The 72089-nt window shown below is 32.1% G+C and overlaps 2 protein-coding genes across 2 annotated transcripts; one reads left to right on the top strand and one right to left on the bottom strand.

The window, feature by feature from the left end:
- Window positions 1-35866: 35866 nt before the first annotated feature.
- On the top strand, window positions 35867-47130 carry LOC123656423 (NFX1-type zinc finger-containing protein 1-like). Its single transcript, XM_045592111.1, has 14 exons — window positions 35867-36635; window positions 37190-37393; window positions 37539-37584; window positions 38156-38390; window positions 38537-38701; window positions 39376-40245; window positions 40794-40949; window positions 42387-42534; window positions 43300-43383; window positions 43772-44046; window positions 44555-44701; window positions 45428-45602; window positions 46569-46711; window positions 46972-47130. The coding sequence occupies exons 1-14, from the start codon at window positions 35960-35962 to the stop codon at window positions 47035-47037; spliced, it is 3390 nt and encodes a 1129-aa protein (XP_045448067.1). The 5' UTR covers window positions 35867-35959; the 3' UTR covers window positions 47038-47130.
- A 6218-nt stretch (window positions 47131-53348) lies between these two features.
- On the bottom strand, window positions 53349-56050 carry LOC123656157 (probable serine hydrolase). Its single transcript, XM_045591864.1, has 2 exons — window positions 55999-56050; window positions 53349-55243 (listed from the first exon to the last, which is right to left on the bottom strand). Exons 1-2 carry the CDS (start codon window positions 56048-56050, stop codon window positions 54336-54338), a joined length of 960 nt encoding a protein of 319 aa, XP_045447820.1. The 3' UTR covers window positions 53349-54335.
- Window positions 56051-72089: the final 16039 nt, after the last annotated feature.

The raw sequence follows: 72089 nt of genomic DNA, 5'->3' as shown, positions 1-72089 counted from the left end.
TGATTTATTTTCTTTTACGGTTTTTGTTATTTTCTAAAATACCAAATTTCCTAAATACTTTTATGTACTTAATTAAAAACCAATCAACAAAATAAAAAAAAAATCAAGAACTAGAAAATATATATAAAATTCAACATTTTTTTTCAAATTGTGTTACTTCTATACTATCCGAAGGAACTTCTTTCCTACCTGGTGTCCCATGACACCACATAATTTTTTTATTAACTGAGTGTTTTAATAATTGTTCCAAAATAAAAAATAAAAATTTAAAACATACTTAACTATTATCATCATATATATATTAATACGCTAAGGTTAACATGTTTGCCTTCCTTTTTAAAAATAATTGCTTTTCTAATAAATTTATAGATAATTGCTTGCTCCACCGGCTTCCAAAACAAAAAAAAAAAAAATTACTATCGCTTTTGTTTTTGTGAATTAAATAATTATTAATATATATATACGACGGCTTTAATTTTGAAACAACGTCAATATGATTGACGGTCGATAACTTTTTTACTTATTTAGTGCGAATTAAAAAAAGGAAATTTAACAATAAATAAACAACAAGGCTACCTTATCATTAAGTAGCGATATTTTTTAACCTTACAGCTTTAAAAAAGAAATTTAACACATAAAATAATTAATATGTGCTCTCATATTATTTACTTCCTCTCCTATAAGTTCAATATGTTACACACAAGTTCCTAATAGAGCAGTAACATGTCAAAGGCGGAGTCGTTTTGTGCCTGTTTACTATACGACTATAGTTCATAACACTAGACTACACTCGGCGATAAAGCGGCTATCTACCCAATACATCGAATACGAGCTTACGTACTGCAATCACGTTGAATATATATATCTGTAGTTTACAAGCAGCTACTCTAGTTTCTAACATCAAATGATATAAAAATGTCAAAAATCCGGAAATAATATAGTTAAGTAATGATTAGGACTTAAAAGCTCATTTTACTATTATTTAGGAGCAAAATAATAAGCCGCGGTAACCACTTAAAACGAATTTAATCTCTACAAAACTGATTTAGCCTAGAGTTCGACGTTGACTGGTAGTAAAACATACATGTCAGTTGTAAAAAATAATCTATTTACGTGTTTACGCATCAGCTACGAGACGCTACGATTGTTACATCAGTTATAATTACATAATTAGATTTCTGTTCCAAAAATACTCATTATATATATTGAAAAATATACAGACACAGTCTGTTCCTAAAGTAGGCAATTTAATATTTGTGCTTAAGGTAACAGCCACGTGATATTAGCTATATAAGTATTGCACCTAAATTCGAAGCAGCAATCGAACCCACAAGCCTTGAAGCTTTAAGCAGTAATGAAGCTTGATATATGATCACATTATCATAAACAATGTTTACTCAAATAAAGTTTATAAATAGTTATAAATTAAGAATCTAAGTATGATGTATTTTTAATGGATTTGCCAACAAAAAAGAATCTCCATAAAAATATAATAAAATATAAACGACTCGGTTATGAAGAGGGTGATATCGTGACAACAATAAAATATGACTTTCGACTTAAAAGCAGAAATGCAATAAAAAAAAATAAGCCATAAACAGTATACAATACATTTAAGAACAAAAAACATATTTGGATGCTCAATTTTAATCCCTATTACGAGTACCCAAAGATGTAAGATCGCTTATACTGTACATCAATGCGTTGATATTTCGTCGCACGGTTAAAGATGTTTCGTAACGTCGACCCGAAATTGTGACAAGTTACATTTTTAACGATCAAAACAGAACATTTATACATAATTGCAATAAAATTTTACGATGTCAACTGTGTATCTACATTGAACACACAAAACAATAACTGCCACGTGTTGTTTGACTGTTCGTTTATTACTGTTTCTTTTATGAACCCAAAAGTAGCAAAGTCTTGATTTTAATTTAATTTAATTAACAGCTCATAAACCTTAACACAAAGTATGATATGAAGCACAAAAATCTAGCTCCTTACTTCTGTTAATAAACAAACACGTTGCTTAAGCTTCTTTAAATTAAGAAGTCTGATGATATTTTCACGTAAAAGAAGAAAAAAAATCATTTCATTTCATTTTTATTACAATTATATTAATTCATTTTCATAGTACGCTAAAAAGAATGTAAATGACATTGAAATCGGGTGGGATATGTAACGAAATTTCATTAAATTAAACTGCTGAATTACGTGTGCAAATATTTATTTGTAGAGATTGTTAAATAAGTTATATTTCAACTAGTTTAATATAAAAAATTCATTCGTTTTTATGTCTCAAATTTCTCTGAAAAATCCTTCATACAAAATATCCTTTGCATAGAATATTCTCGGTTTCAATTTTGCGAGTTCATATGAAATTTCCTTCAATTAGGTTATCACATAACACACATTTTTTGCGTACACTTTACTTAAATACGATGCAAAATTTAATTATATTCCTGTATTCCTTTCCTTTTAAAATTCAAAGCTTTACAAAATTATTTTAGGAAAAGAGTTTTAAAAATAAATCGATACTTTAATTTTTTATTTTTGCAAAAGAGATTTAAAACTTGCAAATAATACACCATTAAGCATTGATGTAGTTATTAATGCTATTATTAAATTGTGAACGAGTCCCTGTATCAAATAATGGCTAAGGACAAAAAGACAGAATAACAACCCAAATGTTATAGCGAAACTATAGTTTCTTTGTTGACAAGAGACCTCACAAAAGAATTTAGAATGTATATTTATTTAGATACTATAAAGAAAATAGATTTTTGAGACTAAATTCTACTATAACTAGATAGAGAATCAGGTGGTATATAATGATTTTAACAATTGCGAAGGACGCGGCACGAGAATTATCACATCAAGCGAGTTCCCTCATCATTGATTGAGTTATTTTCTCTTTCTACAATTCCCCGTTGGGGTACCCTTTTACCGTCTGATTATTAATTTAATTTTCTTTTCGTCACTTTCTTTTCGTGTATATCATGCTTTTTTAAAATACATAACTGGAAATAAATATTTGTTAGTAAATTTTTGAGCAACAACCTATTTATTTATTTATTTATTTAATTTCATTAATTAAACTTCAGCTGCAAACCTGAACGTTGAACCAGTTCTAAAAAATATTTTATTGTTAGTCAAGTACATAATTAACTAATATATAACATAAGGGTGATAACATAACTTAAAAAACGAAAAATTTACTTGTTTTGTAGAGGTCTGGTATGACCTTTCTAATAGACTGTATTTTAAAAATTAAGGAGGATTTCATCATCATCATCATCATCATCATCATCTCAGCTCACGGACGCCCGCTGCTCGACATAAGTCTCCCCAAAATTTTGCCCGACGATCGGGCCTGTGCAATACGCATTTAGCAGCTTCCCGCGACCCTGACCAGATCGCCGGTCCACATTGTGGGGGGCCTGCCTACGCTGCGGCGCCCGGTACGCGGTCGCCACTCAAGAACCTCTCCGCCCCATCAACCATCGGTTCCTCGAGCTATGTGCCCTGCTCATTGCCACTTCAGCTGTGCGATCCTTCGAGCAATGTCGATTACATATACATTCTTCCCATAACGTACCTATCACCTCCCCTACTATCATGGCCCACACTCATGAATGTTTCCATAGTAGTCGTATTAGTTTGAATTGTCAATGTCCACTGTTAGAAAAAGTAAATCAACATATTTATCTCGGCATCGTTATTTTTTTAGTTTAAATTAAGATCTCTACTTGGTAGATTATTTATATTGAAACATAAGCTCCCATATAAAATATGTAGAATACTGTATCTAGCCCTGGCTCAATCTGTTATCAGTTATGGACTGAGTAGCTACGGTAGGACCTATAAAACACATTTAAATAGTATTTATGTTTTACAGTTACGTTTATTAAAAACTATTATCCCAAAATTTGAAAATAAACGTATCTTGAATGAAAGTGATATTTTTAAATATTGTAATGTCATGGATGTATTTACTTTGGTAAAATTCAATATCCTAAATGAAGTTAATGATCCTTCTTTATTAATCGAAAAATGTAGACCCAATACCCTAAGAAATATCCAAAACTCAAAAAAATTTGTTGTGCCGAATGCTAGGAATTTTTACGGAGCTAGAATGTTTAACACTATTATACCTGCATTTGTTAATGAACTTCCCGAGGACCTACAAGAGTTATACCTGGATAAACGAAAAAATAGAAGATCACTAAAAGAACATTTAGTAAAATCTTTAAGCGTTTAATAGTAACAAAATTTTAGTAATTACCTTAGTTTAAATTTAATGGCTATAACATGGTACGGTACGATAAAGATATCGTATGATAATATGATATGCGACGCGGCGGCTTGTCCGGATAAGCTCTTGTGAGTTTTCGTGGCAGGCTTATGTATAAGTTTTTACTATGTGTTTTTTGTATTTTGAACAAATAAAAAAAAAAAAAGATTACCTTAGTTAGCCTCATTTTCGACTCTGTCACCTAGGGAAATACCGAGCTTAGCCTTCTCCATCGCCCACTGGGCGACTTCGAGCCTTCTTATGAGGCTCATATTTAGCGACCACATCTCGGATCCGTATGTCATCACTAGAGGAGGATTTACCTTAAGATAAATAGCGGATTCGTAGCACTATTCTAAAACCAAGCAGAAACCTTAAACAGAGTTTTACGAAAATAAATCTTCAGATAGGCCTACAGAACAACTAGAAAAAGGATGGAGCTGCTACATCGTAACCCTTTATTGTATAATGACTAAGATATAAACGTTTTCCGTACTCGTGAATTTGTCCCAGATGCTGAGCTCTTTACCTACTAAAAATTTAAATTTATAATATTTAAATTGCCTAGTTAAAAAGGAACTTATGTACCTAGATAAATTGGGACGAAGTGTATCTACGTCCTAAACTAGGAATCTTAAGTCTCTTTCTCTCTGTTTTAAGTCTAATTACTCTATTTACAAAAGAACCCTTGAAATTGGGTGCTGAGATTATGATTGATAAATTAAGTTTTTTCCTTAATTTGGAAAAAAATATATATATAGAAAAAGAAGAAAACAAACGAATTTATAACAACAATAATACAACAACAAAAAACATAGAAAAAATAGTAATAAAATATAAATTTCACGGATAAGAATTTCATTTTAATACGGATAAGACTCGCACAACATTAAGATGAACTATAGACGGCGCCACGGTTCGCTTAAACCGAATATAAAATCATCATATCAAAAATTTCGATCTAACGGGTACATCGTTCCATAGCTTAATTGGCTAGAGCACCGACACGGTCAGTCGGAGATGCAGGTTCGATCCCCGCTGGAACGGTCGATTTTTGATATGATATTAAAGAATTTTTAGCCTTAAAATAAGTAAATTGTGTAACAAATTTATGGATATATGTCGTTTTAATAGTTTACTAATTGGCCCTACGAACTTCGTACATGAACATATAGTTTTTTATCTCTAATACAAATCGTCAGAATGGTGAACAAGAACATCATGTAAAAAATATTGTATTAGAAAGATCGCAGAGAGCTTAAATATTATAACTAGCGAAGTAAATAAATACAAAGGGTATTTTCAGTCAATGCTTTCAGTGTTAAAGATAAGCCCTACTGAAAACAGGCTCCAGATTTTAGTCGTGTTTTATTCACCTCACTAGTTTTAAGCAGTTGAGACTAGTGTTTGATGACACCGTGTGAAAAATAGGCTATTTCATGTTCGAACAAAGACCTAAGTCTATGTTCTCATTTCATCAAAGTCCGAAAAATGAATGCTTGTTTCTTTTGATATGTCTACTAATTTCCCCTAAGCAAACATACCATGTGTTTGTAGAAAAAAAGATGCGGTTTTTTAAAGGTAACTTTAAAAAACCGCATCTTCTTTTCATTCCATATTTTTGAATGATAAAATTTCTTTTCAAGTATTCACTAAAGTGGAAGTTGCAATCTTTCTTCGTCTTTGCCTCATAGTTTGATGATTTTGGTATCTTAAATTTTTAAGAACAAAACTAACGCAATATTTAATAAGTTAGCAACTTTTGTGTTTTATAATATTTTACAATATATTTGTTTAACTTCTTCAATGTACTCGTAATAGTACAAAACACTCAATGTAATTACAATAATCATGCTTAACGCTATTGGATTTTCCAGTAGCTTTTTATTTTTATTGTTTTAGTATGTAAAAGAAAGAACAATAGATTACGTGTACGATAACAATACACATACATGATAAAATCTCATAAAGGATTAGAATTAGAATTTTCTGTAAATAAATTTAATGTTTAATATATCAAACATTCCGTCATAGCCATAGCTTAAAACTCTACATTAAAACGTACTCGCTTCGACAATTCTTCACTATTACATAACTATTTCAACTCACTATACACAACTATTTACAAAACAAAGTACAGAAAAGTCACAGCACATGTTACTTTTAACCCTTTCCTAAATAATATCAAATTTCTTTATATTTTTTCATGTAGTCAAGAATTGGATATAGAAAAAATAGAACGTAATATTACGGGATTAGCTCCACGGGCATTAACAATAAAACACGGAATATTATGGTGACGGCCGGGAAAGGGCTAAAGACCTAAAAGTAGGTATATATACAAAAACAAAACCATGTTCATTTGTTACAATGAACAAAATGTTCGCCTAAAAGTAAAACGAAGGTTCAAAGCTGGTGGCTCTTTGTTTGCACTGGAGAGTGCTCGTGTCGCGTTGCCTGACCGCTCTAGTGACAAACAGATGGAAACACTGCTTAGTAGAATCACTAGCTATCAATATTTTCGTATAAAACTATTGTGAATACGTAAAATATTCAAAGTACTCGTATAACATATTTCTGTCGTATGACAAATTAATGTTAATTTTTATACTTGTTAAGGATTTATTTTACTTCGTCTACTTTTAACCTTGTTATATAAATACTTGCTATTCCCTGCAGTTTCACCCGCATTAATTTGAAGAAAAATGTATTAAAATATTTTTAAACCAATACTGCAACTAGAGCGACTTATAAAGATACACGGCGCGACGCGGTTTCGTTTCTCCTAAGTTATGTGAATTACTTAAAATCTGTAAAAAACAAAGCTTATCTTCACAACATTACCTGGTTGATGAGGTATTTTTGATTTTTAAGGAAACATATGCCTAGTTATCAATAATAATACAATAAAATGACCTTTTCATTTTTTGTGATTATTAATTTGCCTTATTTTTTAATTGTTTCGTGTCTAGTTGTATAATGTTTACAACAGTGTGTAGTTATATCAACAATGTGTCTGTAATAGTCCGCCAACGTCAGCTCGAACTTGAGAGCCTTTTGATAATAAACCTGCAGTAATATTAGCTTGTATAGTCTGAGATTTTAATAACAGTTTCGTACATTACTTTACTTTGACTTTACATCAGCTATTTGGTTTACATAAATAAGTATTATATATTCTAAATTTGGTGCATTTATATAGTTTTAAAATTTTATTACTTTAAAATACTTTTTTTAAAACCATGTGATAGAGTGTATCTTTGGCGAAACTATTGATTAAAATTGAAATAAAAATAATTTAAAAATATTTATTAAATTAAAACCTGACTACCCCAAAACATTTATGATACTAATGACCAAATCACCCTAGTGCGTATTATAATGTATTTGTCAAGCTTATTAGCTAGTAACTGGATACAGTCAAGTACCTAGATTTTTTTTTATATAAAAATGCACGTTAAAGATGACTATTTCTAGTTATTGCAAATTTAAAATAGCCTCTCTGTAGAGTTAAGATTTTTTGTGATAGAGCAGTTACATTATGCGTTTCTCAGATGACGATTTCAACGTCAGTGTTTCACAAATGAAAGTCGCATACGTACAAATAAACGCACACAGATACGTCCAAGATGAGCTAAAATGCTATACACGTGAAAATCATTTTCTGACTACTCTAAATCTGAATATCAATTTTATTTCAATACTTCCCATCTGTGCCAGATCATACCGCGTATCGATGACAAAATGTATCAAACATTTGAGCTCTTGATATAGGAAATACAAGTAAATTTTTTCAGTGTTTCGCATTTATAAGGTACAACCGAAACCAACATCGAAAATTCCGATAACATAAGACTCATCTATGTCTTTACTACTGTCTACCTGTTTCTTGTCTTCTTTTGTATTTTTAGAATTCTTATAAGTAGAGAACTTGAAATTCGTAAATATGCATCAATACGTAGTATAAACCAAAGGCACTTCCCGCTGTCTGTATGCTTAGATCTTTAAAACTACGCAACAGATTTTGATGCGTTTTCCTTTAGTAAATAGACTGATTTTAGATAAAGGTTTATATGTATAATACATGCATGATATAGTAGAGTAACACTGATAGTTTTTGCAACCGTGCGAAGCCAGGGCGGGTCGCTAGTTACTATATATATATATACAAATACCAAAAAATAAATATTTTTATTGCTTTCCTTGTGCTATGTATAAAATTCCATAAGGGGAAAAAACGAACTATTACTGAAATCAGATAGTAGTTATCTTTGCGATTTTAATATAATATAATTATTATTTATTATATAAACTTTGATTCCTAACGACGTTAACAGTGTTGACAAAAGTTGAGAAAAGCTGGACAAAAAGTCTACTAATAGTTAGTAAGCACTATACTCTTGCCACAATTCCTGTAGAGGTGTAGAAAAACTTCATAAACAAAATCCAGGACCAATTTTGTTTAGCGTACATAAATTTTAAGTCTATATAATAAGGTTGGTTTACATCTGAACTCAAACGACTGTTTTCATTTGGCTTCTATTTTGTTTATACCTTAAAAATAGCATATAATATATAGTCAGTGTTTTAATTTAATGCCACTAGTTTGTACTCATTTTGTACACGTTTAGTGTCATTACACTTTCAATCGACTCTTCGAATCCAATTCCAATTTTGACCTTCATTCAAATTACAATAAATAAAGTAACAAATCCTTTGAGTTTTAAACGTAAAAGTTAATCCTCAAACAACTGAAGGTATACTAAAACACTGCTTTTGTATTTTTAAGCAGTTTTCATCAAAGCATGGAAATTTCGTGAACTTTGCCAAAACCTCGTCAAGTCGACGTTTTCGAAAGGTCGAATCCATTAGAGACACGAGACCCTTCAGTGCATAATATGACGCTTCTGAGCAAAATGTTAGGGTTTCCGAGACAGTTTTATGCTAAGATTTAATATTACAGTACAGCTGAAGATTTCGTAAAAATGTAAGCCTTGCAATTTGTAATATAAGATAATGCTGTCATTGTAACTACTTTTTGTTTAATTTTATTTCTGTTCTATTGTTTTTTTTTTTCTTTTTTTTTTACTACGTAAAAGTGTTTGATTATATGTATGCAAGAAGTAATAAATAAATAAACAAAATAAATAAAATAAGATTCGTACATGTATATGACACTTTTTATGCTACACAAAGCGTAATTTAGATTAAGTCCTTGTGTGTAAAAATGGCGCAGCTCAGGTGGGCTGTCGTTTGTTTTATTGACTTGGAATTTCACATTACTTTGCTTAGAATATCTTATAGATATAATCTTTGTTTAAAACGATTATTATTAAGGATTTAAAAATAAAGTGTGTTAAGTGCTTTCACTTATAGATTTATTAAATAATATTTACAATGAATAGACGATATATTTAGTATTTCCTTTTTTTCACTATACATGCATTAACATGTTTAACATACACAAACAACCAGCTGGACCAGTTGGCAATTGCTTTGGTTTTTCTTTAGGCTGAGGGTAAGTTCACCCCACTAGTCTGAGAGTGCTATGTTAAGTATTTTATATATTACGTTTATGTTTTTGTTATATGTTTAAATATATATATATATATGTTGTAAATGTATATGTTGAACATATTTATATACAGTCAATAATAATAATAAAAAATATACGGGCGTAAATAATTATACATTCTGTAAGTATATCTAAGTTACCGTAAAAACAACACCACGCTTAATTTTTCATTTTAAATTATTTTCTGATGGCACACGATTTTATTTTATTATGACAATACGCTTTTGTTCTCTAAACTTTGGGACAAAAATTCAAGTCTTTATTTGAAAGCATAATTAATGTATGGGTTTATTCATATGAATTTACAAAATGTTCATTATTTACTTACATTTATGAACGGGCAGTGATAGTGACTATTTCAATTGCAAAAGCAGACCACATCAGCATGATTTTTAAGAAAATTTATATTTCCAAAGTCAGACACAAGATAAAAATCCTATATGGTATGTGATGATGACGATATGGTGTGATGTAATATTAAATTATTTTTATCAAAAATATATGTGCCTGGCTATGTATATATACTCTATGGAATATTTTTGATTTACGTTAATATTTAATTTTACGGTAACGATTAATTTATTCGTTTTTATTACATTTCAAGTAAAGCAAGGTATAATATGAATAAGACCTAAAATTATACATAATACACGAAAAAAAAATGAAACAAAAAAACTTAACTACGACTTATTCGCAACTAATAAAAAAGATTGCTACGCTACGGTATTAAGAAAATTAATGTTCCAGGAATCTTGTATTAAGGGTTTATTCTGAGTATCATCATTAGATCCAGACCGAAATATTTGACTTGATAGTGCTTCATCTAATCCATATCGGATTTAAAATGTAATTAAAGGATGCTTTGACCTTTAAAAAACTATTTATAAATTACTAAAACTTCTGCTGTTAATATAGGTTATAATTATTTAAATTAAAGATATTTTATTCGCGAAAATACTCATCGTAAAGTAAAATATAAAAATTGAAGAGTACTAATTACATTTTTTTGTTTTTAGATAAACTTAAGTAATAAGATAGATAAGTATAAGAACAGATAAGTTTTCTTAGAGAAAAGTAATCTATGATTTATAGTATTTTAAAATATTACTTTAACAAGCAAAAATATTTTAACAAATCGAGTCACGGTAATACAAACAAAAGCGAACTATATGTAAAATATAGTCAAAAGTCAATGCAGATCCTTATTTTACAACATCTCATTTACGGTTACCGCGTTTGTAATAACATTAAAGGAAAATAAGAGGTTCCGTATTGCTGCTTCACTGCACTGCAACAGCCACATCTAAGTCTGAGATAAGTAAGATTTATCATAGAACATACAGCGAACCAAGATAAAACTCAATTAGATAAATGAAACAAGAAATAATCTTATTAGGTCGATTAAATCTCGTCTTTAATTGTTTTTTTTTTTTTGCACATGCATACATGTAAATGTCTTAATCTACAGCTAAATGTGTAGAGTGTAATCGTATGCACATGAGAGACAAAGGAAACTAATTACGTAAAGTAGTATTTTTGTATAAGTTGTTAATATCTGTCCATAAGTTTGTTCCCTTGTCATTTCAAATCAACTAAATATCTATGTAATTTTTAAAAAATTCATTTGTACAAAAATAAAATACGAAATCACAAATAAAGCACAACAAAGATAAAGACGTAAGAGACGCCTATTCACAGTTAACAAAACACATAAATCACGGATAAAAGATAGTTTACAATCGATTATAACCGGTTAGAACTAATTATAACCAGTGCTAACGACCATATATATTTGTTTCGCCAATTCACGATTTCCCGCGGTAAACGAAGCAGACGACCTCTGAATCCCGCTCAGATGACACGCCTCGTTGAATAGACAAGCATCTGGAAAAGAGCTTTGAGATAACATCAGATCGTTCGGTTTTAGGGGTCTTATTTCTCTATCCGAGTTGTAAATAAACCATACAAAATGATGACCCTAATAGAATCCAAATTTTTTAAAATATTTTTCTTGTTTCGTTTATTATAAAAGCGGTTTTTTGTTGCGTATATATTAGAAATTGTGAATATCCGAATAATCCGCTCGTGTAAGTCCTAAGGTTGGCTGGTTAGAGAATGCTTTTAGCATTAAGCCTTCCTGTTGTACAATTCTTTAATGAATTGGTGCAATAAAGTAGCAATATATAAATAAATATACGTAACCAAATAATCATACTTAGTAAGAAAATGTTTGAAAATTTAAGCTATTATTAATACTTAAGATATATTCAAAGTGAAATGAAATTCGAAACGTAATTACGTCGCTTTAAGGCGATCCTACAAAATTAAGCTGGACATACACTTCGTCTATCTTTTACTTTTGCTTTTCAGTTTTCTTTTGTCACTTACTCTAAGAATAAAAGTGACTTCGCTTTCGAAATTTCGAGTTTTAAGATTTTTTTTTCTACCACGTAACAGAAGTAAACGAATTTAAGGTCTCATTACGTTATGTAATCAACTCTGCCCTTGGACCCTGCCACAATTGCTTCAGGCGCATTAGTTTTTATGTCCAGTCTGTTCCTTCCTGTTTACAACGTTTACAGTTACAACGACATGGTACAGTAGATTTGATATTAAAAAAAAAAAACTCTTAAGTTGTGTTTTGAGTGGTTATTGCTTAGCTTATGTTTTACGTTTCAAATTGATTTACATTTTCGGACAACATATGAGTACAGCTTTTAATTTAATTTCGTACAATAGTTTTGCTTTTTTGAAAGAATAATTATGTTGAATAGTTTTCGATTAAAATAACGTTAAAAAGTCTAGAGGTTAAAAATTTATGATAAAATATTGATGGCGGGATGGAGGCATCTAAATCCATCAATATTTTAGCTTTTATATATATATTAGTAGAAAGTATAACTAAACCTAAGGATATTAAATTTGTTCATGGGTTTTCCAGTATCAAATTAATTCCTCACTCAAAGTCGTAGCTACAGAGAGAGCGTGTCTGAAGTGTACACGCTATTGAATATATCTATGCTTGTGTACGGAGATTCTTCCATAAAAACCCGACATTTAAGGGATTTCTTATCTATGCCGTCCAGTATCAAATACCCTACTTCAGGCTTTATACGGATAAAGCCGGAAATGATCACTGTGCTCCCTCTTAAAAGTAGAAACAACTTGTTTTATACAATTCATCAGATCAGAGCTTAATCCACCACGCTGTTCCACTGCGGTTTATCCGAGATATTCTCTACTACGAGTAACGATAGCTATTAGGTGTAGGCATATAATAATAACCTGGACCGACAGCCTAACATACTCTCCGAGGCATCAGAGACCCAAAAGGACAGACAATCAGACCGGAAGTAAATATTTGTTTGACACAAATATTTACTCTGAGCAGAAATCGTACTCGCGACAGGCGGTGCTTTTTATGCTAGCAAGCAGTTCGATACCAATTCGATGAAAATGTTTTGTACAAAATACATATATCTTAGTCAGCGTACGAAGTAGTAAAACGAAGAATTACACACTATAAGAATCTTAGTAAGAATTTAATAACTAAACTTTGTGTCTCAATATTAAATTTAATCTCGAAAATGTGTCTTAAAATTTTTAAACTTGTAACAATGTTTCTCAGACTTTACGAGTATATATTTGAACTGTTTAAAACTGACGCGAACGAAGACATTACCTTCCTATAAAAGAAACTACGTACTTAGTGAAGTCAAAGCATTTGCTACTTATCAATGATAATTTTTTCTATATTCAAGATACAATTAAAAATATATATTTTAAGTAAACTTCAAAAACACTCTTTAACAGATAATTGATAGAGCGTACAATATTTTTAATAAACTAATTAATTAAAATTCATGTGAAACCGCGATCGATTCAGACACTTGAATCTGCTGAGAAAAATTTACAAGAAACTCAACAACTTCTCTGAAATAAACGTTAATATATCGGTTATATATCCTACATTAAAACAGATATATAGCAGTATATACTAGAAATATATTACATTAAACTGGTATATAATATGTAACACATGTAAATATGAAACATGTAACGTGTAAACATGTAACGTGCTTATTACGATCCGATGTGAAACACGTAATTGTTATTTGACAAGATCGTGTAACTTACTTTATTTTTAAACCCGAGTTTGCACTGCTGATATTTAAATGCATAATTTGTTCAAAAAATGTCGAGGACGTGGTTACAAGGCAAGAAATGTCAGAGACACACCTCGTTAGAAGTTCTGACATAAGTATCGAGAGGTACTATACTATATTTTACTGCATTTCAAATGAAGTAAATCCGCTGAGAGGAACGAAGCTAACAAGCAAAGTGGGAATTTTATTGCTTTTGCAATTAAATTTTTATTTCTTTTTCACTTTATAGGAACCTCGAATAGTTTTCCGATAACCATCTTTTAGAGGAATTTTCCTAACCATCAATTCAGTTACTAGAAAGTGTAGATAGTGTTATTTCTTACAAGAAAAATAATTTTGCTAAGCTTGTTTGTCGTATTATAAAATAACAAGCTACTTATTCGTTAAATATTACAAATAATAAATTCAAAATATTCCATACCTTGCGAAAACATTGAATACCTACGTATATTGTATAGATGAAAGAGAATCGACAGACAGCAGCAAATCGATATAATAAAGCAGTAGTTCACGATCTGTTAATGCAATTGTAGTTAGTTCAGTTTTCGCTTGCAATTAATAATTGTCTATAGTTCCAAATTGACTGCAGTTCATAACAATAGATCGTAGAACTGAGAAGTGAAATCTATTCGTAATGCTATAAAAACAATATTCTACAACTGGCATAAAGTGGGATATATATAGGTACCCGTTCTGTTAAATTAAATTAAAGGATGTAAAAAGGGAATAAATCTCTTTTTCTTTTTACATCCTTTTTTTCATCAACTATTATTATTTAAGTATTTTCCTATCTTTACAATAACAAATAAAAGATAAGGATTCAAACAAAAAATTATGCGATAAAGTACATTATATAAAGGATATATATGTAGATATTGTATTATGTCGTATTTCATTAATAAAAAATGCTCCAAGAAGCAAAAATTTATAGAACAATTATTTAAACATTTTTTAAAATATTGTAAATTAAAAATACATTTAATATTTTTTGAAAAATGGTCTTTAAAATTTTTTTTGCAACGGGAATTTATTCAATCGTGTGCTTAAAATACACCATATTTTTTTTTATTTTTCAATTAATATTTAATACTCAAAAAATATTTTGCCGCCGCGCGGAGACCTATTTCTAGCGTTCAATTTAAATTATAAACGATAGAGATAGAACTCCGGGGGCTAAGACTTTATTTTTGGAAACTTCCTCTTCTTTAACGAGCTTTTTTTAAATTTCATAAATGTTAAGGTTGTTAGGTTTCGAATTTTTTAATAAAAAACAAAAGCCCTTTTTTGCAACTTAATTTATTAATAACTTTTGCAATTTTTTGCGTGCTAGAAAATCCTTCAGACCCATTTTTGTACACGTCATTCTGGATCCAATGAGCTATAATATAGTTCATTATTTTAGGAGCTCATCTCCATTTAACACGTTTTTAAAGTTGTTGACTAGACTAAGTATTGGAAACGGAAAATCCGATGTATTCTGTGACGATACACGAGTGGTTCCGAGTGCACTTCCACTTGATTTATACTGTCCTCTAACAAGTATGAGCTTATTTGATTTATATTTTTCTAGTTTCAATTGTACCTTCGTGAAAAGATTTTTTTCATGTTTATTTTTATATTTTCGGGTCGAGAAAATTTATTGGGTAGCGTTGTTTCATATTTTTTTCTGTGTTATGTCAAGTTCTTGTTGTTCTGTGTTTTACAAAACTGATAGTTAGTATATACCCACTATTAGATCAATTAGGATTTGTATTATTTATGACATTTTATATACCCACTAACTATTAGATTAATTAAGATTTGTGTTATTTACGATATTTTATAGAAAAACCTCATTTCCCTTAGAAATATATTTGTGTTCGCCCGCTAACGAAAAAAAAAAACTTTAATTACATTGACAAGTAATATAACATAAGTAGACGAAAAAACAGTCAAGTAAATACGTGCTACCAAACATTACTCAAAAAGTAGTCATCAGATCTCTCTGGGACACAAGACCAGCATCCGCTTTCGATTAAAACAAGAATCATCATAATTACTTATAAAGAATGCTACCCTAATTGATAATACAGCAGGATCGATTCTTCACTGAAGTTGTTTTAATGATGTCAGATAGATGGCGTTAGTGTTGCGTGGCGTTGCACCGTCTCAAAAATATGCGTCATCAAAGATCAAGAAAAGTGCTCATTATATCTCGATCATATTTAAATAAGTCCACTTGACAAGTATAGCTTTTGATTTATAAAACCACCCAGTAAAAAGTTATGAGGTATGTAATACAAAAAATAATCAAGTAAACACGCGTTACCAAAGTTAATAAAAAAAAGTAGAACTACTCAAAAAGCAAATTAGCGTTTGGCACAGTTGCAACAACAACAAAAATATCTGGCAATAATAGATTCATGTTGCAAAAAGTTCAATAAAAATAATAAAAATAAAAGAGACTGAAATGTTTTGAACAATTGATATTTAACCTCTACCTACAGCCAGACAGCCCGTTTGATGTCTGAGAGAGTATGAGAAATAACATATCTAAAAACTGGCCTACCTGAAAATCTCTCTCGAAAACGTTGCTACCTCTTAGACGATTAACAATATTACAAATTATAATATGCAAACATTATATGAGCTGTTGCCTTTAAGAAGGTCCTGGCACAGATTCTTCGGGAGCGACGAGAAGAAGAAGAAGACGACGAAGAAGGAGAAGAAGACGACAAATAAGAAAAACAAGACGGAGAAGAGGATGAATAATAATAATAATAATAAGAAACATCACAGCACTACAGCACTGCAGCACAGCAACACAACAGGAATGCATCACTGCAGCACTGCAGCACAGCAAGACTGCAGCACAACAGCACAGCAGCACATTAGCAGTGCAGCACTGCATCACAGCAGGATTACAGCAATGTGGCACTGCAGCATTGCAGCATAGCAGCACTGCAGCACAATAGCACAGAAGTCTGTTAAAAATATTTTTTCATCCTTCGAACAGTAAAATAATCATTTTAATCTTAAGACTAAATATAGCGTATATTTAACTTGAAAGTAATTTAAACCTAAAAGTATGAAAACCACACTAGAATTTAATGAAAAATAACTTGTAATATAATAATTTAAATTATATTCTGAAACATGTATAATGTGAATTAAAAAAAAAAAACAGCTCTTTTCACAATATCATTCATCTCTGTTAGATGAGATAACGTTTAAAGACAAGTTTAGCACTTTAAAAGTCAGCGGAAGCACTTAGTTCCGGATATTGAGAGTTTAAAATCAAGCTTAGTGGTGTGGTATTAAGGAGATCTACATCCAGCAAAGATTGTAAACAGATAACGAGACAATGATTCGTAATGTAGCATTAATGTTTTTGATGTAATGTACATTCAATTTTATAATCCAATAACAATATATAATACAAACACAAACTTAAAGAATTCAGAATTATTCCTCAATTTAGGGTGCAAAAAAAAAGGACATAATTAGACAACTTACTTCAGTTCAAACAAAAAGATACCTAATTTACCTACTAATTTATTCTTCAGGGTGACATAGAATCTGTTGGACCCTTTGCCGCTTCGTCCTAATCATTACGAATAAATTAAAAGATCCTACATTAATTACTTTACCCTTTAATTACAGACTTAGTTGATTTAAAATTATTCTACTCGATTCGTTCCAATTATTAACTCGATTTCAAAGATTGGATGGATACTTTGGATGAAATGCGAAACAAAATAGTTTGTATTTAATTATCACAACTTTATTTAGTTAACAAAAAGAAAATAACCTCATTTTATTATTATAAAATAATCTATAGGAATTAAGATTTTTTAATTAAAATTTATTTTTATGTAATTATTATTTTTCAGTTTCAGTAGTCAAAATGGCTGGCTACTAAGCTAGGTAAGGTAGGCTAGATAAGGTAGGTTTAATCCAATGACAAAAATTTTATAAAATTTAAAATGTTTTTTTTTACCTTAGCGTTGTACATTGTGTTTCCAAATCCTTAATACATAATATCGTTATACTGTAATTAGTTCATTATTTTATTAGTCTTTATCTAAAATTATATTTATATAATTGAATAAAATTATATCTATATCCATACATATAATAAAATGGTAGAAAAGTCAAAACTGTACATCGAATATTTTTTTAAAAGAATACTTGAGGTGTGATCTACAATCGATACCGAGGCCAAAAATATGGTTTTTAGAATTTTTGTCTGTCTGTTTGTCTGTATGTATGTCCGGGATAAACTCAAAAAGTTCCGCATGGATTTACTTCAAATTTGGCATGAATATTATAAAGAAGTCGGGTCAACATATAGGCTACATATTATCACGCTGTCACCTACGGGGAACGAGCAGTGAACCTTTATTTCTTCAACGGAAACTGTACCTAACAACGCGTAATCTAACGACGCATATTTGAATGTTTTTGTTATTATGTTAATAATCATGCTATATAAGCTAGCTTCATTCACACTATAAAAATCACGCAATATAAGTAACTTAGGCCGATAAATATAATTAAATGAATATAGACAAGACAATACAATTTTAAAGACAGTAGATAAGACAATTTTAAAGCAGCGCCATCTATGAGATTTTTCTGTGGATATGAAATGTAAAGAAGAAACGGGTAAATGAATGTTGTTTTAAAAGGTATAATCGTAGGTATTTTTGGTGCTGTATAGCGTTCACGCAGACGACGTCGCGGACAGCAGCTAGTAATTAAATAAAATTGGAGTGTCTGTTTGTAATATTAAAATAACAGCTTTTTACTAAATACATATATATGGATGTGTACACGGTGCATATACCAAAATAACATTTTTTACAATTTTTGTCTGTCTGTCTGTCTATTTGTTCCAGCTAATCTCTGAAACGGCTGCGACGATTTTGACGGGCCTTTCACTCGAAGATAGCTGATGTAATAAGGAGTAACTCAGGCTACTTTTATTTTATAAATTTATTTTTTTTTCATAATTGCAAACTGAACAATAACTTTTTTTCTTAAATTTAAGAGGAGGTTTTGATCATCAAAGAGGGTTATTACTCTAGTAGAGCTAGCTGTCCGATAAACGACTTTGAATACCAAGCCAAAATTAATTTACGTGCCTTATTTCTAAAACAAACAGTTATCATGTGAAGTGAGGCCTAAACACAAGAACTTTATTAGACATTAACTGACGCAAATATTTTATGAACTGCTATTATTTTACCCACAAATCATCCAGTTGTACCGCATTCATGTATTTAATCTCCAAAATAGCAATAATGAAATACATTTTAAATAAATTAGTCAAAGTTTTGTAATTACAGAAAGCTAAGTGCACACTGGGATAATAATAGTTCTAGTATTAATTTTAAACCTAAAGTGGATTGTCTAATAGAATATTATTTTATAAACTAAAATATTGCGTACATAATATTTAATATTTTAAATAATTAACAATGAAATCTTAGCTAAACTATTGTAAAATTATGTTTTCTTGATACTTTGATTGTGCATTAGTTTTGACAATTTAGATTGAGTAAGATAAGAAATGTACCAAAATGGTGATTTGTTATTTTTTAGTGCAACATCTTATGTATATATTCTCGTATAAATTTTCCACTAATTGACAATACATGTATACACTCGTATTAGAGGTGATAATAATTGTAGTTCTGCCTCTTTCACGTAATTCGAAATATCTTCCATATCGATCGTACTTTACTAGGAGTCTAGGACTGGAGTTTAATCTGTCTCCATGTTTTACTTTTGAATTTGCGGACGTAGGTACATATCTTGTATTGTAAATGAACGTCCTATATTTCTACTTAGAATATTAAACATGTCATCGCACATCAGCAAATTAGAAGAAAATTAAGAATTTTTAAAGTTTGTTACAAATGTTTTTATGTATTTTACAACACTTCATTTTCGGTGAACTAAAAATCTACAAGAACGACGCCGTTGGGAGCAACTTACGTTACGAATAGCGTACGTGAATCCAATCATCGCCTAGTTTTATTTTGCAAAAAAATTTAATTAATTATTTAAGGTTACATATATGTAACAAATAGAAATTCACAAAAAATTTACAAGTACTTACAAACAAAATATAGGTACTAAAATGTTTAAAAAATATTTATAAAAAATCCTATTTAATACGTACTCAATAACGACGTTTATTTTCCCTAAATCGACTTACTGAGAATCTTTGAGATTAAGCTATTAGATGGCGATATTGGCTACACTATGCTAAGCTATCTTGCACTAATCTATGCTAATATTATAAAGCTGAAGAATTTGTTTGTTTTTTAAAATAGCTAATTAATCTCAGGAACTGTAGGTTTGCTTTAAGAAATTTTTCGCCATTAAAAGTTCTAAAAAAAGTCCCTGACAGCAGGTGTCTATCTCTAAATAAATACCTTTTATATGGTTATCAAGTTTGTCTAATTAGTTTGTCAAGTTAGTCTAAAACAATTCATTATTTTCGAAGGTGGTTTTATAGACAATATAAATCGTTATACAAATAAATACGTTATTCATCATAATTATTTATTTTTATACAAAATTATCTTTGACATCATTTAATTTCAATGAATTAGAAGATATCACAATTTTGAAGTAGCTCAGTAACGAATTATGATTATAAAAAATTAAAAGGTGATTTATCCAAAAGACAATTTTATGATGATAAACTTTGTCTTTTATAACATTTAATTTGAACGCATAATTTAGGAGATAATGTAAAATAAAATGAAACCACGTCGCGTCGAGCCGCGGATGTTAGTTGTTGCACAGTAATGGTTTAAAAATATTTTAGTACTTTTTTCGAACATAGCACAGCTAGAGCTTAGTAAAAGGTACAATGAGAATACTTAATTTTGAAACTCTGAAAATTAACAGTATTTAATATTCAATCACCAAAAGCCCAATTTGGAAAAAAAAAACAAATAACTTTTTATTGTTATAAAAATAAAACATCCAGTAATTCGAAACGGTAAATGAGTAAAAAATTCAGGAAATACAACCACAGGAAAAATCTAGTCTACCTCTATTATAGCCACATCAGTAAAATACATTTTCTACATTCATACCATAAAGTTCGCTTATATGAACGTATTCAGTCCGTGATCCCGATAACAATATCTGCCGGTCCATAAATTTAATAGTATGAAAAATGATCTTACTGTCCACTTATCGCTGTCGGTGCAAGAACATAAGGGATATACTTTATCCTTAGCATATAGATCGAGAACATAACACGAGTAGCTAGATAACAGTTACATAGTGCATACAATGTGCCTCATTTCACAAGTGACTAATCTATTAAATAAATAAGCTCTATATGAATTACTAATGTTCCTACTTAACTACTTCACTTATCATGTCAATGTAAGTTGCAAACAAACAATAATTCGACTTTGTACTTTTTATACATTTACATTTACTCGTATATAGGTCTATAAGATCGCTTTTTCTTCCTGTGTGATGTGCATCGATCCGACGATCTACTTAAGATTGCCGGTATAGGCTGGATGAGGTTACGGAAAATTGGGATGTTTGGCGCGAATTTTGGGTGGACTATTCCCAGCAGTGGATTACGATAGGCTGAAGTGAGTGATGCGTATTAAGGCTACGGCACCGACCCTAAGGGTCATGAAGTACTTTTTCATAACTTCTCTCATTAAGCAGGTTTTCAAATTCTAAAAGAATATTGAACATCGTAGGTACTATGTAAGGCTCTGTAATATGAAATTATATATATATATATATTGATATTGTGTACAATTTTAAGACAAATTTTATTTTTCTAAAGAAATATTTCTTATCCCAACTCGCACGCCAACCCAACGCGAGTATCTTGTATGTATGTATGTTGTGTATTATTTATCATCGTCACGTATCATGTGTATTGACATCGTGATAATTACGTTGCAACTATGTGTTGTAATGCTTATTATTGTATATTAAGAGATTGTTGCGCAAAATTTAATAAGTAAACAAAACAAAACTTGATAGTAATTTAATTCACATAATATTTTATAAAGTTTAACGGAGTATTGTTTCAGAAAACATTTCTAATACTTAAACATAGCTTGCTCCTCAAGACGTGTGACCATATCTTACTGAGACAAGACGTGAATTTATGTCTCTCACCTCTTCACATCTCGTTGAATCTATGATAAATGCTTTAAAACCGCCTGCCAGTTACAAAAGTGAAATTTTCGGGTGAAATTGAAAAAGATTCTTACAAAAACAACTCCTACATTCTATTTCTACTTTAACTATATACATGTTCTTTCCTCCAGTTAAATATAAATTTAATCTTAATTTTCTTAAAATGTTAATTGTGCTCTCAGAATTCGTACAGTTATTTTAATAAGATCTAAAAAAAATTCAAATGTTTATAGTACTCTAGCTGACCCAGCAAACGTTGTTTTGCCATGTATATTCATCACATCCTCATCATCACATCAGCCTATCGCAGTCCACTACTGGACATAGGCCTCCACAAGTTCGAGCCAAAAATGGCGTGAACACATGTGTTTTGCCTATAGTCACCACGCTGAGCAGGCGGGTTGGTGACCGTAGGGCAGACCTTGGAGCTTATAAACCAGACCGATGGCGGGATAACCATCCAACTGCTGGCTTTGAAATACACAGGCCGAGGACGGGCAGCAGCGTCTTCGGTGCGACAAAGCCATATATATTATTTCTAGAAAATAATTTTAAAAATATTATGTATCAAGAATAGTTTACGACCGATTCTTAGACAAAAAATTTCATAAGAATCGGTCAAGCCGTTTCGGTGGCAGACTGCACCCTAGCACTTTGACACGCGAATTTTATATATTACACTAGCTGAAGGTTACGTGGTAGCGACCGACACGTTGTTTTGCCATATATGTTGTTAACCCCATTAATCCCACCCCCCTTATAACTTAGGGGTATGAAAAATAGATGTGGCCGAGATGTAACCTACCCAATATGCACACAGAATTTCATAAAAATCGGTCCAGCCGTTTCGGAGGAGTATTGTAACTAGCATTGTGACACGAGAATTTTATATATAAGATTTATAGCTATTGTATAAGCCCTTTAATTTGTATTAGAAGACCTTTTCATGTTACTATTAAGAAATAGAATGAAGCAGGTACTCTGTAATATGGTTTAGTTAAAAAAAAATTTATAGTATTATTAATAAATTAATTATTTTATCGGCACAGAAAATCATACACGAATTTCGTAAATCATCTTAATATTCAATTTAGTGACGTTATTGCCTAGTCATGATTTAACTGTAAAGACCTCAAATAGTCTATGAAAGAATTATGATCTATTTTCCTAACCATGCATTTATGAAACTGAAATAAAACTAATCGACCATAAACAATGCAGTAGTTTTTCGCATCTTTTTACAATTTGCGATAAGAGACAATCGAGTTTTGGCGGCTCGTTAGCGCAAAGGTGACGACGGCACTAACCTATTGCTGCTGCATACACTTGTATTGGCCATACCGATAAGCGTTTGTGCTTGTATGGTGTGTGTTTCCAAAGACACAAGAGTGAATCCTAGTGATGTGTTGAGGTTGAGTGTGAAGAGTTTATTTATTATTATTATTATTATCATTATTTAGTAATTTTTTAAGCTTATTTTAGAAAGAACAGATAAAATTGGATGCTATTCTATAAGTCACAATAAAATATTTGTCTTTAATTATAACTGATACACTACGTTCTAATTAATTTCAAAATATTGTTCTTTCTTCAATATAACATAATTATTATAAAATTTTAAGAAAATTAAAAACTCATAAATAAGATGTATTTACAATTATATGTGATGTACATTCGTTTACAAAACTGTAAATACAATGGTCATTAAGTATTTGTACATGAATCTGGAGCAGCTCGACTGGGGTAGTACCTCAATCTTACAGAAGACAACAGCTAAATAATACTGCTTTCAAGCAGTGTTGTGTTCTTGTTGGTGAGTAAGATGACCAGAGCTTCTGGTGGGATTTGGGGATAAGGTCGGCAACGCGCTTGCGATGCTTGTGGTGCTGCAGACGTCTATAAGCTACGCTAATCGCTTACATGAGCTCAGCTTACATCGCTTAGGTGAGCCGTACGCTTGTTTGCCGACTTACAAAAACATACCGGAGTACTTTATTGTACTAGATTAAACTATAACATCTTTCGGACTAAATTTTGCTTATTTACTTAATAACGAATTTACCATAATATGTAAAATTTAAAAAAAAAAACCTAGGTATATATTGACATTTTATTGATAATGTGCATCTGCTAATACAAAATTATTTATTTAAGCAGATAATAAAAACATAGTGTGTAAAGTATAAACAATAACAAAAGAAAGCAGACACAAAAGGAAAACTGTTTTCGTAAACCTAACTAAGGAAATCCAACACTATTTTCAACATATACCTAACATTATATATGTATACTATTACTCAGATACCCAGATGTTGTTCGTAGGGAATAGAATAGGCCTTTCCGAGACATTTAACTACAATGACTGAGCATATTACGTTCCATTTTACGCGTATAATAAAAAAGATTTAGTTTTACTCACCGAACGTGAACGTGAAAATAGTTTTTATTACTTTCCAATGAAAATAATATTCATATTAATTACTTTTTGAACGTGACACTTTTATTTAATAAAGAACTTTTTATTCAATAATATTATTGTCATCGAAACTTTTATCGCCTATAATAATACTCTTAGGGCCTGTTTTACCATTTGTGGATAACGCTATTTAACAAATGACGATATCCAACAGATGAGTTTTTGCTGTATTTTTTTTCTCACCATCAATCCCTCTATATTTTCGGCATATTTCTATTCGCAATTGTTAATCTAAAAGTTGTAGTTTCTTGATTGAGGCGAAAGCGGTCCTATTGGCTTATTCTACCTCCTGAAGTCTAATGGTAACTTATTTGCAGGAGAAACTTTATCCACATCTGTTGAAACAGGCCCTTACTTTGTTTCTGTAACGTATTTGTTGCTAGGTCAAATCTGGTACATGGAAGCTAAATTGAACTTTTTTTATTTGACTAGTGTGGCAAATAAGCGTTGGCTCACATGATGTTAAGCGGTTACCGTAGTACATGAGTTTTTTAATAAGTACACAAAGTGTTCAAAACAAAATTGTATTATTACCATCGATGATCGATAAAAATTACTCTTTTCGAAAAGATAATTTTATCTTTCAAAAGACATCTTTATTGATTATGGAAATTTAAGAAATATTTTATGTTGATTTTCAGTAAGTAAAATAGCAAGAAGTGAAATAATAATAGTTTGGTGGAAGAAAAAAAAAGATAACCTGAAATTAACTGAAAGGGACTGTGAATGTTCCTCTGATGGAAAAAGCACACCTTTTCTGTGCAAGAGAATGTTTCGAACTTAATCAGCTAACCTTGGATTTTGGTTCACAGGGGTTTGAAGAATGCGGTAAATTGTACTAGATCGTTCAATAAGTCCCGAGACTAACCTGGAAATGGCGCATATATTAATAACTCTTTTGATTTTTAAAAAGTACTGGCTATCAATACAAGAATATGTGTCAAATTTTTAAAAATGGATCAATAAAATTATTGATTTTGAAACATTTAAGTGACGCTACTGCTGCTGTGCTATGTGGCTACGGCACTAAAGAATTTAGCCACCCCCTCTCTTCCCGTGGGTGTCGTAAGAGGCGACTAAGGGATAACAAGGTTCCACAACCACCTTGGAACTTAAGAAGCCGACCGATGGCGGGATAACCATCGAACTGCTGGCTTTGAAATACACAGGTCGAAGACGGGCAGCAGCGTCTTCGGTGCGACAAAGCCAGTACTGCGGTCACCAACCCGCCTGCCCAGCGTGGTGACTATGGGCAAAACACATGAGTTCACGTTGTTTTTGGCGTAAACTTGTGGAGGCCTATGTCCAGCAGTGGACTGTATAGGCTGTAATGATGATGATGAAGTGACGCTACGGTTGTAATTTCGATACAATGGAAAAAAACGAGTTTCGCGTGTTGATAAAACATTGTTTTTTAATGGGAAAAAATACCGTTGAAGCACAGCAATGGCTTATAAAATGTTATGCAGGATCAGCTCCCTCTAAAGCAACCATTTGTCGGTGGTATGCCGACTTCAAACGCGGTCGCATGGACACCAATGATGGGGAACGCTCAGGTCGTCCAAATGAAGCAGTGACTCAACAAAATATTAACCAAGTCCTCAAAATCGTATTGGAAGATCGGAAGGTAAAAGTGCGAGAGATAGCCGAGATAGTGAAGATTTCAGCTGGTAGTGTATATTTATACACTATTTTACATAAAAATTTGGCCATGAAAAAGCTTTTTTCTAAGTGGGTGCCGCGTTTGCTTACAACTAATCAAAAGGAACAACGTATCAATGATTCAGAGCGATGTTTGGCGCTGATGAATCATAATAAAAAGGATTTTTTACGTCGGTATGTAACAATGGATGAAACCTGGATATACCATTTCACTCCGGAATCCAATCGGCAGACAGCGGAGTGGAGAGCGGCTGGTGAAAGCCGCCCGAAGCGTCCAAAGACTGAGAAATCGGCCGGTAAGGTTATGGCGTCTATATTTTGAGATGCGCATGGAATACTTTTCATCGGCTACCTTGAAAAGGGGCAAAATATAAATAGTGACTATTAAATGTGCTTATTGGAGCGATTGAAGTACGAAATTGCGGATAAACGGCCTCACATGAACAAAAAGAAAGTGGTGTTTCACCAGGACAACGCGCCTTGTCACAAGTCCGTGAGAACGATGGCCAAAATTAACGAATTGGGCTTCGAATTGCTTCCTCATCCCCCTTATTCGCCAGACTTGGCCCCCAGCGATTACTGGCTGTTTGCAGACCTCAAAAAAATGCTTCAGGGTAAGAAATTTGACTCAAATAGTGAAGTTATCGCAGCAACGGAGGCTTATTTTGAAGCCAAAGACAAATCGTTCTACACACATGGAATAGAAAAGTTAAAAAAGCGTTGGAGGGACTGTATCGCTCTTGGAGGAGACTATGTTGATGAATAAAAATTAATTTTATAAAAAAGACCTTTTTTTAGTACTTAGTCTCGGGACTTATTGAACCACGTGTTAGCTAAGGCTATAGTTTAAACGAAAGCAATACCAACAAATTGAGTTCTAAATTTTCACAATTATGAAAATCTATAATCAAATCATATAATCTATAAATATATATATGTGTGTGTGTGTACTTATATACTTTTAAATTTATATTCATTCAATCTACATCAACATAGGTCATAACGTAAACAATCAAATCAGTATATTGCGGATAACTGAAGCAATCAAGTGATTGCACTGACTAAGGACTGGTGGATTAAATTAGACCCGTTTCCACTACAGTCGACGCGCCACTGCGTCGGTGATTTAGTTTACTATTCAAATAAATAATTGTAGCAGAGTATAAACGTAATAACTGACGTAAATGGTCAGTTATTACGTCGTATCGTATCAACGCTTAATTTAGTAGAATTTAATTTAGTAGAAACGAGTACTCAATCTGAGTTTCTACTTTCTAAGTTCAAAACGTAGACATATTTCTCTTATATCAAAATCAAAATATTATATCGTATTCGATAGGATATTTTGATTCTTATTTGAAGTATTGTACATTTTCTCAACAAATAGCTAATAATATAATTATATGATAAGATAAATTATCTGTACGGACAATTAATTTTATATTACGTTTTTGCGACGCAATATCGAAATTTTTCTGAATACTATCTTGCCAGACCCAAAAAACTTAGAAAGTTAGCGAGCTTTTAGTTGTGAGTAACAAAATTAGGACCAATTTATTTACCTTATTATAAATTTGTACAGAGAATGATGAATATATAAAATCGCTAAACAATAAAACCAATTATTTAGTACCTAAAACATTAATTCAAAAGTCTACACAACTCCCAATTGAAACTTAAATTTATACATGTAGGTATGTTCGAATATTCAGTTGCTGTTTGTGTTTAGCGTCAATTCTGACAATATTGAATTTGAATAGGAATTAAGAACGCGTATCAATATTCCTCTCAAACACATTCCACTTCCGAACTGAAGACGCTTGAAGGATATTATTATTTTAACCAAAGACGTAAAGCCATATACACAAGATATAGCTTTACAATTTTAAACTCTGATACCCAACAATAAGAACATAAATATTTTGTGAAGCGGATAGTTTGTGAATCTAAAATGTTGTAAATAGTACATGCTGTTTGTTGACTTGTACGATAAAATAGTAAATCAAATTTCGTTCTCAATTTCGTCAGTTTCAAAAAAAGGCCTAAGGGAATTGGATGAGATTGGCTTCGGTTTGATGTGCTACGGGATCACATCTGTAACACGACGTGTTGGTGCACTGACATTTTAAATTTAAAATATTTTTATAACAATCGACTTTAATTTGTAGCAACTGGGTTCAAATTTCAGTGATCGTCGGTTAAAATTGAATGAAAAATAAAAATAAAACAACGGATCAAGTGTAATGCATGGAGTGTGTGGAAAACTGATGAAATCTCTATACTGGCTATCTGTGTAACGTGCGCGCCTAACTTGCGAATGAAGGCACCAAATAAGACAATTTTTTGTATGTGTTATTTTAAGTAAAAGGTTTGTGTCAAAGAACATATGAGTCGCTCAGCGGAAGAGTGGCCCAAGCCTTGCGCATTAAGTATGGAGATAATAAGCATTAATGATCTGACAATTACATCAGTACTGGTATTTTACTATTTTCTCTAGTTATGTAAAAATAAAACACAGACCATATAAAGTAATCATTTTATTGATAGTTTTATGCTTATAAACTAGTATACAACTAAGAAATTAAAAAAAATGTGTGTTGAGTAGGCCACTATTCTACTAAATAAGAAAGTTAGTCTTGGGTTAGGTCATCATCATAGAAGTCAGCTTCAGTATCTTGTGCAGAATTATTTGTCTTTAGGTTGCGATAGAAATCATGTCGAATCGGAGGGACATATGGTAAGAGCTGTAATAGATCTTCATATTTTTTCTTCTCAATGGGGCGACCATTGGGGTACAAAACATCTAGATTAATATCAGTCAAAGAGGAAAAAAAACGAGTTCTTTTTTTTTCAATATCAAAGCAGTTAAATGGAGAAAAAGTTTCATCACTACTGTTGGTGTACTTGTAATATATTTTGTATGGATTATCATGGGTAAATCGCAACCACTGAATTTTTAACCATTCGACTTTGGTTCTTTGACTTTTGTCAGTATTGTTATCTATTTTTCTGTTAGTTATTAGTTTTTCCAATTTTTCAATGCTTTTGAAGTCTTCTGTCATCATCTTCACAATCAAAAATTTTGGACTCTTTTTCTTGGCATTTGATATAACACAAATCCAGTCATCAGGAACAAAAATGTCCTTATTATGTTTCTTTTCCTTTTCTACTAAGCCGAAATCACGGTCACAAGGTAGATAGCTATGACCAGACACAAGAAATTTGTGATCTATTTTTTTTACTGTAAACTTGTTTGAACACACTATGTAATTGCAAATTGCTGATAGTTTTATGTTTCTGTTTTGGCCTCCACATTGGTCGCTGTACATAATTAGATTCGTAGTAGTTACATATTTCTTCATATAGTGTAATAAACATGATCCAATTTCACATGGTCCACGAGAAGCCAAGCCTTCATGCCATACATACATATACACTTGGTTTGTTGCCAAGTTGTGAATACCAAGGCAGTATGTCCACAATTGCCGTTTGTAGTATGCTACACCAGTGGCTATGTGTGGAGTAGGAAGTGTCTTCATCAAGTCAAATGCAATAACACTGGTATCATTTTCCAATATTTTTCCATACTGTGTATCACTTTTCATTCCATCTCTTGCTAAATCAGCTTTACGTAAATGAATTTCCTTCTCAATCTTTACAGCACTTTGCTCTTCTGGACTTCCATACTTCAGTTTGATATTGAATATATCACATCGTTTACATGTATCACTGTGTGGTGGATGAAAATGAAGATTGAATTTCTCATTAAATGTCTTCCTAAATATAAACTGCGATACAACTACATCTCCATTTTTCAAACACTCTCTTTTGTATAATTCATACATTTTAGTGATGCTTAAGTCTGGGCATAGGTACTGGCGATTTGGGTTTTTACTTCGACTATAGTGTGATGTGTATGAGGGAAATTTATTTATGAATTCACAAACCTTTTTTATCTGTTCTTCACTTGTTTTATTATGAACTGAACCTGTACCTCTTTTATCAATAGGAGCTGTAGTTTCAGAATCTGGATTTGTTTTATTACGCAGAACTCTTGTCAGTCGTCCATCCGATACCTGCAAAGACTTTTTAAAAAAATCTTTACATACTTTTACGTCTCCACCATTTCCACTTGGCAAAAAGTACATTCGTGAGAACTGACGTCTATTGGAAATTTGTGCAGTGTATGTTCTGAGTTTATTTGTCACTTTAACCAGCCCAAATATAAATGCAGATTGTAAGTTGAAGTTTCCAAGTGCATAAAAGTCATCAAATATCTTTCTTCTTTCTTCCATCGATAGTTTGGTGTGACACTTATGAATACATACACAGTCTTCACTATTAAAAACCTTTGCTGGTACAGAACTTCCTTTCACATTTAGGTACGCTTGTCCGAAAGCCCTGGCTCGTTTTGCCTTCTCCTTTTTCCAGTTCCTTACGTTCCTTTTTCTTTTTCGACTCTTGGATACGGTACCGTCTGCGGCAACTAGAAAGAAGGAAATATAAAATTAGTACCACAATAATAACTTTATAGTTGAAGTTTATTTTATCAAATATATACTACGAAACTTGAAGAACGTACCTTCTCTTGCTGAGATTCCATCATTAGCTTCCTCAGCAGAAGATTCATCAGAACTCTCAGGAATTACAAGTATTTTCCGAGAACGATGCCTATTACGCTGGTTTTCATTATCAGACGGAATATATTCCGAACCAGAATCCTCGAAATCTGTCCCGGATATTTCCGACATCTCATTTTCAGTCATATTTCATAAACAAAATGCTTTTTATCAGTATTAGGCGCGAAATAGACAAACCACAATGAAAAAATAAACAATGACAGTGACGTATGCCAGAGAAAGTTATTGACGTTTTATTTTGGTGTGGCCATATTTTAATAACTAAAGTGGCCTAGAGTGGGTTAGGCCACTATTCTGTTATCTTAAAATATTAAGTGCTGAAGTTAAAGGGCCTATCAAATAATAGGCCGCTTTTCCTACGAAAGTAATCATAATTTTGAAATGGAATACGAACATTTATCAATGCCATCTATTAAACACTGCCGAAACTAAGTTTTAGGCCAGTATAGTTTTAAAGATCTATAGTCTAGTTTATAAATATCTACTTAACTCTGTTTCTGTAAATTTGTGGATTAGGCCACTCTTCCGCTAAGCGACTCATATAAAAAATGGATATATTCACGAAATATACACATATAAATAAAATTGAAGTGTCTGTCCGTAAATTCAATTAAATATAATTATTTACAGGATACTAGAACACAAAAAGGATTTTAAAATTTTTGTATGTCTGTCTATCTGCCTGTCTTTATGCTTGTCCGGGCTAATCTCCGAAACGACTCAACCGATTTTTATGGGACTTTCACTGGAAGATAGGGAGGTTATGGAGGAACATATAGGCTTTTTATATCGGAATTCCGGAAAAATTGCGGTGACCGAGCGCGAGTAGGTACCTACCATCCAGATTGATATAAAATAACCAAACACTTTTTTATTAAACAAATACGATTTTTTTTACAAAAACACAAATAACCGAAATTCCAAAACCATTAATTTATAAAAAAAATATAAAATAAAATAAAAATAGTAAAAAATATATTAAATTAAAATACTACGTTCTGCGTAAAATAATACCTTTTAATAATAATTACCTTTTTGACTCTTCCGAGGTGCCATGCTAGAATAATATTGACTCACTTAAATTAAGTTTATAGTTATTAAAAAGACGAATACTTGCAAATATTATCTTTTAATTAAGTCGATAAAAAGAGGTAAGATAATATCACTTTTACGGAAAATTATCGTTAGTCTGGAAACCCTTAACCCAAGTTGATTAATCAGGGAATTTTTACATATATATATATCTTAGAGGTTAGACCCAAGGGATGACCGGCTAGGGTTAGTTCAGAGATTAGGTGATCTCAGAATGCGATTGCTGAGGGACGAAGTTTGATTTGGTAATTAAGAGATTTGAAAGATGTGATCGTGAAGTTAAATTATTAATTAATATTATAATCAGATATTGTTATAAAATTTATTTGAACATCGTTACTTTAAATTAAATTGCAAACCGGAAAATTGACAACTGGTAGTAGCATAGAAAAATAATTTACTGAAAAATAATTTTTTTTTTGGTTTGAGGTTGGGAAGTGGAAAATGTTCGTGGTCTTCGCTTTTGACAAACATTTGATTTTTATGTCATCTTCATCGATTAAGTACTATTTAACTAGTTTTTAGGCTTGTATTTAGCTATTCTCGTGTGTGTAAATAGCTGATTGTAGGACATAAACCTAAGTATAATTTTATAAGAGATTCTCTAGGTCTACTCGTAATAGAGATTATGTATGAAGGTGAAACGGCACGTGACGGTGTCATTACCAAAACGTTCGAAAATAAATCTCGGGAACACATTTATGAAATGTGTACGTGCATAAACGTAAATTATCCTTCGTTAGGCGCGCTACGTTGTCAATAGTCACTTAGACCCGTATCACTTTGACAAGCAAGAGATATTTCTGAGACGTTAAATGTCCATACAAAATTAAAACACGTTTTTTTGTTGATAAAATTTCTAAAAGTTCTATCATCTCTTTAATAATTTAAAAACTTATTTTATAATTTGATTTTTTTATTTAAACTATTTGGTTAGTCATCATTACAGCCTTTACAGTCCACTACTGGACATAGGCCTCCACAAGTTTGGGCCAAAAATGGCGTGAACTCATGTGTTTTGCCCATAGTCACCACGTTGGGCAGGCGTGTTGGTGACCGCAGGGCTGGCTTTGTCGCACCGAAGACGCTACTGCCCGTCTTCGGCCTGTGTGCCAAAACCAGCATTTGGATGGTTATCCCGCCATCGGTCGGCTTTTTATGATCCAAGGTGGTAGTGGAACTGTGTTATACCTTAGTCGCCTCTTACGACACTCACGGGAAGAGATGAGGTGGTTATTCTTTACTCTTTGGTTAGTAATTTTATAAATTAATCAAAACTTTTAAAATACTAGGTATCTGCTTAGAACGATTGATATTATCTATACAATAAGCAATAAGCAATGCAAATAAGCGTGAGAAATTTAAAATAAAAATTATTAAACTTGTTTGCTTGTTTGTTTAAATTAGTTTATTTATTATTCCGTTCTATTGGTATAATAATAACTAAAGTCGATTGAACAGCTTTTAAATTGATCTATAACAAAAAATCATACTAATGAATTAAGAAATTCTATATTAATAGTATTTAATTTTAAAACCCACAGACTTAATAGTCTATAGGTTGCTAATTAACATTTATTAAAACCGATGGTCAAATTAAAAACCGTGTGTGCTGAGACTACACGACTGAAGTAAAACTTCTTTATCAATAGGCTTGCACTGTGTCTTAGATATACGAAACGTAACTGGCTATGAGAGAAAGAGAAAAAGAAAATGTGTGCTCGCACCTCTCTCTCTTGCTCTGTTCGCCTCGCCCGACCATACTTTTCGTAACGCTCACGTCACGCATTCACCAGCTTACTTGCGTAAAGAAGTTTGACATCAAAAAACAACAATGTGATGTTACTTTTTTAGTGTATTATAATATAATAATAATAATATATGTATATGTATATGTATATATATATATATATATATATATATATATATATATATATATATATATATATATATATTTATTTATTTATTTATTTCGGGACTAGCCCATATAGTGTTAGTAAACTTTTTCTTATAATCTAGTGTTGTAATTACAAAGTATAAACTAATTACATTTTATAATAATAATAATAATCTACTTGTTAGGTACATAAAACTTAGAAATAAACTTACAACTAAGTTAGTAACACTTATAAATGTAATATAATATTTTCTTCCCATGAGACCCCTGTGCTAAAGATTATAGCTAGCAGAAGGAGCATGAAGCTGTACCCAGCGACAAAATAATGGCGAAAAAAATTATGTATGGCATCAACGTTGACAGCGCAAAATTTAAGTTTCCAATAACGCTGGCGAAATGCCAAATTCCTGAATATTCTTATTTCCAAAGACTTTTTAAAAAAAGGTTTATCCTAGAGTATCAAATATTAAAGTTCGTTACTAAAAAGGATTTTTAAAGTGTATTTTTGATATACATGTATTTATTGGTATTTTGTTTAAACAACTAAAAGTATAAAATATATGCTCAATCCTATGTAGATTGATTAGTCTACCGACGCACCTATCGTCCAAATTATATTGAAATTCTCGGAAGTAATTTTGCTGGTTTGCTAACCTTTACGACTTATGTCGGTCTAAATAAATGCTCCGTATCGTAACCCACGAAATTCTCGGAAGTATATTATAATACAAATATTTTCGTATTTTAATATAATATCGTAGCTAATTTCAAGTCAGGAAAAATCATATCAGTTTTAATGCAAAATATAATAAGGTGCGAGATGGAATAAGAGATTAACAACATAACAATCACTAAATAATAAGCCTTACCTTTAGTGTTATAAAGTCTAAAATGTAATAAATTATTCTTGATTCATGATTCAGATGTGGGTAGTAAGGAGATACAGGTTTCTGAGAGCTATTTACGACCAAATAATTTACTACGATGAAGGCGTGTTGCAGTTAAATGTAATAACGTTTAATTGGACGCGTAGTTATCGTAATATAATATATAAAGGTAAGAAATTTAGACGCAAATTTAGATAATTCGTAATTTCTCAATGGATCTGCAGAAATACGGAATTAGATTTATTTTACGTTTATCTACGGGTACTATGTATATTTATATACAAAGGAAATAAACCTCAACTATCTATTTACACCAATCCTTTTAAAAATGTACAAGTAACTTTTTCCTCAGGAATCCACATGGTCTAGAGTTCTAGACCGTTACTTATTTATAAAAAAAGATAGTGTTTACCTACTGTGTAAAGCTGTGTGGCTACGGCAGTAAAGAATATAGCCACCCCCTCTGTTCTCGTGGGTGTCGTAAGAGGCGACTACGGGATAACACAGTTCCACTACCAACTTAGAACTTAAAAAGCCGACCGATGGCGGAATAACCACCCAACTGCTGGCTTTGGAATACACAGGCCGAAGACGGGCAGCAGCGTCTTTGGTGCAACAAAGCCAGCCGTGCGGTCACCAACCCGCCTACCCAGCGTAGTGATTATGAGCAACACACATGAGTTCACGCCATTTTTGGCGCGAACTTGTGGAGGCCTATGTCTAGTAGTGAACTGCGACAGGCTGAAGTGAAGTGAAGTGTTTAACCTGAGTAGAGAAAAACTTGCAACAATCCATCTCCTAGTTTGAGTTCCCATCTAAACCCACTACAATCTGAATTAAAAATGCACGTCATTTTTTTAATAATTTTTTAATTCAAATAACAAAGTATATAATAACATTATTTTTAAGATAACTAAAAATGACATAAATTGTTTTAAAATAAACGTCGTAGAACGAAGTCTACTCTAGCTGTCACCGTATTCTGACATTGTTTGACGTGTGACGTCTAAACAGCTGTTTTTGTTTGTATTGTACATAGCCTAAACACAAACTTTCAAGTTTAATTATTTAATATTTACGCAAATCATGAGTGAAAATAGTAAATCCCTACGCATAGACTGGTTTGATGGAACTGTTATAGAAGAAACGAGACCATCGACCTCACAATTTTTAGAGGAAGATACAGCAGAAACCAAACCTTCGCCTAGATTGCAAGAAATAGAAAAGAAACCAATCGGTTTTAAAAGGTTATACGATCTTTCATTTTTAAATCCACCAGTTTTAAATTTAGAACTAGCCAACCGACCTGGGTTTTGGTTACTATTCAATGTGGAATTAAAGGGCGATTTTATTGTACTGTTAGTTAAAATATTGGCTACTTTATACAAATCATTGAAAACAAATGAAAAGTCAAAAATAGTTTATCAACTGAAAAATAAGTTCGAAAAATCTGATTTTTTATTTCAATTAAAAGAATATGTAAAAGGCTTATCGAAGGTGAGAACAGTTGATAAAAGAATTAATACTAAGTTTTGGGATGACGTTGAAGCATTTTACTTTTCTCTCATTGAATTTTGTGAAGCTATATTTTTATTTGGCGGTCATTCTAAGGAGTATTTGGAACAATTATATGATTTGGTAGAAATAGCAGAGTTAAGTGCGACTGAAGTTCAAGAAGAGCATATGGAACCAATTAATGAGAAATTCTACGAAAAAGTAATTTTTTTGAAAAATGAATTACAAACATCTTTAAATAATGTAAGTATTTTAAAAAGACAGTAATGTTTTACAATAAAAATAAAAAAGTCACCTCACTCTCACAACAAAGGTGGGTTTGATCCTGTCTTTTTGTTAAAAATAAATACACAAAATAAAATAGAAATGCCCAGATATAGACATATTTTAATAAATATGATATTTTTTTCAATAAATCAATAATATATATTAAGCTACACCCATAATCGTATCGTATCATATCGTAATCTAACCCACAACGTCCGGAGCAAAAAAACAGGGTCAAAACAAGCTGCATCAAGAAGCTAGTCAAGTCATATGTCATATGTATGTATGTATATGACTTATATAAATAAATAAATAAATATAACACCCAGACTCAGAAACAGTAAGTGGTCCAAATTGGCCATTTTAAAACAAAAATTTAAATTTTAAACTAATAATAAATTTATACTAAAACTTATTGCTACTTTTGTCAGATTTAATAAAAATAATAAATGTTTTATTTTTTAGTATTATTAAAGTTACATTATGTTTAAGAAACATTTTTTTTATTCTTACAGATTGAAGACATAGCCAAAGTTGAAGAAGTTATCAAAAGCAAAGACCCCAACAGTTTTCAGAATTTAAATATTTTTCCTACAAAAAACGACTTACTTGGAACCAATAATGTACAAATTGTACCGAATATCATCAATGGAGCTTACACAAGTGTTGAGCACTATTTAGATTTGCAATTTAAATTGCTAAGGGAAGACTGTTACGGCCCACTGAGGGAAGGAATATGTTAGTAAAATTATATCAACATTTTTCTGTTTTTATATTGTATCACAGAAATACTAAATATGATATTTTCAATATAAATAATTTAATCTTATTTTGCTAAATAAAAATTATATATATTGTTTACATTAAAATTATGTTTTCTTAGGTAAATACATGGAAAACCCCAAGAAAAGGCGTTATGAAAATATAAGGTAAGATAATAAACTATAGATTTTTTTATTATTAAGTATTAATTTTTTTAAGAATATTTGGTACAATAATGCAAATTGATAATAGTAGTGATGTAACGAAAATATAGGCTATGCTATTTTTTCAGTTAACGGATTCATTCATTCATTCATTCATTACAGCCTAGACAGTCCACTGCTGGACATAGGCCTCCACAAGTTTACGCCAAAAATAACGTGAACTCATGTGTTTTGCCCATAGTCACCACGCTGGGCAGGCGGGTTGGTGACCGCAGTACTGGCTTTGTCGCACCGAAGACGCTGCTGCCCGTCTTCGGCCTGTGTATTTCAAAGCCAGCAGTTGGATGGTTATCCCGCCATCGGTGGGCTTCTTAAGTTCCAAGGTGGTTGTGAAACCTTGTTATCCCTTAGTCGCCTCTTACGACACCCACGGGAAGAGAGGGGGTGGCTAAATTCTTTAGTGCCGTAGCCACACAGCACAGTTAACGGATTCAATTTCAAACAAATAATGAAAATAACCATATAGTGTTAGTTTTAATTAACAGTAAATTATTTATTTATTTTTTAATTTCAGAGTGTACCCAAAAGTTCGAGTTATACGTACATACGTTAGCAATAATAAAGTAGGATATCTTGTCGACATCGCGTGGAATGAACGCCTTGCTAATTTATCAGTTGATTTTAAAAACTATGCTCGTTATAAAAGACTTATGTTTGGTTCTCTACTGCTGTTTACTAGTGATAACTTCCAGAATATTCTATGTGCCTCTGTGTTGGATTCGAGTCTGGATTTATTAAGTAATGGTTATGTAAGTACGAATAAGTATAATAATAATAATATATTATCTTTTACATGTAATATAGTTTTTTTTACCTATTTATTTCATTAACGAATAAGACGTATTGGACGGACATGTGTCAAAACTTTATTTCAGTCATTTATCGTTTCTTCCAGATAGCAGTGTCTTTTGAAAGTCCAGTTTCAAACAAAATATTCTCTGAAAAATATTTAATGGTCGAGAGTGAAGTCTTCTTTGAGCCTTATCACAGAGTGTTGAAAGTTTTGCAGAATTCTAGGACTGATGATTTACCGATGAAAAAATATATTATTGACGTTCAGGTAATTGTTATTATATCATTTTTAAATAACTCGTATTTTGCTGCATTTCTGAAACAGTTTTATTTATAATTAGATACCTAATGTTGTGCTAATCTAGCACTTCGGACAAACATGTCCTACTAAAAGAACAAGAATTTACTAATTTTTTTGTACCATAGTTCTAAAATAACAGATTTTTATAAATATCACCACATCATTATTATCATCATCACATCAGCCTATCGCAGTCCACTACTGGACAAAGGCCTCCACAAGTTCGAGCCAAAAGTTGCGTGAACTTATCTGTTTTGCCCATAGTCACCACGCATGGGCAGGCAGGTTGGTGACCGCAGGATTAGCTTTGTCGCACCGAAGACGCTGCAGCCCGTCTTCGGCCTGTGTATTTCAAAGCCTTCAGTTGGATGGTTATCCCGCCATCGGTCGTCTTTTTAAGTTCCAAGGTGGTAGTGGAACTGTGTTATGTCTTAGTCGCCTCTTACGACACCCACTATAAATATAGTGATATATATTTTCATTCCCAATTACTTTAATCTTTAAATTATCTATCTTTGTAAGAAATTAAGTTTCTAAGTTTTTTAAGAAAAATCTTTTTTTATTTGCTATCCCTACTATAATCAGGACCTATAATAGGGTAAGAATATTTTTCTATTTCGATATACACTTTAAAATTACAGATAGACACTAAACCACCCGCGTATTTAACTCCAGAAACAATTTATAGCATAAAAAACGAAAAATCCGAAGAGATAAGTTTTCCTGTACTCAATAACAAACAGTGGCCAGCAGAAAATCAATTTGGTCTGGATGAGTCACAAATGGATGCGTTCAATTTTGCCCTCACAAGAGAATTCGCTGTTGTTCAAGGTCCGCCTGGTACTGGAAAAACTTTTTTAGGGGTCAAAATTGCTTCAATCCTTTTGAGAAATTTGGCGCTAGAAGGAAACCCAATGTTGATCATTTGTTACACAAATCATGCCCTTGACCAATTCCTAGAAAGCATCCTGAAAGTAACGGATAACGTTGTGAGATTGGGTAGTCAAAGTAAAAGCAAAACACTAGAACCGTATAACTTAAAAAATATGAGATTTAAAATGAAATCCAAATATTCTTATTTATATGGCACTAAGAAATCGGAATTGGAAAAGATATTCAAGGATATGATGGATGTACAGAGTGATCTAGAAAAATGTGAAAGAGAGTTAATTAGTTATAAAACAATAAAACCTTACTTGAAAATCGGTGATGAATTATTAGAACTAAAGACATCTGATGAAGATGCTGTGCTTAATTGGCTTTTTGGTGATTTGACGTCAACGAATGATGAATCAGACGATTTAGATGATTGGGAAAAACAGTATGAAGATATTCAAATTATTGATAATATAGAAACTTGCTTTTCTGAGGAATGGGCTTTGAAAGAAATAGATTCTATGGAAAATAACATTAAATATGTTAAAGATATAACTGAGGGCAGAGAAGATCCGATGATAAATAAGTTTCAATTGAAGATTGAAAATATTAAAGATAGACTGAAATTTTTTACGGTAAGGACAATCATAAACAAACATTTTTAACACATAGAAGGTTGATTTTCGAAATTCACATCAGTTTCGGTTGATTGGTAAATTATGATAACTTTGCGTCTATGAACATAATACTAATAATACTATTAATAATAAACAAAGTAAACCTATATACATAATTTTCTTCTAGATAAATTTTGCAAATCTCAAGATTATTAAAAAACTTTAGATAGTCTTATGAAAATACTTTTAACTTTATTATTGACTAGCCCGTTGGCGCAGTTTGTAGTGACTTCTACTCCGAGGGTTGTGGGTTCGATTCCCACCCCGAATCTGGGTGTAATATAAGTATATTATGTATGTTAGCTATTTTTATAGTATGTTATCGAATATATATATATATATATATATATATATATATATATATATATATATATGTAGCTATACCAGTCGGCTGTTAGCTATAACACAAGCATTAAGTTGCTTAATTTAGGAACAGACGACCGTGTGTGTATTGTGTAAATATTTATTTATTTATTATATTTGTATACTATTAAATTTTATTTCAGAAATACACGACCTCATATTATTTAGACAAGGAAAACTCCAGTGTACCACAAGTCAAGGATTTATACAAACTCACAAGGGATGAGAGATGGCGGGTATATTTCAATGCGGTCGAAGTAATAAAAGAAAAATTAATGACTAAACTAAACGAGTTATTGGTGAGATGTTTTCACTTTAAATTATACTTTGTCTTTGTTCTTGTATCTACTAACATTTCTCTTCTTATTGTCTGAATTATCATTACTGAAACTAAAATCAATTGCTCCTAGGGTGAGTTAGGGACAGTAGGGTCGGCAACGCGCTTGCGATGTTCCCGGTGTTACAGGCGTCTTTATAGGCTACGGTGATCGCTTGCCATCGGGTGAGCCATACGCTTGTTAGCCAACTTAGTTTTATATATATAAATAACTAAACGATTGATCCTAAATAACGTGTGTTTTTTCTCTCAATAATTGTGTTTGCTCGCAAACGAAAAAAAACCGACTTCAATTACATCGACGAGTAGTACAACGTAGATCGACGAAAAAATAGTCAAGTAACTGCGCGTTATCAAAGATTACTCAAAAAGTAGTTATCAGATCTCAATAAAATTTATATGTGACCACATGACAAACATCAGCTTTCGATTAAATTAAAAATTATTAAAATCGGTACATCCAGTAAAAAGTTATTGCGGATTTTCAAGAAGTTCCCTCGATTTCTCTGGGATTCCATCATCAGATCCTGGTTTTCTTATCATGGTACCAAACTAGGGATATCCCCTTTCCAACAAAAAAAGAATTATCAAAATCGGTACACCCCGTAAAAAGTTATTGCGGATTTTCAAGAGTTTTCCTCGATTTCTCTGGGATCCCATCATCAGATCCTGGTTTCCTTATCACGGTACTAAACTTGGGATATCTCCTTTCCAACAAAAAAAGAATTATCAAAATCCGTACATCCAGTAGAAAGTTATGCGGTATAATACAACGTAGGTCGACGAAAAAAGCGTCAAGTAAAAACGCATTATTAGATATAGCTCGAAAAGTAGTTGTTAGACCTCAAATAAATTTAAATGGGACCAATTGGCACACACCACCTTTCGATTAAAAGAAAATTTGTCGAAATCGCTCCACCCAGTCAAAAGTTCTGATGTAACATACATAAAAAAAAAAAAAAAAAATACAGTCGAATTGAGAACCTCCTCCTTTTTTGGAAGTCGGTTAAAAAGAATTGCCAACCATTCTCAATGACCCAATAAGATACAATAAGAATTTTTGGGAATTTGTGGAAAAGTATAGAATAAATCACCTGAGTTAGGGCATAGCAGGGAATTTCCTGCTCAAAATATGGAGCAGCCCGACTAGGGAAGTACCTTGACCTTACAGAAGATCAGAGCTAAGTAATACTGCTCATAAGTAGTTATGTGTTCCTGTGATGAGTAAGGTGACCAGAGCTCCTGGGGGAATTGGGGGTAAGGTTGGAAACGCGCTTGCGATTCTTCTATTGTTGCAGACGTCTATAAGCTACGGTAATCGCTTACCAGGTGAGTATAAAAAAAAACTCCAAAATATTATTTCCGTATTGGTGAAACCAAACTTTTCTCAATTTTACAGGAGAAACACAAGGTATGCAGTGACGAATTAGATGAAGTTTCCGCAACTGTTGACAGAGAAGTGATGAAAAGTGCAAAGGTTGTTGGTCTAACTACAGCGGGAGCAGCGAGGCGATATCATCTTCTAAATACTTTGATGTCTCCTATAGGTACCCTTTTTATTACACTAGGGTGGCAATAAAGCATGCAACCTACCTGTGCTACACTGCAACACCAGATGCATCGCAGGCGTGTTGCTGACCTTACCTCCGACCCTGTCCAGCAGCTATGGCCGTCTTATTCATCATAGGAACACAACACTGCGTTAGAGCAGTTATATATATATTAACGAGCTCGGCAAACAAGCGTACGGCTCACCTTATGATAAGCGATTACCGTAGCTTATAGACGTCTGCAACACCAGAAGCATCGCCAGTGCCCTGCCCAACCGATTCCCAATTCCCCCCAGGAGCTCTGGTAACCTTACTCACCAACAGGAACACAACACTGCTTGAAAACAGTATTATTTAGCTATGGTCTTCTGTAAGGTCGAGGTACAACCACAATCGGGGTACTCCATATTTTAAGCAAGAGATTTTCCGCTGTGCCTTACCTCAATTAAAATTATGTGTAAGCTACATATACTTGATATAGCATATATTTATTTGATAAGAAAATTACCTGCAAAAAGAATAGCTGTACCCCGTGGTTTCACATGCGCTAATTTGAAAAAAATAGCCTGTAGCCTTCTTTGATAAATGGACTATCTAACATCGAAAGAATTTTTCAAATTGGACCAATAGTTCCTGAGATTGGCGCGTTCAAGCAAACAAACTCTTTAGCTTTATAATATTTGTAGAGATTAAAGATTTCGAAATCAAAGTCAAATTTAAAATAATGCAATCGAATTTTATCGTTTTATTTTATTTTTTTAGTAATTGTGGAGGAAGCCGCCGAGGTGCTAGAAGCTCACATCGTAGCTTCTCTAACTCAAAAATGTCAGCATTTGATACTTATTGGTATGTAATTACTAATAAATATAATATTAACATAATTTAGAGGAAATAAAATTTTAATATAATAATAGTATATCTATAATTGCAATGTATTATCAATAATATTTTAAATTTTTTTTAAAGTAATATACATGGCACATTGTGATGGCTTCCTATAAAATAAATTAATAAAAAATGAGACTGAAGTAAAACTTACGAAACGTAACTCGCTTTCTCTCTCTTCACTAACTTATATCTCCCTGTCAACTTCCGTTGCCTCGCCCGATCACACTTTTCGTAACGCTTTCGTCGCGCATTCACCAGCTTATCCCTCAAGTCAAGCGTGCGTAGAGAAGTTTTACTTCAAAATAAGTTCTTGGGAAACTAAGTCTTTGCATGTATAATTTTTTAGGCGACCACAAACAACTGAGACCATCTGCCGCACACTACATATTAGCTAAAAATTACAATCTAGAAATTTCTCTATTCGAACGTATGATAAGAAATAAAATACACGCCCGAACATTAACCATACAAAGGAGAATGCGTCCAAACTTTGTTGATCTCTTGGTTCCTATAATATATGAGAAATTGGAGAGTCACCCTAGTGTACTGAAGTATCCCAAGGTCAGGGGAATGAAGGACACCCTATTTTTCTTTAGTCATGACAGGTTGGAAGATTCTGAGGTATTTTTATTTGTTTTTTTTATAATAATAACCATTAAATTAAAAGACAATTACGCACAGGATTTTACTAAGCTAGCTTAATAAAGAAACTTCTAAAATCTATTCCTATAACAACATTTACTTTACAAATGTATCAATTTTTATCGTATTATATCTATATAAACAATACTCTCTCTGTCAATTCTGTTTATATTTGACAAAAGTTGACTAATAAATACGAAAATTTTGTAAATATGAATCGATATTTTTTGAATATTAGTCAAGATCTCTATTATTGCCCATTCAATTAATTATATATTATAATTATATTAATTAATTTCACAACCAAAAAATAAAGATTTTTTACAGGCTTTTTGAAATCTGCCTTGTAGCTTATAGATCCAAAGATATAGCAATGACAGCTTAAAACTATTTTATCTACCTCTAAAATTAATTGTATTTATTTATATTTTTATTTAAAAATATTTATTGATTTATTTTATTTTTTAAATATTTATTTATATTTCAGGGTTTAGAAGACAGCTGGAGTCATAAAAACACAACAGAAGCGCATTGGTGCGTCTCTTTAGCCAATTATTTACGTCGAATGAAGTATGATCCGGATGAAATTACAATATTAACTACTTATACCGGTCAAGCATTTCTTATAAAAGAGGTGATATACCACTACTATTTATATTTTAATTTAATTAAGAAAATTATATAAATTATTTTCAGTAAGCATAGACCAAAACAAAGATTTAAATCTCGATTTTAATATTATATTTTGTATTCTTAACCAACTTAGAATCATACTTGACTTGACATATTACGCTCAGTCCATAAATATTATTCCAGTTAAGCTTTAAACTATGATTGATTACTGAATTATGATTTACTGAAGACTTGTTCTTATATTTAGAATGAGAACCGAGCTTAATTACTCATCAGTCACATTTAAGAGGAAAGGATACCGGCTCTTTCTCCATACAAACGTAGTCAACTGTTTCCTCCCTAGATAATGACACACATGACCATAAAACCTTTCTTGTTTTTTTTTTCATATTCTTATAATCATAGGAAGTAGTCTTCAAATACTAAAAATATTGCCTAATTTTTTCTACATTTTAACATTAATTAAAAAAAATACGCATATTTACAAAAAAACGGGATCATAGAGGCATAGCTGTAGGTATTTTTTTAGTCACATTTAATTTAATGCAATTTTGCACTGATGTGCATTTTTGTCCAACTTAAAATATAGTTTTTATTTTATTTCGATATATATAGTGATTGTATTCACGAAAAAAAAAATGGCGGAACGAAGTTCGACAGATCACTTAAACCTTATATATGTTAGTATAATTTCAGAATGTAAATATAATAAGTATATTTGCTACAGATAAGTAAAAAATACGCCTTACTAAAAGGTGTTAAGATCACAGTCGTGGACAACTATCAAGGGGAAGAAAACAAAATCATAATATTGTCTCTGGTTAGGAGCAATAAAGAAGGAAAGATTGGATTCTTGTCAGCTCCGAATAGAATATGTGTCGCTTTGTCAAGAGCTAAAGAAGGTATGATTTTTATTTTATCTATGGTTTCATTTTAATTTTACTTAAGCTAAGGATCCATTTTTCTCATCAGTTAACCATGAGAAATGGACAGCAGACTGTTTATATATGTTTTATATGTCCCTAGAGATAACTTGAAAATATTGTTGATGAATAACGTATTTATGTGGATGTAATCATGCACCGAATTATAACTTATAGCTATTAATTTATTTTTAATACAAACTTTAAATTTATTTTCGGATAGTTTCAATATCGTTTGTGGAATTTTATTATACATGCAGGAGACAAAAAGGAGATGTTTACTTTGCGCAGTCGGAAACATGGAGTTACAATTTTGTTGACATTACATCTTGACACCCCAAACCGAAGATTAAAATAGTGATGTCAGTTGACTATTTATTTTCTATTTAAAAGAGAGTAAGGATTTTTTTTTGTTGTTGTTGATATCAACATTACCGTCTAATCTTTAACATCCTCTTTGAATTCTTGATATATTAAGCTATTTAGTGAAGGCAAACTTAAATTATTGTATTTTAATGAAATGTCCTTATGTATTAAAGCTTTTAATGTCGACCTAAGGTCCCTTACATAGGTGTAAAAAGAATAATAATGAATTGATTTTATTTATAATTGACTTAACCAAATACTAGTTAGAGTTAGCTAACATTCCTGGGGTGGGTAGGGTCGGCAACGCGCTTGCGATGCTTCTGATGTTGCAGTCTATACGGTAATCGCTTACCATCAGACGAGTCGTACGCTTGCTTACCACCCAAATTGTAGAAAAAAATTAGGCCGCGACAATGATATATATTAAAAGTGTATTTAATCTGTATCCTCTTATTTTAAGCGTGTTTCTCGGACGTTTTATTGATATACGTATAAATATTATACATTTTTTAAATTATTAGTGTTACTCTTGTGTGGTATTGTCTAAACAACTTTTAGGTGTTAAATTATTATTTTCAGGTTTTTATATGTTTGGTAACATGGATATCTTGCAAGCAGCAAGTCCACTGTGGCGAACTATAAGAGATAAGTTACAACTTCGAAACTCTATTGGCAAGGAAATTTTGTTACAGTGTGATAAGCATACGGAAAATATATTTAATGTGAGTATATGCTGATTTCTCCAATTTTCGAATATATTGAGAATTAGTTGTTGGAGTCTATCTAATAGGGTTATCCCATAATTATGAAATGTATCCCTTGCATTCTTTTTGGTGGAACAGGACATCATCTATCCGACATATGTATGTGCCAAATTTCATCCAGAATCGTTTATTATTTCTAGTGATTAATTAAAAATATACTACCCCCGTACAATCTTTTGCATTTATGAAAATAACTACTTATGAGAATTTTGTTTCAGGTTTCTTCAGTTAAAGATTTGGACGATTTCTCAGAAGGCACATGTTGTAGGAAATGTAAGCAGTAATAGTCAGTAAAAAAAAATGTAAATGTTATATTCTATCTATAGCTGTTATTTTTTAGACTAAATATGGCTAAAGTCAAAATAAAAGTAACTCTTGTTATATTTTATTTTTTATATCACTCATAAAGGAATGCCTTTCCCACGTGACATTGGCGAAATCGACAGTGCTCCTGGCACAACTGAAATCCATTAAGCCCAAGAATAATAATAATAAAAGGAATGCCTTAAGTTTTTTGCTATTACTCAAACTAATAGTTACTTACTGTAAGTTTGAGAACTAGTTGGACTAGCCCGATGGCGTAGCTTTCTGCTCGGAGGGTTGTGGATTTCATTCTTGCCCCGAGTCTATGTATTATATAGATATATTTATTTATATATAATAATAAAATAATAATATTCTTTATTGTACACCATTAAAAGATACAAACAAAAGTAGTACAATTAGAGGAAGATGTACAAAACCGGTCTTATCGCTAAAGAGCGATTTCTTCCAGACAACCTTTGGGTATAGGACATATATATATTATTGTATTTTTATCGAAAAAGAAATGTTAGTTATATCTGTTAGATTTTACCTATAACACAAGTGCGACCGTGAAGGAACATATATAGATATAGATGTTTATTATTATTTATTTACTATGAAACTCTCATCATTCAAAAATATATAAATACAGTTCTCTGAACGCGAACGGTTGCTATTGAAAACGACCTATGATATGAAACGTCATAAGTGTATCAACAAGTTAAGATTACTTTGATGTAAAAGGGCATCCATTAATTACGTGAGGTGTTTAGTGGAGTGAAGTCTCACTCAATCTCACGTGGGAGAGAGGGTGGTCTCGGTAAATATCACGGAACTTTTTTCCACAAGAAACAATATAAAATTGCGAGAAATCTGAGTTTAATTAAGTAAAAAAAAAAGGTTTCAGTTACATTTTCAGTGATTATGGCAAACAACTAAAACATGTGTTAAGTTATTATGGAAGATAAATGAGTTTAAGTTAACAAGAAAAAATTACGGTGACGAAAAGCACGTTGCGATTTGTCGCAGTGCCGGCGACGCTCGTACTGTCTCTTCACCCGCGAGCAGTGTTCGTACGTGTGCGAATTACGCACACAAAGATGAATTCTCTAGCACTATCTATGGACTATATACAGCTAGTGTCCGAATGTGCCCCACGTACGAAATAGCCTCACCTTCCCAATAAAAAAAAAAATATATTTTATATATTATATTAATATGAAAATGTATTTTTTTTTTATATCACTAGTTCGGCAAACAAGCGTACGGCTCACCTGATGGTAAGAGATTACCGTAGCATATAGACCCCTCTAACACCAGAAGCATCGCAAGCGCGTTGCTGACCCTATACCCAATCCCCCCCAGGAGCTCTGGTCACCTTACTCACCAACAGGGACACCATACTGCTTGAAAACAGTATTATTTAGCTGTGGTCTTCTGTAAGGTCGAGGTACTACCCCAGTCGGGCTGCTCCATATTTTGAGCAGGAAATTCCTGCTGTGCCCCCTACCTCAGTTAATATTTTTCTCGGATGATGGATGGTTATTTATTTTTTCGTAAGACGAAGGGTCGTTAAGGGTCTACACGAACGAATGTACCCCACATGTGGGGTACATTCGCACAATGTCAATGTTTTCGTAAATCAGTTATATATCAAAAGTGATACATCACACTTAAAACATAACTACCTAGTTTTGAAGCCAAATAAACTACCTATCCATTCATATGTGTGTCAACTTGAAAAAAAAGTTCGTTTCGTTTTTATGCCCCAATAAGTAAAATGTGTACGAAGTAGCCTCAACTTCCCCTACATACGACTGAAGGAAGGAAGAAACAGCTAATGTCATCGACATCCATTTGCAGTTAATGAATTTATAAACTCAAAACATGAATCATGAATTTTAATTGTGTTTTTCTTAAAGCATTTTAAATTTTAAAATTTCAAATAACTGTGCAGCTTGTATTTAAAAGAAAGGAAGATAAAGAATTCCACAACGAAAATGAACAAGTATTTATCTAACATTAGGTATTCGTTAACTATTAAAAATTGTTTATTAACAGTAAATACAATATTTTTGGAGTAAATATTTCTTTTTCATTTAAGTACGGTAATTTTATAAAAGTTTTCTTTTCTTAATTTTATTTTTAAATTCATCTATGTTGCTTAGTTAAGTTAGGTTAGTTTAGACTATTTGTCATTGAATTGTTAGGTTTGGAGCGGTATATAAATTTTTAATTTAATTTTTATCTTATACTTTTATATATATAGTATACTTGAAAAACATAGGACTTTCATACAAACTTCCAACCCCCGTTTTACGGGTCGAGTTTCGTAAAATTAGTTCTTAGCGGATGTTAACGCCCTATAAGAAACTTACCTGCCAAATTTCAAGTTTGTAGGTGTTATAGTTTCGGAGATTTCGTGATGAGTGACCTTTCGCTTTTATATATATAGATAGAAGATAGATTTGTAGTTTTAAAAAGATAATTTTTTCTTACAAATTTTTGTTAAAGTATGACCAAATTAAAAAGGATAGATTGAATAAAAAACATTAGTTTATTGTACTGGATGTTGTATTTGATATATTTTTTTAACCATACGATTGGTTTAGTGCGTAGAAGCTTTTACTGAAATATACATAAACATCGTCGTGCATACAAAAAAGAAAATTAGAGATCTGAAATCATCTATTGTAACATCTTATAACATTTTCTTCATAAGTCATACAACATTAGAAGCTTGTAGCAATATTACAAAAATATCGTTATTGATAAAAATATATTATGAAGATAAATTCATTTTGATCATTTCTGAATTTCAACTGATTCCAGTAATTTTTCTATCTCTAATTTATATGCCTTCTAGCAATATATTTCTGACAGTGACATAGCGTAGACATGGGTAAAGGTGGGCCGTGCCCACAGCATCGCATTTAAAGATGCCTCAATTTTACGATTATATCAAAGACGCTTTATTAATTTGATCTCTTTTACGCTCACAAAATAACTTGTGTATTAAAAAAATGGACCTCGCAAATAGCCCCTCTAAGTGCGACTGCGAGGCAGCGTCGCGCTGGTGGTGCCCAGAATTCGGGCTCTCGGGTTAGAGGTAGCCTTAGAAGACTGAAGTCCTGGCCTTTCACGAGCCCAGGGACGTCGATAATCGTCGTCACTGCGAGGCCATTGTAACTAACTACCTTCGAAAACCACAATCATTAGATTGTCTTAATATGACACTTGGTTAGATATTAGAAAGAAAATAAAATAAAACAGCGATGATGATGATCCGACTTTGCCCACATCTATGTTAGTTAGTCCATGCTAAACCTCTAAATTTCTGACACAGGGTATATGGGATTTATGTTAAAATTCTAAGTGTAATTTTTTTGTAAGCATCGAGAGGGAGAGATGAGACTAGCCGTTACAAGCTACGTAACGTACAATATTGTAACGTAGCGAGCTTACTTCGCGCCCGGGGCACAATAGCTTTTACGAATTTGAAAAGCATATAATATGTCCAGCAATTATTTGTTTTGCGGACCATTTGGTGCCCCTTTGTGAGTAGCGCCCGGGGCATGATGCACCCCTTCCCCCCACCCCGCTACGCCACTGGTACAATGTACTCATTTGCAGGAGTGTCATTGTGATTATAATAATAAGTATATTAACAATCACAATGACTCATTTTAAATTCGTAAAAAAATTTGAATATATAAATTACAGCAAATGTAATCATTTACATATTAATGATGTGACAAAATTAAACAATTGTGCAACAAAAGTTTACATTTTTTTCCTATTTAATATTTATGAGTCGATACAACTAATTCGTCTGTAACTATATAAAATGTTCGACTTTTAACTGCGTTCCTTCAAATGGGGGAATTCTGTAGGTGTAATAGGTCACGTTCCACGTGGAAAAACAATCAAGCCCATTTTTAAATTTGACTTTGTTTAAATAGAAAAGCTACTTTGAAATTCCCGTTCCGCATATGTTTTGTGAGCGCGTAAGCACGGCCATAATTTACAACGAAAAACATTCTTATTTTATTTATTTATTCCTTATTTATTTATTTATTCTACAAGAAAAATAATTTGTTTCCATATGCAGGTCTTTATTTGTATGCGGCGATTAGTATTAATATTTCACTTTATCGACGTTTTTTTAGAACTAAGAAAAATTGTATCGAACGGTTATGCAGAAGTACGTTGCCAGAGTAGCTCGTATATAGAAACTCGTACAAAGTAAAATTTAAAACAACCCTTTTTACAGAACTTCCCATTCGAAGAAGGACGGTTAGGAGTCGAACAATTATAGATAAAAGTGACGTTTAACATCATTGTGAAGTCTACGACATAGTTTCTTAAAGCACCAGTTATATTTTCTAAAGATTGTACACAATAGCCAGCCTAGTTGAATGGTAATAAATTAACAATTTAGTTATCGGCACGGACGGAGCCCTGACCTTCAACTTTACTTGAAAGTTTTATTTAGATATTTTTATTAGATATATTTAATAAGACATTTTCACAAAACAAAGTTATTTACTGTTTACGACCCCTGCACGAAGTGCATAGCGATTCCCACTCTGTCGCCTAGCGCTCAATTACCCGTGCCGATACTAATACGCCACGTTAAACGATACAACTCGGTTCCTATAATCAAATACACAATTCATTTTGCCCACGAACCGTCCTATTACGAAAATGTCCTATTTTTAAATCGCTCACCTATACTAAATACATTTATAACTTAGTTTTTCTGCTCTATTAGACTGCTTATAACTTATAAGCGTGCAATTTATTGATAATTATTACCTGAGTCGTATTAAAACCAAATACTCAACACGTCACACTCATTCATACTAAGAAAAAAAAAATGAATACTTAAATAGCATGTCTTGGCCTTGTGATATACAAACTAAACACAGATATACAACGTCGTTATACTGCCTCACAGTTTTTTATCTATAAGTACAATGATTATTCGTGTTTTTATTCATAACTAGCGACCCGCTCCGGCTTCGCACGGGTATAAAATATAATTATAGCCTATGTCATTCACTGAAAAAATGATTAAAATCGATCCAGTAGTTTTGATTTATTCATTACTGCCCGTGGCCCGTACGCGTTAACTTAGAGTAAAAGCCGGCCGGAACCGCCGCAAACGCTACGTACCGCGATTTTTAAATCTGTAATATCTTCGAAAATATTCCTTTAAATCATATGCTGTAAAGGGCCATATAGATCTATATTAAATCAACAATGTATTTAAGGTATTTAATTGGATAAGGATTAATGCTGTATTGGTTAAAATCGCTTCGAAAATTAGCCATTATTTGTCGTAAAAAGTAAATGACAAAAAAATGTTATTGTGGGATATCCATAAGAGATAGCTATATACCATCGCGGAGTTTTCTGTAGACCTTTTCAATGTGTACAATACTTAGTACATTATTTTGATAAATCTCGTAGGGTTCAGCCTGCGTTTGCAATTTAAGCGAAAAAAAAAATAATTATTTACGACATAACATTAGAAAACTCAAAAATAACAGTATTTTTCCACTATTTAATGGATGTTATTATACATATAAACCTTCCTCTTGAATCAATCTATCTATTAAAAAGAACCCCATCAAAATCCGTTGCGTAGTTTTAAAGATCTAAGCGTACATACATGTGCAGGGACAGAGAAAGCGACTTTGTTTTATACTATGTAGTGATGATATCATGACAGTAATAGAAATAAATTGTTTAGCGAAATAACAAAGTTTTTTTTTTAAAGTAACTGAATATATAAAATTAATTTAAATGTTGGTTACCTGTGACAAAAACAAAATTACACAAACACGTTCAGGCTACTGTGATGTGAAAATTAAAAGGTCATACGTACAAAATTATATAAAAATTTAAATACAAACTATATTAACTTTAAACCGTTTTACACTTAAAACTTACACAAAAATACTTTAACAAAAAAAAAAAAAACAAATAAATTATCCAATTGATGTCTTAGGTGATATAAAATATCTACATAAAATAATAAGGTAAAGTAACATTGTGAAGCGCGTTGCACAAGTTGGCGATTTTTTTTTTTTAATTTTCTAGCAAGACAACCGAAATTACATTAATTAAATAATCATGACTAATGACAGTGAACCAAGGATCGGTTACAATTTTACGATTAGCAATAAATGGATTTTAAGCCGTTGAAATACAATATTTGTTGTTGTTGTTAAGATTTAAATTTTTTCTTCAAAAAACTACAAAAATTGTATGTAAACGAAAATTACATAGTATATTTTATTTTATTTTCAATATATTTATTATTCGTAACTGTAAGATATATACAGAATTTGTAATGATTCACGTCAAATTTTAAAATATAAATTGAGAAAATAATAAATTATTATTTTTTCGCTTACAGTAGAATCACGCGTTTCATCTGCGTATATGAGAAATAAAATAGAATAAATAAATAAATTTCTAGGCCATTTCTCTACTTATCTACGTAAATAAAAGCTGCTTAAACCAAGCAAACAAACCCTTAATATTTTACCCGTCAATGTAAATATACCAATCATATTATATCTTATAATTGAACAGGTCTTAAGAAACCACCTTAACATTATTGACAATTTAGTCAAAACGAACGTAATTTTATGGCTACGTTCAATGATTTCATATATTATCAGTTCCGCTGATATCAGGGTGACTCACTTTAAAGGCTGATTTTAAAGTCGTGCTGTCCGCACCCTGAACGTCGGCGTTGACAGTTACACGTGTAGCACTAGACACGCGACGCTTTAGTGTCGTGCTGATCAAAAAATTAAACGCAGATCCTCTATCACCCGCGCTCATGGCGCCTGCAATGACGACGAAGTATCAGGAGCTTCAAAATATTAACCGCTGTAAATCCCGCAGAAGCCAAAGAGACCGTGAAATTCAAAAACTTAATAACGTCCGACTGATGACTACTGCTACGCGTAATCAGATACGCTTCCTAGAAGTTTTTTTGTTTCGGCTGTTAACACTGACAGTCAGTTTGCGGTCAGCACGTCTCTAAACCTTAACTTTACGTTTTTGCTTGCGTTGCGTTGCCATGCGTCTTTTCTATAAGATTTAAGATCATTGGTATTTTGAATAGCTTTTGAAAAGCATTTCGATAATTACCTCAAAGGCACTAACTATGAAAAGAATTTATCTACTTTGCACGCCCTTATTTTACTCTTGCATCACATTATTTATCACCAGTCTTAATCAAGACTCAATTAAGCTAATACAATTCTAAAAAGTCCTCAATGATGCTGACTATATTCTGAGGTGCGTTTAACTGGACGTGATGGGTTCCTTCCACTTCTACATACTGGACTTCAGCACGTTGCTTCATTTTTTCGACAACGTCTAAGTAATAATCTAATCTCTCCCATTTCTGACCAGGAATAGCTCTTATATTTAGAACTTTACATGTTACTTTCTTAGCGTATTCTAGGGCAGTTTCGATCGACATCATCGCTAAGCCGGCTACTTTTAGCCTTGGATCCCTTTTGAAGTAATAGCCCTTCTTTTTCATGTGGGCTGGAGTAGGAGCCATCCCCCTTTTCATTAAAACTTTACAATTTTCCCTCGAGACCGATCCCTTATACGCTTCGCAGACAATATCGATCATTTCTTCGTATTCGTAGCATGGAATTTTGTCCTCTGACAAATTTTCGTATTCCAAATTTTTATCGATTAATATTGCGGTATGTTTGACCATATGTTCTGGAGCCCGAACAGCGGGACTTGCTATATCGATGCAGATAATTTTATCGACATCGTCAGGGAATGACGCGGCATACATGAAACTTAAAGCGCCACCCAACGAATGTCCCATAAGAGTTATTTTACTCCACCCAAAATGTTTCACTATTCTTCGTAAGAGAATGATTCCATCCCAAAAGATGTAATAGATCATACCGGTAGGGTAGCTAGACGACAGTCCATGGCCCGGTAGATCGATACATAGTACTGCGAGGTTCGTAGGTAATTGAGGTATGAGGTTGTCCCAAGTACCGGCATTGTCCTGCCAGCCATGAATGGCTATCATCGGCTGTTTGTCTCTTGGACCCCACCATCGCCCAGCCACGTGACCCCATGGAACTGGAATTTCGATTTCTTCTACTATTACGCCGAGTGGTAGATCTGAAATAAACAAAATTATGTATTAAATAAAATGGGAATTAATTTAAAACAAAAACAATTGAAATTAACATACAAGTAAGTAAACAACCAGCGTTGAATAAAATATTTAAAATAATTTACAAAAATCAAACTTTTATAAAGACTTGGACTCCAAAAAAACGTACTCGTATATTTTTTTTTTTTTTTTTTTTGAAATAGCTAACTACGTTTTGAAATATGAAATTTAATTTGTTAAAATTTAATCAGTAGATATGTTTGTACTACTAATGTGTACTTCGACATGACGTCTACTTTATGATCTACAGCATAACCAATAAACAGACTTTTTAAGCAAAAAGATTTTTAAGGTCTTCCTCAGAATTATTTTCTATCTTTAATCTTGAACTTCAACCATCTACAGATCAAGTTTCATCCAAACCCTTTATCGCTTTGACAATGTTAATAATGTTATACATAGTTAATATGATAGCACAAATTGTACGAAGCACGTGATTAAAGTACGTCTAATATTTTAAAGACAATAACGTTACATTAGTGTTTTATTATTTACTAATTGTACCCTGCGCGCGTTGCTGCGCTTTTTTTATTTTTTTATTTTGTGTCGTACTCAGAAACCTTTGTGGACTCATGCACAACACTTTTATAAAGATCGTAGCATGATCAAATGCATAGTTTACGATTCTATAAAGGACATACACACAAGCATTTATTTATATATATATATAGATACAAAAGATCGATTAAATACCAATAACCGGCAGATTTTGTCCAACCCAGAAAATAGCTACCAAATATGATAGCTTCCATACCGATAGCAGTGCCACCTCCCGGGTCCGATTGAAAAAAAACTACCCTATCTCCCAAGTTAGACCAAATTACAGATGCTTACAAAATTTGACAAAAATTGGTTCAATAATTTCTGGGTTACATACCGGTAGCAGCGCCACCTACCGGGTCCAATTGAGATAAAACTACCATATCTCCCAAGTTAGCCCAAATCGCTTACAAAATTTGATAAAATTTGGTTCAGTTTCGAAGATATTTAAAATTTTGATGGTTAAACCCCCCCCCCCTCCATAATGCTTAATGGGGATGAGTTATTATAAAATCGGGGGGGTCGAGTCAAATCTCATCTAATCTTACGTTGGAAGAGAGGGGGCCTCGGCAAATATCAAGCAATTTTTTTTTCTGATTGAAACAAAAAAATATACTATTTTGGTCCATTTCATCCAGATTGTACATGCTTATGATTTAATCTTAAGCGTAATCGTAATACGATTAAGATCATTCACTAATTCGTTCGAAAGAAAATAATTTCATTCATACTTCGACGTTATACATCTACTGTCTGATTTGTTGATTGTGTCTGATTACTAGTCTTAACTAGTCGTAAATAAAAGCACGAAGCAATTTTTTTTTTCTTACAATAACAATCCAACGCGTTTACGTAAAAAAATCTCACGTGAGATTGGGGGATGGAGGGGGTAGAATAAAATCTCACGACATCTCACCACACAGAAAATTTAAAAAAACACCTACACACCATATAAAAAAATAAATTAGCCGAATCGGTCGAGCCATTCTCGAGTTATGCGCTTAGCAACATTCATTTTTATTTATAATAAGATTTTAAAGGTATAACACAATGTACAAGTACACATGTACAAGTACACATGTACAAGTACACATGTACAAGTAATCATGTCATGCATGTAAATGCTAAATCTTTTGGTAAAAACATACAAATTCTTGCCACGACTAGACATTGCTTGTTCATTTTCATTCCTACTTTAATATAAAAAAAATTTTTTTTATAGTTTGTCAAAGATTTGATTCCTACATGAGTTGCGCACTTAGATTAAGCATAATGTATGTTTCGTCTTGTAATGAATGTTTTAGTGTAATAACTGCTGATAAACAAATAAATAAAGACAAAGGGCAATAAAGATTTTTACGTTTCATAAAATATAAATAGGATAGAGCCGATAGAAACTCTGGAACGTTTTCCGTAAGTTTTAACGTTCCTTCCAATTTTGCGTTTTGAGTACTTTTCATAAAGAAAGAACCTATATTTTGAGACGACGTCATATAAGTACTTAAAACTAATAGTTACTATCTGTAACTTAAAAATAACGCGAGTGAAGTCACGACGTACGTTTAGTGTAAGATGTCATCGTGCAATCACTTGAGATAAAAACACGAGGTCAACAGTAAAAACTGATTCCGCATGTGTAATGTATTAAATTAAACATACTACTGACACATATGTATGTACTAACGATGTATTAAAATTACTAAATATTACGTAACCATTTACGTACAACATATATACAGTAAAAATATAGAGTTGTCATTTTGTTCAAATTTATTGTTGATTTCGTTGAAGAGTTCGTTTAGATGCTTATTTCCATTGTCAAAAATCTTAATATAAAAAACAAAGGCGGGTTCGTTCGTACACTTATATATAACTCGAGAACGACTGGACCAATTATCATGGTTTTTGACTTGTCGTATTTGTCTTCGTCCTGAATAGCAGAATAACTATTAAAACCAAAAAAATTCGACTACGAAATGTAGGTTTCGTAACTCTCAAACACTTAATATTCATCCTGTCGATACGGTAAATATACGGATAAACTCTTTCCTCAAATTAAAGAAAGTATTTAAGTAGAGGTTTAGAATCAACAACATATATCCACAATATTCATATAATGGTGTCTTTTAGATTTTAATAATGTAGATTTGAATGATGTCAAAGTATTCAGTAATAAAAAAGATTTGACATATACATAATTATATTGTTTGTCTAATATTTATGCGTGCGTTAAGAAATTTATTTGTGTTAAAGCTTTGTGTATAAGCTTCTTCCATATACTAATCATGCATTTTTAACAGCGAAAAAGATATATAAAGATACTACATAAATGATTATCACGAATCATATAGGTATTTTTGATTATTCTATATCAAAATACCTATATTATGAATATAATATGTATCTATAATAATATTATAAAGCTGAAGCGTTTGAATCTTCAATTTTCATATTCTACTTTATAAACTATTTCAATGTACTCTATTGAGATCATAATCGCAGAACCGATAAGCAACACATTAATATATGACAACAATGAAACACAAAGGTTCCTACTCAATTCACGGCTACAGCTTTTATTTATATTATATTTCTGATCATCATATCTTTCATCATCATTTCAGCCTATTGCAGTCCACTACTAGACACCACAAGTTCGCGCCAAAACTGGCGTGAACTCATGTGTTTTGCCCACAGCCACCAAGCCGAGCAGGCGGGTTGGGTCTTCGGCCTGTGTATTTCAAAACCAGCAGTTGGATAATTATCCCGCCATCGATCGGCTTTATAAGTTCCAAAGTGGTAGTGGAACTGCGTCATCCCTCTTCGCCTCTTACGACACGGGAAGAGAGGGGGTGGCCATATTCTTAAATGCCGTAGCCACACAGCTTCGCATTTCTGATCGTATTTACGAATAATGCTAGTGGCCTAAATAAAATCGTAAATAGCTTTGTCTATGCGTGTAACATGCGAGTACATAAACATATAAAAATTGTTTCCTTGTAGCTGTTTAATGATCATCGATTCACGTTTAAAATGAAGTTCTTAATGTGCTAACACAATAATTAAGTGAATGCTAAAAATGCTACGCTCATAAAATTGTAGTTATCGCCTTGAAATAATCAAGTCAGGTGTTTTTGGAAATATCTTTAACCCTAGATAGATAACCATATTTCACTGTAAACTAAAGATAACCATACGACCAGTTGATTAGACGTGCGAATTGTTGAGTGAGCATATTTTGGATTATGCACATACTAGGTTTGTGAATGTGATATTATATCGTAATGTATGTAATTGTGTTCTGATTAAATGAAAAACATTAGTGTTTATTTATATTTTTATTATAAAAAAAAAATATTAAAGAACAAAACAAGGTACTTCTTACTCTACAAAATTTAAACATTTAGGAATCACTCCGTCAGTCTTAAATATACTATGTAAACTTTTCAAAATCAACTTTTGGTAATCTCTATAATGTAAAACACCTTAGTAAATATCCCATTTTATTCATTTTGGCCTCAAAGGCACTTAGGACAGGCGTTGGACTTGTGCTCGCCGCCAAATGGGATTTTTGCAGCTACCGCACATTGCCTTTGTCATCTTTCTATTTTTTAATGGACAAAAGGCACAAGGCAAGGTTCTTTTCTTTGCCCCAGAAACACCTTCACGTTGTGTGGGCAGTTCAGCTTGTCTTTTTGGCAATATACTTCCAAATAATTTTTTTATATTCGTCGGCAAAGTATTTGCTGCCTTGTCTTCATCAATGGAATCATCTAGTTACTACGGTTTTTCTTTCTTGGATAGGACATTATCACAGTAAATAATGTTTGCGTTTATAAACGACATATTCAAGGTCCATAAAACATTGCCATGGGCAATCTGTTTCCTGAATACGGACAATCAAATATCTCATCCGTGGTCAAATGATGATCCTTCATAACAGCTGTTAGTGTCAGTATGCAGAAGAGAGCCCGAATTTCAAGTTGTAGTTTCAAAGGTGGCTTTTACATCAGGTCTTTGAATCTTCAGCTGGTCTTCAGCGTTGGTCCAGTTTGTTATCTCCTCTACCTCTTCGTTACCATCGAATTCCACTATATTTATAAGAAATTTTTAGTCGCAAATGTGAATCTAACTTGTAGTTTAAATTGAGGTGAGACAGGCCCAAATGATCTTTTTTATCTCCTGCAGTTAAAATCTATTCGTAACTTATGTGTGGGATAAACTTTATCCACAACTGCTAAATCTCAAAATATATGAAAATAGAAAAAGAGAAGAAAAAAGCCTCTATAACGATAAAAATAAGAGAGTATCGAATAAAAAGTTATATTACAGAATGGCCCGGTATCTTGATTTCGTACTAAAAATTTGCATCGTTAGATTACATTTATTATTATATTTATTTATTTATTGTTAGGTTGCATTTACGTCGTAGGAGGTAATCCAAACATAATTAATTTACTAATTTAACCCTTAATTAGGCGCATTAAGAAAATCACACAATTAGTCGCATGGGGTCTCGAGTGACCCCAAAAACAAGATTGAAAAAGGAGTGTATGAAATAAATAAAACAATGATTGGATTATATAAAATATTAGTGTTCTTTATTATCATTAACTTTAATAAACACAAATATAGCTCTGACTTAAAATTTAAACAAAAAATGACAAACTTCTAACTACTCCTAAAACAACATAATTTGTGACTTAGCCGATTCGCTTATTTAAAAAAAAAATAATAAAGTCTCATTAGCCGATTCTTTTTATCTGCAATCGACGCAGTATACTCTAAAGTGTTATTGAGAAACAAATTTACAACACTTATGACATTTGGTTGGCACTTTTTTGTCGTTCTTCCTAGGATACAATGAGCAACGTCCGCGCTTAGATATTGACTGATGCACCGTCTTTTTCATATCATGTGCTTCACGGAGCCATTTTTTTGTTGACGCAGGGACAGAAAGCTGCTAATACGATGCTTTTAGTGACTTTCTATAGGTGCTGCTGCTAATTAAAAAAAAAAATCTGTCTTGTATGTGTAATATTCTTATTAACATTCGATTTGAGTATGATAAATGCGTTGATGCCAGATAACTTTAGAAGATGAAAAAATATAGCCAGATTTCTACTTCTCTTCCAAAATTATAACAAGTGCAAAGTTGTTCATTGCAATCGACATCATTTTTGCCGCCGATGATTCAGATGATATAACTTGACTATCTGCGAACTCTTCAATTTTACTACCAGAATCATGGGAACTATTCACAGCGTTGCCGTTTACTAATTTGTCTTCCGAAGCAGAACTAGCAACATCTTGCTCATCGTCGGCCACCTCCAGCCATTCCAATAACTGCCTATTATTAGCCACTTAAAAAATCAATAAATTGAAAATAAAAGAAAAAGTCTGTGCAAATAAACAGAAAAATAGGTAAATTTAATAGCCGGTATATAAATACATATATACTAATATAAAAAATTACCAATTTACGAATATAAACGAAGTAGAAACATAAAAATAAAAACTTACCTCCGCAAAAAAAATCACGTAAGTGGTCGCATGGGGTCAGCGCTCTAGAGAAAAGCGACCAGTGCATATGCGTAAATGTTCTGGAAGCGAATGATTTGCGTACCCTGAGGGAAGTTAGGAAGCTAGAGTGAGCGTGGGCGCGCTCAAATTTTTCAAAGATATATATTTTTCAATTTGAAATGGCCGTGACCCCATGCGCCTAATTAAGGGTTAATACTAACGTAAAAATCGTGTAATTTGCTGAGACGTTGAAAAGATAGATAGATCGAAATTTGTTATTCTTTCACTGAATCGCTACCCATTGAAAAACAAATTACATGTACTAGTATGATTTAGGCACATGGCCTAACTTAAGACAAAAATACAAAATACTTTTTTTATCCCAAAACTGTGAAATCAGAACTCACGCTGACAAAACCACGGAGTAATAAAAATGCAATGCACATTAAAATATTTGAATATAATGTCAATAATTACTAACATTTATGCAATTAAACATTTTTTTAATAATGTGTGGGCAACACAAAAATAAAATCGTACAAATTTATGCAGTTAATTAATTGCATTTTGATCAATTTATATGGTACTTTTCTCCTAATGCCTCTCAGATGAATACACTCTGAATAACACCAGAGTGTATGTGTGTACTATTAAAGTGAAAAAAATCTATACCTACCTGGCACAAGTTTAATTTTTAGGTATAACATGATATGTATATTATGATAAATAAACTATCAAAACTGAATGACGACCAGTGATTTTAAGCAATTGCTTATTTATTTTAATACCAAAGTATCATCATTACAGCCTATACAATCCACTGCTGGACATAGGCCTCCACAAGTTTACGCCAAAAATAACGTGAACTCATGTGTTTTGCCCATAGTCACCACGCTGGGCAGCCGGGTTGGTGACCGCAGTACTGGCTTTGTCGCACCGAAGACACTGCTGCCCGTCTTCGGCCTGTGTATTTTAAAGCCAGCAGTTGGATGGTTATCCCGCCATCGGTCGGCTTCTTAAGTTCCAAGGTGGTTGTGGAACCTTGTTATCCCTTAGTCGCCTCTTACGACACCCACGGGAAGAGAGGGGGTGGCTAAATTCAAGATACTTTTAATACCAAAGTACTTTTTATACAAAGTACAACAGTTTTTACTGAAAGTAATTCTACTAAATCATAAGTAGCACGTCAAAAAATGTGAAAAGCCAGACAAAGCCCAAGAATGTTGTATTGAGATTTCACAAAAGCATTTGACTGTACTCGTAAGGTTTTTATATAAACTCGCATTGGCCTTATAATCAATCAAATTATTTATTATTATTTTGACAGTATACACTGTATCTTCAAAAGAATTTTGTTTTCTAAAATAGCTCAAGTTGCAATCGTTAAAAAAAAGTCTATTTGAATAAAGGAAATTGTTATTTCGAGTTTATTATGCAGTGAGCGTATTTGCGTTGTTATATATAAATCAATTACATAGATAAAAGAATACAAACGATTTTTAATCAAGAAAACTTCCTCATCAATTTGATTCAAATTTTCCTTTTATGACAACATAGATAGCGCCGTGTGCTATAATAAGTAATTATATCTTTACAAAGTCCACCTATGACATGACATGCATATTTTTTATTAACAAGACTTTATACCTCTTTTACATTGTCAAACATGAACTACAACTTTATCAATCTATAAAACAATCACTTTGTAAGCAATCCTAATGTTATTTCAGTAATTGTGTTTGTTTGAAAACGAAAAGAAGTCCGACTTCAATTACATCAACAAGTTTAACAACGTAGGTAGGCGGAAAAATAGTCAAGTAAATACGCACTATTAAAGATAACTCAAAAAGTACTTGTCAGATATCTTGTCTCGTTGTCTTTAGGCTTTTGATTGTATTTAAATAAATGTTATTATTAATTTTACTGTATATAAATAAGTATTCAAGCGTTTGTGGAAATTCTGTGTGGTTTGAAATTAAGTCGTATTACTAAAATTACCTAAAAATGACTTGGAGAAGACCCTGAGGGTACACTGTTTTTCGCGCAAGTATGAAGCGTGATCGAGAACCAACTTTGCGAGCAGTCTGGCAGATCTAGCGCACGAATGATGAATCATAATTATCATATATAATTATGATTCACTTATATTGTCGTAATTTATTTATTTATTTATTTAATAGTAATACTTTAATGATTATAAACTATTTCATCCCCTCTCTGTAAATATATTATTAATTTCTACGCGAGCGAAGCCGCGGACAACTGCTATTATTATTATCAAATTAAAGAAAACTTAACGATTATTTAATAACGAACTGTTATAAACAAATATAATATGAATAAAATGCAACATATGCAGTATGTTAAGAATGGAAATTTTACACAAAACTGTTTAGTCAGCGATAAACCCCGTCGCTTCCAATTTCATTATTTTACATTAAAAGACCATTGTATTCAACACAGTTCGAGTCCGACTTAGCTTAAGAACAGTTGTTACCAATAATTAATTAAATAAATTTAGCAGCAGTAATTAAAGTGTTTTTTTTTAAAAAGGACTAACGGAGAGCCATCCTAACAAATTTGGTGTCAGAAGGGGGATCCCAGGAAAATACCGAAGTACTGGGATTAATAGGTGTAGGCGTCGCGAATTCGTTCCACTCGTCTGCGCCATTATATTTGTTGGCTCCGTTGTCAAAGTCCTAGTGCGGTGGTCGACGATAAGCCTTGGGCACCTCAAAGCCTAAGCCCGCGCTGCTCGTGCTCGTGACCGACGGTAAGCCTCCGCTATTAAGCGTGAGCCCGCATCACCCCCGAACACCTCCTGCTGCCCTGTGGTCGACGGTAAGCCTCCACTTTTTGAGTGTGAGCCCGCATCACAAAACCAATCAACGGACCTTTCATCAAGGTTTCGCTGATAGCTTCAACTGTTCATCACAAACCACGTGCACCCCGAAGAACTCCACGTGACGACAAGCATTCTGTTATACGACTCCCTGAGTCGCCAGCTGCCTGCCGTTTCTCACTGCATTACGTGTGACGCAACTTTCCCGGAATGTTCCCGAGTGCTGCCACCGTATCGCTGTGTGTAATGTGAGTTTCTTATTCAGTTAAAGTTTTTAAAGCCAATTCTAGTGAAGTGAATTTATTAATTTTTCTAAAAACATATTTTTAACAAACTTTATTTTTACTCGAACTCATTTTAGATTAAGATTATTATTATTGTTTAAAAATTTTGTTTTCAATTAATTGTGCATATTTTCTGTTTGATTTCTGTATTCTACGTAGTTCGTTAATACGATTTATTAAATAAAAGTAAACTAATTAATGTCTCTAAAGAAAGAGCAATCCGAAGAAATCGCATATTCTTCCAGTAGTTCCTCTGTTTATAGTTCGGCACCAAAACAAAAAGTTAAAATGACTGACAAAGTTACCCTGTCTGTCCTTACAAAATTTATTAAGCCTTATAACGGGGATCGCGAATTGTTGCCTGCGTTTTTAACTAACTGCGAAAATGCGATTTCCTTGGCAACTACAGAACAACAAAATGTACTTTGTAAATATATTGTCTCACAATTAGAAGGCAAAGCGCAATTAGCATGTTGTTTAAAAAAGTTTAGTAGTTGGGTAGAAATCAAACAATTTTTGAAAACCACTTTTGGAGAGAAAAAGCACTCCACACATTTATTAGTGGACTTACAACAATGCAAACAACAGCCTTCCGAAGATGTAATGCAATTTTCTATACGTATTGAATCATGTTTAACAAGATTACAATCCGACATCCATTACAGCTGCGAAAATGATAAAGAACTTTTAGGTCGAATAGCCGCAATGGAAGATTTAGCTTTAAATACGTTCTTATTAGGGTTAAACTCAAAATTTTCTCACATAGTACGGTGTAGGAACCCTAAAACTCTTTCAGAAGCAATTACTCATGCAATCGAGGAAGAAAAATTATATAATTTATCTAAACTTTCAACTCGTTCTGATAATAAACAATGTATAATTTGTAAAAAGAGCGGTCATGTCGCTTCAGAGTGTTATAAAAATAAAAATAAACACTCATCTCCAAATCTTCATCACGTCAACTCATTAAATAAAGCCCAAAATAATTTTAATAGTAATCATGATAAATCAAATTCGAATTTTAATATAAATAAATTTTGTGCATACTGTAAAAAACGCGGTCATTTAATAGGCGAATGTCGCAAACTCAAAGCAAAAAATAATAATAGCTCTCGGACCGATCCGCGTAATACTACACTATCAAGTGCATCTGCACCGCATACGAATAACGAGTCGAGCAATAATCGCTCTAATGTGCATCATGTCGATGATAGTTTAAACTAAATAGGGTTTCGGTTCCGTGTCTGTCGAAACCTCATTTTAATAATTTAAATGACACGAAAAATCCTAACATTTCTAAATCCTGTGTTCCTAAATTCTCTTCAACACAGGTTAGCGCAAATAAAAATATTAAGAATCCTTCAAACTGTGTTCCTAAATTATTCTCAACACAGGTTAGCGCAAATAAGGATATTAAGACTCCTTCAAACTGTGTTCCTAAATTATTCTCAACACAGGTTAGCGCAAATAAGGATACTAATAATCATTCAAACTGTGTTCCTAAATTATTTTCAACACAGGTTAGCGCGAATAAGCAGACTCCTAAGTCTTATATTAAAAAGTCGAATTCAAACTCGACATTTAAAGATAGTCCCTCACCTCGCGAAAAATCAAGTTTTTCTTATAGGGATTGTTCACGTGAAAGAAAATTTTCTATTAATTATATTAATAATAAAGTTTCCTTACCTCACGTTTATTTAAAAACAAATTTTAATGAAAAGCCTTTATGTTTTTTAATTGACACTGGTTCTACAATTTCAATTGTTAAACATTCCAGTTTACACAATAAACCAGTGCTTGGCTCAGAAATTATAAAACTCAAAGGTTTAAGTGATAACGATTCTTATTGCGAATCTCTCGGGTCTATAAAACTTAGTTTTGAGTATCGCGTTTCGTCGAAAAGTAAAATAATATTCGACTTTATGTTTCACGCGATTGACGATACGATTAATTTAAATTACGACGGTATTATTGGTAGTGATTTTATCGAACATTTTAAAATAGATATTCAATACTCTACCAACACTCTTAATTTAGAAGGATATGAATTACCTATTTGTTGTAGTAAGCCATCATATGTCATACCCCCGCGGTCAGAAACAGTCATTGAGTGTCCTGTTTCAAATTTATCAGAGATCACCATGAAAGAAGCTTTAGTATTAGATCATAAAATTAGTGATGGTGTGTTTTTAGCAAACTGTATAGTTAAATTAAAGTCTAACAACAGAGTTAACGTTTCTGTTCTCAACACTACCGAATCTGAAGTAAAAATTGACAATTTTCAAGTTCAGTTAACTCCACTTGAACTCCCTCTATCGAAATTAAATAATAATCAACAAGAGTTCATACATAAATTAGACTGCTTAGACATTAATCGATCTCATAAAGTTCTTGAGCAGATAAGATGTTCTCATTTAAATCCGCAAGAAAAAAAAGCTTTAATGAATTGTATTTCTAAATATACAGACATATTTTATCTTGATGGTGAATTTTTAACTTATACTGACGTGATTAAGCATTCAATTAATACTGGGGATGCAGCCCCTATTCACGTAAAATCGTATCGTTTCCCTGAAGTACATAAGGATGAAGTTGAAAAACAAATAAAGAAAATGCTTGACCAAAATATTATTCGCCCTTCAACTTCCCCTTGGAATGCACCTGTATGGGTAGTTCCAAAGAAGCTAGATGCCTCAGGTAAACAAAAGTGGCGAATTGTCATTGATTATCGGCGTTTAAATGATGTCACTGTTTCAGAGATTTACCCTCTTCCTCTCATAAATGACATTTTAGACCAATTAGGTCACTCAAAATATTTTAGCACGCTCGATTTAGCCTCAGGTTTTCACCAATTACTATTAGACCCAAAAGACACTGAAAAGACAGCATTCAGTGTTACTACTAATAGCATTTCAGGTCAATTTGAATTCACTAGAATGCCATTTGGTCTAAAAAATGCCCCTTCTACCTTCCAGAGGATGATGAATCTGGTCCTCTCAGGATTACAAGGTCTTCATTGTTATATTTACCTTGATGATTGCATTGTATATTCCCATGACCTTGAATCTCATATACAGAAGCTTGAGTCTGTATTCACCAAATTTAGAGAAGCAAATTTAAAACTACAGCCCGACAAATGCGAGTTTCTGCGACGAGAAGTTGCTTACCTAGGGCATGTTATTACCGATAACGGTGTTTCGCCTAATCCCGACAAGGTAAAGGCTATTTCTCAATTCCCAACACCGAAAACCCCCAAAGATATAAAGTCTTTTCTTGGATTAACTGGTTATTATCGTCGTTTTATTGAAAATTTCTCCCACATAACAAAGCCTCTCACATCTCTATTAAAAAAAGATGTTAATTTCCATTGGTCTCATGAACAAGAGCATGCTTTCAATACGCTTAAGCAAAAGCTTATCTCAGCTCCCTTATTACAGTACCCAGATTTTACTCAGCCATTTGTAGTTACGACGGATTCTTCAAATTATGCCGTTGGCGCAGTTCTATCTCAAGGCGATATTGGCAAGGATAAGCCCATTGCATATGCCTCTCGAACTTTAAATAAACAAGAAGGTAACTACTCAACGACTGAGAAGGAGCTTCTCGCTATTCTTTTCGCCGTTAACACATTCCGACCATATCTCTATGGTTATAAATTTAAAATCGTTACTGATCATCGACCTTTGACATGGCTATTTAACGCGAAAGATCCAGGCGGACGTTTATTAAGATGGCGATTAAAATTAGAGGAATATGAATATGAAATTATTTATAAACCCGGCAGAGTAAATAGCAATGCAGACGCATTATCTCGTTATCCAGTAAATGCTGTAACCACTCGAAGCTCTCAATTAAATTCAACTACTTATGAAGAATACTTTAAAAAGCAATTTACAAAAACTATCTCAAATTGTGATACAAAAATTGAAGAACTTAATCAAAGTTTACATACAGCAAAGCAAAAGCCTATTGCTTGTCCAGTATCTCTAGATTTAGATTACTCAATGCCTCATTGTGAGCAGTTATTATCGATGATTGATAATGTCGAAGAATATCGTGCAGGTGAACGCGAGCCTGACACTGTACAGACGGTGAATTGTAAAAATAATAAGACACTTTACTTTTTATTTACTAAAGTACATCATTTTGACGAAACAAGTTATAAAACTATTTACAATTTATTAGTAAAATTACGAGACGAAATTATTTCTAAAAGTGATTATGACAAAGAATTAGCTTTGCCCGATTTTTCTGAACCATTTACTAAATTAAATTACATTAAGATTTATAATATGTTATCATATATTTTCCATGACACTAATATTAAAATAATTATTTATAAAAATCAAATACTTTATCCGACTCCTGCTGAAATTCCTAATATTCTCAAAGAGAATCACGGGTCGACTATAGCTGGTCACCCAGGTGTTAAACGCATGATGAGTAGAATTAAAGCTTCGTATTATTGGAAAAGTATGCGTTCAGATATTGAACAATTCGTTAAAAATTGCAGGATGTGCCAAATTAATAAACCCTTACGAGCTTCTAATAAAGCACCTATGGTTATAACCTCAACGAGTACAAAACCATTTGAAAGATTAGCCCTTGATATTGTTGGTACTTTACCCGAAGCTGGTCTTCAAAAATTCAAATATATTTTAACACTTCAAGACGATTTAACTAAATTTTCATGTGCTTACCCTATGATAACATGCACAACTGATGAAGTTGCACGCAGTCTCATTCATTTCTTTTCATTATTTGGTTTTCCTAAATTTATATTAACCGATCAAGGTACAACATTTACGTCTGAACTATTTAGACAATTAACTGAAATATTAAAAATTAAAAATCTATTTTCCACTCCTTATCACCCTCAAACGAATGGCGCGCTAGAGCGTAGTCATGCTACCCTTAAGGAATATTTAAGGTCATTTGTTAACGAAAACCAGGACGACTGGCATTGTTACCTTGCTACAGCGATCCTGTCATATAATACAACTCCGCATTGTACCACTGAATTTACGCCGTTTGAGCTTTTATACGGTTATAAGCCTTCAATTCCTAGTAGTGTTTACGAGTCGAATAATAATACAACTTATCAAGAATATATACGTGCTCTACAGTATAGAATGAAATACTCTCGCGAAAAAGCTATTGAAAATATGCAAAAAAGTAAAGAATCTTCGAAAAAATATTACGATTCAACAGCACGACAAAGAAACTATAAGACTGGTGACTTAGTTTACGTAAAGCACCATCATAGGCTCCGTAAAGCTTTATCCCCTGTGTGGAAAGGCCCTTACAAAATAATAAAAACGAATGGAAAACATAATATAACTCTTTGTATTAATAGAAAACATGTAAAATATCACGTTAATGAAATAAAACCAGCATAATATCTGTTCCAGATGCCTCGCGTGTCCGAGCATTTCCGAAACTATAGAAGTAATACAACATAGTCCAGGAATCTATTTTGATCCGACAGCTATCGCTTATTTTCAAAATGACTATTGGAATATTATCACGCATGTAGATATAGTACCTATTCAACCTTATATGGATAAGATAGAAAAGTCTATCCAAAGCATATCTAACTTTTGCGATAAAGCTCGAAACCTAGTTATTTTTAACGTAGATTGTAAAGATATTATTAACCCTTTAGAAATACTAGTTAGTTCTAATAATCTTAAGATTGAATCCCTATCGCATCTTGTTTCAAGTAAACGTCAAAAACGCGCCCTTGAATTTGGAGGCGAAATTTTAAAATTTTTCTTTGGCACACTAGATGCTGACGACGCTAGAAAATATGATGAAGCAATTAATACATGTCAACAAAATGAACATCATATTTATACTTTAATGAAAGATAATATTCACGTTGTTCGCTCTACGATTAATAATTTTAATGTGTCTATACAAAAATTGAATAATAACGAAATTAAACTTAATAATCAAATTGAAAAACTTAATTATATATTTTTAGCTAATTCTAAGACTAATAATAATTTAATTAATTTAGAAAAGTTTAACTCTTTGTTTAATGTTATTGAAGGATCATTATTGTCTATTTCTAATATTTTAGATACAATTTTAAATTCAATTTTATTCGCTAAGGCAAATATTTTACACCCATACGTTATAACTCCTATGAAATTATATAATGAGTTATCAAAAAACTTTCAATTAAAAAGAACTTCCGAGTTCCCGGTTTCACTGACGTTGGAAAACATTCATACTATAATCGACTTATCTAAACTAATTGTATATTACTATAATAACAAACTAATATTTATCATACAAGTACCGTTAATAAATCCTATAAAGTTTAACCTGTATAAGAATTTACCGTTACCTACTCCACGCGATATTAAGGATTATTCAACTTATGTTTTAATTCATCCTTCCAAGTTATATGTGGCTGTAACGGATGACAGATTAAATTACGTTTTATTAGATAGTATAAGTGAATGTAAACAGGTTAATAATGATTATATTATATGTCCTTTGTCTTCGATTTTGTCAACAATTAATAATCCTTCATGTGAAACTAAGTTATTAACAGAAGTAACATTGTCACTTCCTGAAATTTGTGATTCTAAGGTTATTTATGGCGATATAAATGTTTGGCAAAAGTTGAATGGTAATAGATACATTTATGTACAATCTAAACCTAATAAACTAACAATGAAATGTAATAATAATATTACGGATTATATTTTACTAGGAACAGGAATTTTATCTTTAAAAAATAATTGTGTAGCATATTTTCAGACATTGCAATATTATCCTTCAAATAAGTACAAGACTATTGTACCGAGTCAAATAACTTTAAATTTTGATTTAACTATAGATGATTGTTGCAAATATAATTTTCTTAACGAAAGCTCTCACTCTATAAACCCAATTAGTTTATCTAATATAGATCTAGAATCTTTAAAGTTAGCTTCACACAAATTAGATGATTTAGAAAATGAAATTCGAAACAGCGAAAATCAGTCCCACATTGTAAAATATGGTAATTATTATTCAGGACTGACCTATGCAGTAATATCAATAATTTGTGTTTATATAATTTATAAAATTTATAAAAAATGTTATAGTGCTTCAAACACCTCGTGTTGTATTCAAATTTATAATCAGTGCTATAATGTAAGAAAAAATAAAAGAAATAATAATGTTAACACATCTATGGAACTTACTGAAATTTCAGACGACTCGGAATATGATAAGAAATCTACAAAGAGTCTCCCAAATATAGAAATTACTAAACATAACACAATTTTCAGAAATATTAATAAATCAAATAGAAATCTCAGCAATTTCTAATCAATATATCCTTTTCGTTATAAAAAATGTTTTAATGTAATTCTATTATTTAATTATTCTGTTTTTCTCTTATTTTATATTTTTTTTTTTATTTGTGGTCTTAACTTTTAATATAATTAATGTTATGAATTTTATGAAACTAATGTCATAATTTTAAAAAATGTATTTGATATAATTAAATATTATTAATTAAGTCGATATTATTAATTTTATTGTTAATTGAGTTTTATTTTTTCAAATTTTTAAGATTTTATAATCAATCAATTTTAAATT

The sequence above is a fragment of the Melitaea cinxia genome, chromosome 9, assembly GCF_905220565.1.
Source record: "Melitaea cinxia chromosome 9, ilMelCinx1.1, whole genome shotgun sequence".
Classification (NCBI taxonomy): Eukaryota; Metazoa; Arthropoda; class Insecta; order Lepidoptera; family Nymphalidae; genus Melitaea; species Melitaea cinxia.
The sequence above is the reverse complement of the archived record's forward strand: the minus strand, read 5'-3'. Positions and strand labels throughout refer to the sequence as shown.

What these genes read in the sequence shown, in the direction of transcription:
- LOC123656423 (XM_045592111.1), top strand. Translation starts at nt 35,960, where the DNA reads ATGAGTGAAAATAGTAAATCCCTACGCATAGACTGGTTTGATGGAACT. An exon ending in AGGCGTTATGAAAATATAAG is followed by an intron (nt 37,585 to 38,155) that starts GTAAGATAATAA and finishes TTTTAATTTCAG; the next exon opens with AGTGTACCCAAAAGTTCGAG. An exon ending in TTTGTCAAGAGCTAAAGAAG is followed by an intron (nt 45,603 to 46,568) that starts GTATGATTTTTA and finishes TATTATTTTCAG; the next exon opens with GTTTTTATATGTTTGGTAAC.
- LOC123656157 (XM_045591864.1), bottom strand. Translation starts at nt 56,050, where the DNA reads ATGGAAGCTATCATATTTGGTAGCTATTTTCTGGGTTGGACAAAATCT. An exon ending in GGGTTGGACAAAATCTGCCG is followed by an intron (nt 55,244 to 55,998) that starts GTTATTGGTATT and finishes TGTTTATTTCAG; the next exon opens with ATCTACCACTCGGCGTAATA.